The sequence below is a fragment of the Cyprinus carpio genome, chromosome B8 (assembly GCF_018340385.1).
Source record: "Cyprinus carpio isolate SPL01 chromosome B8, ASM1834038v1, whole genome shotgun sequence".
NCBI lineage: Eukaryota > Metazoa > Chordata > Actinopteri > Cypriniformes > Cyprinidae > Cyprinus > Cyprinus carpio.
The window spans coordinates 13,638,834-13,710,922 of record NC_056604.1 but is presented as its reverse complement, the minus strand read 5'-3'; the positions used below and the strand labels follow the sequence as shown (position 1 = coordinate 13,710,922).

At 36.7% G+C, this 72,089-nt stretch overlaps 3 protein-coding genes across 4 annotated transcripts in view; 1 reads left to right on the top strand and 2 right to left on the bottom strand.

Moving 5' to 3' along the window:
- The first annotated feature begins 23,258 nt into the window (after positions 1-23,258).
- Positions 23,259-40,832, top strand: LOC109065738 (CTTNBP2 N-terminal-like protein). 2 transcript variants are annotated; one of them, XM_042729848.1, is made up of 5 exons: positions 23,259-23,380; positions 29,042-29,149; positions 36,771-37,001; positions 38,234-38,341; positions 38,926-40,832. In XM_042729848.1, the coding sequence occupies exons 1-5, from the start codon at positions 23,375-23,377 to the stop codon at positions 40,222-40,224; spliced, it is 1,752 nt and encodes a 583-aa protein (XP_042585782.1). In that variant the 5' UTR covers positions 23,259-23,374; the 3' UTR covers positions 40,225-40,832. The 2 variants fall into 2 exon arrangements, with proteins under 2 accessions (XP_042585782.1, XP_042585783.1); XM_042729849.1 differs by lacking the exon at positions 23,259-23,380 and adding an exon at positions 24,552-24,961.
- A 2,520-nt stretch (positions 40,833-43,352) lies between these two features.
- Positions 43,353-49,586, bottom strand: LOC109065739 (F-actin-capping protein subunit alpha-1-like). The gene is made up of 10 exons (XM_019082745.2): positions 49,433-49,586; positions 47,555-47,618; positions 46,641-46,692; positions 46,463-46,526; positions 45,951-46,157; positions 45,754-45,833; positions 44,955-45,033; positions 44,804-44,875; positions 44,656-44,718; positions 43,353-44,545 (listed from the first exon to the last, which is right to left on the bottom strand). The coding sequence occupies exons 1-10, from the start codon at positions 49,469-49,471 to the stop codon at positions 44,405-44,407; spliced, it is 861 nt and encodes a 286-aa protein (XP_018938290.1). The 5' UTR covers positions 49,472-49,586; the 3' UTR covers positions 43,353-44,404.
- A 14,049-nt stretch (positions 49,587-63,635) lies between these two features.
- Positions 63,636-72,089, bottom strand: part of LOC109065740 (protein Wnt-2b-A) — a 14,005-nt gene continuing 5,551 nt past the window's right edge. Inside the window, exons 3-5 of the mRNA XM_019082746.2 lie at positions 70,427-70,704; positions 67,449-67,713; positions 63,636-64,884 (exon numbers count right to left, since the gene is read on the bottom strand). Coding sequence (XP_018938291.1) covers positions 64,655-64,884; positions 67,449-67,713; positions 70,427-70,704 — 773 coding nt within the window. The 3' untranslated portion in view covers positions 63,636-64,654. The remainder of the gene's footprint in view (positions 64,885-67,448; positions 67,714-70,426; positions 70,705-72,089) is intronic.

The window sequence follows — 72,089 nt, the reverse complement described above, 5'->3', positions numbered from 1 at the left end:
TGTGACATGAAAATGTATTAGTGAAATGAGCTAGTAAATCAGGTTGGAGAAATCTCTGAGTAAAACATAAAATATGCAAACGCAGGAGTATATTATTAGATCTACGCTAATACATTCATTTAGAGTGCTGCTTAGTGTGTGATGGAATATTGAGATCTGAATCACTCCAATGCTACAGAGATTTCTTCACACAAATGTTTCGCTCTTGCTTCCATCTACAATCTCTTTACATTCTGTCACTCATGGATTGTGTGAATTGAGTCTTTCTCTTATAGATGGGAGGAAAGTGAGTTTAGTGAAACATAATGTAATAGGCAAGCTCAAGATTACATCTTTCAGTCCCTATCTCTCCCTAAGTTATTTGTCTTGCACCTCATTGTCTTTCTTGCTTTTTACATATTTGTTAATCATTATGACAGCCTTGAGCATACAGTTGTCACTGAAGCATGTCAGTGAGTGAGAGAAACCTCTTTTTCAGTGTCATTTATAGCAGGTTGACAGCTCAGTTTGATGATTTTACAAAGTGTGTTTGGTTTACAGTAGATACAGTATGTTTATGTCTCAAGCGGTTTCTTCAACAGTGAAGTTGAATTGTAACAGCTAGGGCTGTTAAAGTTCTCGCAGCAGTGTTGTTTATTTGTATTTTGGCAGTGAGGTGATCCATTTGTGAACCTGTGAAAGAGTCCAGAAACTCAAAGTCCACAGCTCTCACTAAATTACTATGTTTAAGTTGTAGCTGCATACCAGGCCTTGTGATCTGGCTTGTGTCAAATATGTATAAACGCATTGGATCTATAGGTGCTGTTTGTTAAAGTGAGAGTGTAAAAGCCTGAGCAGATATAACAACATTTGTTGGTAACTATTTGCTTGCTAATTTTGCTGCATCACTAATAGAGAGTGTTTGTGTTTCTGCAGTTGCTTCATAATAGCCTATATTGCAAATATAAACCTATTTAGCACAAACAGTTGTGCTCAATACATATATAGTGTATTCTCAACTGTTTTTTATTTATTTTCAAATAAATTTTATTTAGCAAAATTGTACTTTTAGCTGTGCCTTTGCTACGCTCATACAGTGCAGCACTGCTCTGCAATATAATTTTACCTGTTAATACGGCCATGGAAATAAATATGCACTTCTTATGCTCACAGAAGAATACAGGTCTTGAATTTTCCCATGACACCCAATTTATTGTAACATTTGTCTTTTGATACATTTCTCTGTCATATTTTGTCTCAGTTAGGTGAGAACAGATAAAAATAGCAAACTAAATTGAGCCATTGGCTAAAATATAGTTTATTAATAACTATTTAAACAGGTACTTTGTGGAAATGCTAATGCACCTCCACATGAACAAATACTAGTTCATTTTGTATATGAGACAGTTATACACCACCTCTCTCCTACATCAGAGTAAACTTCCAGTGACCCAGTTAAAGCCAGCCTCTCTCAATCTGACGAGACAGTCACTAACCTAACCTGTCTGGGGCAACAACGGCACATAATCATTCACAGCAAAGTTGTATCCGATTTCTCCAACATGCTTGTGCATAGACCTGTTTTGATTATGTATGTTTTATATATTATATTTATGGTAATTGAATCAGCTCAGAGATGTTAGAAGCAAGAGCAAAAAAGTGAAAAAGATTGAGCTAAATGAAGTTTCAAACTCTAATTAGCATCAGTGATGAGTCAATAAATACATTTATTAATGTTTTTTTTCTTTCTGCCTCTCATTGTCTCTCTCTTTCTCTCTTTTATATCCGGAAAAGTGTCTCTTTGGTGCTTTAAGGCTTTAAGGGGGATTATGACAATCAACCAGAGCTTTTGAAAGCCCTTTAGAAATAATTACCTCTGTCACATGCTCTTTCTCCTTCTTATTTATTGATTTATTAGTGGTGCTATAGAACAAGAGAACAAATATGAGTTCCGGAACACATTCAAAATGTTACAACTTTCTTTTACAGTGCCTCTTAATGACCATTAAAAGCCTCATAGCCATTACAGAATGAAGCGCGCAGGCAGACCAGCACGCTCTCAGAAGAAACATCACTCTGTTGAGTTTCATCTGTCACTCTGGTACCGTTATTAACTCAGTTAGGACATTTCACTCTGGTGCCATTATCATTTCTGTGGTTTCCCAAAGGGTTTGCTCATCCAAAAATGTAAATTCTCTCATCATTTACTCACTATCATGTTTTTTTCAAAACCCATGTGATTTTTTGTTTACCAAAATTTAACACAAAATGTTCCTTATGGCTGAGTAGGGCCTTGATAATCTATTATTGAAAAATACAGGTATACAATTAATGGCAAAATACAAGACAGAAATTTTTGTTCCAGTTCCCTGAGCATTCCTCTGTTAATAGATGAATAGCTCAGTAATGTAAACTTGGCTGTGATGTTGCCACAGTTACATTATTAGACGTCTAATGACACCCCCCTTAACACCACTGTGCTCTGCCAAGATCCTCAAAATACTTTCCACAAAGTACTGATATTAATTCACTGAGAGAAAACAAGTTTTCATATAGATATATACTTTATTAAACCTTCACAGGAAATTAGTCACTAATATACATCATGTGTCACTGGACTTTAGAATATGTTGTACATAGAACAGAGCACACTGCGTAATAACACATCACATAGAAACTATATTAAATATGGTGAGCGTGATTTCACCAAGTACAACATGTTCCTGGATCGACATCCTTGTTGATCCTGGAACAACATTCCAATCAACCAATCAGAATTGAGATTGTTTTAGGCTTAAAATCAGGGTTAGGTGCTTCTACACCCTTGTTAATCAGCTATCATTTCCCACTGATTTTAGGAATAAATTATGGGTTATATCTATATTTTTGGACAATAGTGTTGATCCAGGGTCATGTCTTACTTGGCAAAATCACGGTGACCATTAAATACACCAGAGTAACATTGTGTTCAGAGACTAATGACAGTGTTTGTTTATCTTTGACAAAGAGGCCACTGATTTTTGAATATGAATATTTGTCTATTTTTATTAATAATTTCAGGGGGGAAAAAGAAGGAAGCATCAACTGAACATTTAAAATGATGTCAGAGATTCTCACCAAACAGAGTTTACAGCTCCGGAGGGTTTCACACCATTCCCACAGCACAGACATACTCTCATGCTGTTTTAGCAAGAATAGCAGCATACTTCTTTATTTGTAAGTTGCTCAGTGTGTTTATGTGTGTGCAGACTTTGCTTTGAGAGCAGATGGATATCAAGTGGCTTTAAAGGGATGGTTTTGCACAAAATAAAAATGCTGTAATCATTTACTCATCTTCATGTTGTTCCAAATCTGTATGAGTTTATTTTTTCTGTTAAACCCAAAACATGAAATTTTAAGGAATGTTGGTAACCAAACAGTTGCTGGCAGGCACTGATTTCTATAGTATTTTTTTTAAGTCAATGGCTACCAGTAACTGTGTGGTTAAATATAAACATCACAAATAAACATTCAGTAATTACAAACATATGTTTTTGTTCGGGACCAAGCAGTCAGTTTATGGGCATGTAAACACTTAAAGGGATAGTTTACTATCCCCAAAAATGAAAATTACCCCATGATTTACTTACACTCAAGTCATCCTACAGTAGGTGTATATGACTTTATTCTCTGAGATATATTAATAAATGTCCTGGCTCATCCAAGCTTTATAATGGCAGTGAACGGGCTTTGAGATTTTGAAGTCAAGTCAAGTCAAGTCACCTTTATTTATATAGCACTTTTAACAATACAGATGTGTCAAAGCAACTGAACAACATTAATTAGGGAAATAGTGAGTCAATAATGCAAAATGACAATAGTAAACACTAATTTTTCAGTTAAAGGCAGTTCATCATTGAATTCAGAGATGTCATCATCCAGTTCAGTTTAAATAGTATCTTTGCAATCATTTGCAATCAAGTCAACGATATCCCTGGAAATTAAGTGTCCCCAACTAAACAAGCCAGAGGCGACAGCGGCAAGGAACCAAAACTCCATCGGAGACAGAATGGAGAAAAAACCTTGGGAGAAACCAGGCTCAGTCGGGGGCCAGTTCTCCTCTGACCAGACGAAACCAGCAGTTCAATTACAGGCTGCAGCAAAGTCACATTGTGCAGAGGACTCGACTGTTACCTGTGGTCTTGTCCCGGTGGTCGTCTCAGACAAGGTCTTTACAGGGGATCTGTGAAGTCCAATAAAGTGCATCCATCCATCATAAAAAGTACTCCACACAGCTCCAGGGGGTGAATAAAGGCCTTCTGAAGTTAAGTGATGCATTTGTGTGAGAAAAATATCCATATTTAAAACTTAAACCATAATCATATCTTCTGCTAACTATCGTTTGCGCATTGACGAGAGCGGCATTCCAGTGGATGATTTAGGATGTAGGCAAAGATAGATAGATAGACAGACAGACAGACAGACTGAACTGGATAGAAGTGTCTGACAAACACGTAATGAAAGACTTATTTTGTAAAAAATGTAGAATTTCATGTCATGACAATTATGTGCAAAACCTGATGATCCTGATATCCAGCAAGACACTTCATGCTTTCAAGATAAAGAAGGGTTCAAATTAGATTTTGAATTCCAGTCCAGACTATTTCAATATAGGCAGTTTTATTGAAATAAATTGTACTACAGAAAAGAAAAATATCACACATTATAATCAGACATAAAACAAAACCTAGATAGATGGAAAGAGAGAGAGAGAAGCTGTTTAAAAATAGAACTCTGACAGAACCATGGGGACCAACACATGTTCATGAATATTAATGAACCTCACACATGTTCCAGCATTCTAAACAGACACAAATCTCTCTCTGTCTTCATTTCCCTTTATCTGTCCCTTTCACTATACTCCACACTGATAAATTAATTACAGACGGAACTATTGGGCAAGAATCTGTGCTCTATAACTTGTATTTAATCTTCATACAGTACCTAACATGTGTTTCTTTTAGCTCTGTCATCTCACAGAGAAATTACAGAGGACTGTTTTCAAGGTTTAACGTTTTCTGAACTGAGGTAAATATACTCCACAAAGTAATCACGCCCCTACTGGTGCTTATTTACGTGTTTCAGTTACACATGCTGAGATGAGAACTAGAGGTTATGGAGGAAATGAATTAATAATGAGTGGCCCCTCCCCTTTCCCCTCCCCACTGCTTACATTCCTCAGGGATTCCTCCCTCATTAATAATTCATCCCCTGTCAGCTCCAATATTCCTGCCCTCAACGATGCGACAGTTCACACTGGGATTACGCATGTGGGCCTGTGTGTGTCTAACATGGATGGTTCTATCACTGTCTACTTATATACACTCCTATACACTGATGTGTGTGTGCATCTAGATGTGCGTGTTACCTTGCATTTACTCCATCTGAGATAGACCATGCCATTATTTAGGTCATTCTAGGTGTCAAGAAGGTCATAATCTAGGTCATAATGGCTTTTTGGAAGGCAATGAATCTTTTTTTATTTTTTATTTTTATTTCCTGTGTTGTAGACAAACACCTGCTGTTGCACACTGGGCCAGTCCGAAATGAAGTGCCACTCCAGGGGGTAAAAACTTCAAGAGTGGCACACCAGAGTCTGATTTCTTCTGTGATTGAAATGGACACACACACACACACACACTTCAAGGCTGTGTCTGTTTTGTGTGTGGGTGCACTGAGAGTACACAAAAATGACTAATTTAAGTAAGCCAGCGCAAACTGTGTTAAAAGCCAAGTGAGGACCGGTCTCCTCTGGCTCCAGTGACACATAAACAATCGTGCAGTCGTTGTGTTTCTGCAGCTGCTGTGGTTGAATTTGGCATTTACAAGATACTCCACTCATTCTGTTTATCTAGCAGCATTGAAGACAAATGCCATTAAACTCTCATTCTCTCTGCATATGATTGACCCATGTCTCCTCTGCGAAAGGACACCGGGTGTTTGAATGGCCGTGCTAATATGCAGTGCTGGCGGATCTGATTTTCAGGCAATATGTGTTTCTCCTCTACAGTTCTCAAAGGAAGAGCCTTGGAGATTCAGAGTGGTATCTGTAGAAAGCCATACAGATCCTATTATATAACTTAACCTTCTGTAAAACTTGCATTAAGGCCTGTCTCAAGGTTTCTCGTACCTTTAGAACTTATTTGCCTTGAGGCAGTCTTTCTGGCTTTCAGTATCGTTCAGTTGCAGGTAGTTGTGTGAAGGCTGAAAACAATTTTCACTAAAAAATTACTAGCAAATTTGACAAGTTTCAGAGGAAAACAACTGACACTTTGAATTAAATGTGAAATGTTGAAGTAGAAAGATTGAAATAATAATTTCTTGTAAAATATACTATAATAATCTTGTTTATGTACAACTTTAAAAAGGGTGTTTTTTTGTGTGTTTTTTTTTTTTTTTTTTTTTTACAGTGCTCATGACAAGGATGTTCACATATCCAGGTCTAGACACTTTTCCAGCCTCACCAGAACAGCAAAATCACAAATAACATTTGTAGATAAAAATAAGATTATTGAATATATTATAAAAATGGTTCATATAAAAAGTGTATTACTGCACTCAAAAAAAAAAAAAAAGTTGCTAAATAGCACTAAAAGTGGTTCATTAACTTGTCAAATGGTGCTGTGTAAAACCAGAGGAACTCCATTCTCCACCTAGATTTTAGATGTGTTACTCCACGCTCATATGTTTGCAATGAATAGCAATTTACTACAATTGCAAAACCCATTTCAAATCACTTTTTTTGATTTTCTGAGGGCAAAAGGTCTTGTGTGTGGGCCCCCAATAAGGAATATTGATATTTCCTTATTGGGGGCAAAAAGGTTCAGAACCACATTATCTTCAGGAAATATACTGTATTTTAATGTTGTTTTTTTTAATCCTTTCCCCAACTAAAAGAAGAGATTTAGAGAGAGTTTGAGAACCTTTAAAGAAGTATACAGGGGCTTAACAGGTTCTTTGTAAGGCAGGGGTACTATATAGTGCCTTAACCAACCCAAAGAACCACTGAAGAACCATACTGGGTTTAACAGGATCTTTATTATGGTAGCAGTGCTATAGCACCTCAACCACTCCACTGAACCGCTGGAGAATCAATTTTCTGTATGTGTGTGTGTTTCAAGTCTTCTGAAGCCATACAATAGAAAACATATCTTTGCGTTTGCTTTTGTTTAGTTGTTTTTGTATTTTTTGTTGTTGGTGGTGGATTTCTTTTCTTTTTTGGAACCCATTGATTTTTATTGTACAGAATGCTTCAAAATGGAAGTAACTTGTATGACTTTTTTTATGAATTTTTGTTGTTGTTGTCTATGGTAACCAAAACTGTTTGGTCACCAACATTCCTCAGGATATCTTCTGTTATGCTATAAAGAAATTAAATCATGTTTGGAGTGAAATGAGGGAAAGTAAGTGATGATCAAATTTTCATTATTGGGTGAAGTATCTTCACGTTGTTAATGAAAATTTTTCTCACTTAGTCTCTAATTAAATATGCCCATTACCCTCTATAAATTGTCACAAAAATAGGATCTAGTGTACTGTTATTATGAAGGAATTTTTTCTATTGGTTTTTTTACATGTTGTATTGTGATGTGATGTGATGTGATGTAGAGTTAAAGGATATGTCCTGATATATATATATATACACACTCATACATACACACATACTGTACTTTCTTGCAGTGCTTTCTTGTTTTTCTTGTTCTTGCAATTGTCTTTGAATAGCATGGAAATGTAAAAGTCAAGTCAAAACGGGTGTTTGCTGACATGACAGACTATGGCAGATGCTGTGTTTGGCATGATCATTTACATGACAAAAGGTTTGAAGCACATGGGTTTTTAATGTCATTTTTATCACTTACTGGGCTTACTGAGTTCATGCTGATATTTTATGTCAGAGGTTTTATGAGTAATCATGTTTCCCTGGGGGTTTGCCTCTAATTTTCCACACTCTGCTCTATTGATTCTCAATTATAAACAACTGTCGCCTGAAAACATGATCATGTCGGAACATTTCACCATTCTCATAGATCAGCTCTCATCATGTAAAGCCTAAGGAGCAGTTATGAGATTCCTTTCAGTTGAAACCATTCTTTTTCTGGTGTAATCAGCTACAAGGTGCACTTATTTTAATGTTTACAGCATTCCATATTAGAGCTGTTTAAATATCATAACTTACTTTCTTCTGACAGGATCCTTTTTAATGGTATAGTTCACCCAAAAATTTAATTTAGCTAAAAATGTAGATTTATTTAACCTAAAACCATCACTTCTGGCCAAAATCCACAATAATGCTTCCACTAGTTAAAAAGTTCAGCTCTTATTGTTCTGTAACATCAAAATTTACCAACAGTTTTGTTTAGAACTGTTTCAACTGAGTGCTTACCCTTTTAAACGGTACCTGATCTGTGTATATTTCTCTCCTGATTCAAATGAGTCAATTATTTCAATGGAGAAAGAAACATTATGCATAAAGGACTTATATTTTAGCTGGAAGCAACCATTTGGAGTTAAAAACGTCTTAATGATGAATTTATTACGAACACGCAGCTTTTCACTTCAGTGGAGTCGTGTTGATTACTTGTGGATTATTGTGATTTTTTTGGACTATCATTCTGACGGCACCCATTCACTGCAGAGGATCCATTGGTGAGCAAGTGATATAATGCTAAATAAATCTGTTCTGATGAAGAGAAAGTGATGATATGCTTCTTTTATGGTGTGGGGGTTGGTACATTTTCAGCAGTAGTTCAGTTTTGGGTGAAATATTCCTTTAATAGTCTTCTTCTATCTCTAAACCAGTTGAAACAGAAGGTAAATGAAATTTCAGTAAGTTTTCAATCAGAATAAAATGGCAATAATTTTAGTTGGAAACAACATTTTCACATTTTCAAGTTTAAATTTACTTGTGTATTTCCATTACTTTTGTGCAAATGCAATTGTTTAATTTTATAATTTTGCTGCTAATGTATTTAAATGATCTCATTTAAGATGCATTTGGCAAAGCACATTTTCATTTTACCACCAATATCACTAACAAAATCAAAAAACCCTTTAAAAACCATGTTCGTCAGTAATTTCTCAGCATGATATTAACATTGCATGTCCTTCACCTATGAGACCTGGCCTTGACCAATCAGATGCCAGCTCTGTCAATGAGATCCAGCATGCACCCTACACGCAGGTCTTCATTCTTTCTGACAGCACTGGAGCAGCTCAGGGCCTCAGCAGTCATTATGTCTTAAACTCACAGGGGTGTAGACACACTCCTCCTGACCCACAACCGGTTTATGAAGCTTTTTAGCAATCTAGCAAATCCAATCCAGGACCAGCAGCGAAGATCTGCCCTTCATTCACACCTGACAGATTAGACTGTCACATTCTTCCTGTCTCTACTGGATGAATGAATGGAAAGGACGTCCCTAATGGAGAAAGCGTGTTCTCTCTCTCGTGCTGCCTCACACCACTGTCCATAGAGGACAACCTCTCAAAATGGAGAAATTTTTCTGCCCCAGAGAGAGCACCAAAAAGTGAGAGAAAGGGTTACTCTCGCCTCTCCTTCCTCTGTTTTCTCTGCTTAAATGCTTTGAATATGGCACTTAACATATAGTGCATGGTAATTGCTGTAAAATCTCATCGGTCTTTCTATCCCATATGAAATATGGTGGAGATGAGCACAATGGTTCTGGAAGTGCTTGGACTGATTAATATTTTATGATTTTTCTCTCTTGATTTGTGAATAAGTGAACAGAAGAGCTTCAGCAATGAGAGAAAAGCTCAGCCCAGGCAAGACCCAATCTGCCATCTAACATATTCAAGGTCATTAGTTACCCTGAAACCATTAAAACTGGTCAACATTTGTAGATCTGATAACTCTTAGGTTGTACACTGTCGTTCAAAGGTTTTCTTTCTTTCTTTTCTTTTTCTTTAAAAAAAAAAAATCTTATGTTTTTAATAGAAGTCTCCTAAGCTCACCAAGGTGTACTTATTTGATTACAATAAATAATAATATTACAATAAATAATATTATTAATAAGAAGAATAAGAATAAATAATAATATTAATAATATTAATAATAATAATAAATTAAAAATATTAATGGATCAATATTCACTAATGTTAATTTATTAAATTAAGATGAATAATTGCTGCTCAGTTTTTGTTTGTTAACTTTTGCATTAACTATATTCTTTAATTATATTAATATTTACCTTATTGTAAAGTGTTACCTGTGGATTTAACCCAATGATATTGATTTAAACTATAATTTAATATAGCAGTCCAACATGTACAGTATAATAAACCAGTCCATTAATATATGCAATCCAATATATTTCTGAGTGCAAAAGGATATATCATAAAAAAAAAAAAGAACAAAAAAAGTAGGACAAGACTGGGTTGGATTGTGAAAAGTGGGTGATAGGGGTTGAAAAAGTAAGAGGCATTCATGACATCAGCCAAAATGGAAAGTCATTTCAGAGGCAAAGGTATTTAATTTTGATAAAAGATTTAATTTGTTCTTATTTGGAGTAACATGCACCTATTAATCGTGCACAATGAGATCTGGAACATGCATTAAGAAAGTAAATAGGGCCCATTCTGATTTCAGTTGACTTTGAATGTTAATAATATCCTTGAATTCTTGCGTTGTTGTAATGCATCTCCTTCATCCTGCAACATTATAGAACCATTTTTCAGGATGGTAATCACAGTGCCATGCACAGTTATAGAAAGCTTAAATTATTGTTGAGAAATAAAAGCTTTAATAATGCCCTGCAGTCGTTGTCAGACTATGCACTTTGATGTAGTTTACTTTCAGAGAATTATGAATATTTCAGAGCTTTTGATTTCACATGCACAAATGTTTATGTCAAAGTTCTAGTCACATACTTTATTAAGAATAAATCTCTCTGTTCTTGCATCAATTAGTTTATAGTTAATACATCGAAGCCCAACAAAACCCCTCTGAATGCCAAATTGAATGCACATCTTTTAGAATGTGTATGTGTTCATTTTTAAAGCATTAAAGAGAAATCAAGTTTTTATTTGTGCTGAGAATAGTGCTTCATTCTCCTCAACAACTGACATCTGGGAGAAAAGCACCTCTGGCTATCCATAAATGTATAAAAGTAACACTATTCAAGAATTTAAGAACACTAATTATGGAAATTAGATTGTGTTCTTTTTCACAGTGCAGAGTCATGCTCATAGTGTAGGAACTGAAGATAAATCTCCTTTTTGCATTGTTACAGATGCATTCAGAGCTGAAACGTGTCATTAATGCATTAAAAATAAATGAACATGAGACTATTTATGGACCTTGACAGATTGTTGTTGAGATGGTGTGAGTGCCACAATTGTTCTGTTGTAAGCTTAATCACCGTGGGCTATTTCTCAATGATTTTTGGTATTTTAACAGTATGTGTGTGTGTGTGTGTGTGTGTGTGTGTGTGTGTGTGTGTGTGCATGTGTGTTAAAAAGAAATTATGCTGATACTTCAAGAGTAGAATGGGTCTTAATGGGCCACTGTTCCAGTTTAGCCATGACGTTATGAAACGTGTTTAAAAAGGGAGATATTTTATTACAAATTAACATTAAAAATTATTATTAAATGTTATTTGTCACAGATTTATCAACTAATTCATTGAAATAATTGAAAAAAAAAGTGTACACAAAAGCCATGTTGCTGCCTGGGATCTGAGTACCTTTTTAAAATCAAATTATTTTGTTTTTTTAAATATTTGTTTATTTTATTTAATTATTATTTTTTATTTATTTTGAAATATATATACACTACCAATCAAAAGTTTGTGGTCAGTGAGCTTTTTTTAACAGAGAAAAAATATATATAATTTTGTATTTTAACATTTTTTAACATTTAAAGTGACTGTAAATGCATTATACATCAACAGTTAATACATATTATGTAACAAATGATTTCTGTTTTGAAAGAAAAATGTTGTTCTCTTCAACTTTCTATTTATTAAAGAGTCTTGGAAATACAAAAATAATAAGCAGCACAACTGTCTTAAGGATTTCCTGAGCACTTTGTATTAATTTTTTAATTGTAATAATATTTCACAGTATTACATTAATGAGTGATCAAAAAAAAAATAGATTTTTTTAATTAGAAACTGACTGAAAAGACTGTGCTGGTGCATAGGTGTGCTATATGGAGCTCTGACTCTGCATTGCTCGGCCCACTAGTTCTGCTGAAGCCAGCGGTGGACTCAACCGGAGACAGCTGAGCATCAGCAAAGCACTCTGGGGTGGAATGGTTTGCTCACTTTGCTGAGTTTTGTTGAACTCTCAGCTCAGCAGGCTGGCAGAACCTCAGTCAAAGATTATTGGTAGACTCTCCTCCCTTCAGTAGGTTCTTGAGCTTGTATTTATTTCAGGGCTTCAGAGAAGGTTTAACTCTGACCCACATTTCACCATTACTGCACTGATCTCTATGCCAAGACACCAGGGATTAAATTAAATATGACTAAATTACTCACACAAGCACATATTGCCTGGGTACAGGGAATAGAGCCAACACTGAGCTGAAGGTACTGCACGCGCTCCTCGCCACTGCCTTGTGCCCAATACAAGACATTTAGTGCCTCAATGAACAAGTAGAGCACCTTGTCCAATTTAAAGGACATACAAATTATATGTTATATAGCACACACAATTTCTTAGCCTTGCTCTCATGCCCTCACTCCCACTGGTATTAGTCTATGCACTTATGAAAGTATGAGGCAGAAAAGCAGGACAGAACTGAGACAGAATGAGCTTCACTATATTGGTGTCATTATATTTTGATACTCACTGATTGGAGATCTTTTTTGTTTTACTGGTTAAAGACTAAAGACTCGCTGGCTGCAGTCTTTGTTTTGTAAAACCCACTGGGTAAGGTTTTTGTTTTGTGAAACTTCATCTGCTGAAGATTTTTGTTTTGTGAAACAAGACTTACTGGCTGAAGATTTTTGTTTTGTGAATACTGGCTGATGATCTTTCATACAAACATCACAGAAAGCAAACCTTAAATTTTTTATTTTTTTTTGAAAGAAAAGAGAGAATACAGTTCTGGTTTATTCTAGTTCAGTTCTAGTTTAGTTCCTACAATACTAAAATACATGAAGTATTTTGTAATGCTTGCTAAATTGGATCCCATAGATGCAGTAAACGGTCTCTGGATTCTTCAAACAGGTACAGATTGTCATAACTGGCAGTTATGTGCTGCCCTCTGCTGGTCATCACTGAATGCGACGTTTGAGTGATGTATGCCTGTTGTGCTCATGCTGTACATCAATTTCCATATTCATGAGGACAGGGTAAATCCCCCCCTTAAGGACTGTTGTTCTGTTCAACGTGTCCAGAATTGAATAGTCACAATAACATAAATTATAAACTAAGTACGAAAAATGTCCACAGTTTTCATGTTCTTAGATTTTTAACAAAAATTACATTTGTTGCTAGGGGGCGTTTTGCCCCCAGTCTGACAAAGCAATTTGCTTTATACATTTAGAGCAAAATCAGAGTACAGGCCGTTTTAGCTTAAAATTAAAAAGAATCAATAATTATGAACTACAAAATTATTATAGCATATTTGAAAAATATTGTTAGCTGATGCTAACTGGCTAGCTAGCTAGCTACCTGATGCTAACTTAAGGTCATTTTTAAATATAAAATCCAAATATTTTTATTCAGCCAACTAGTAAGAATACATTTGTTGTAAAAACAAAGGATTTGATGTTCATTAACTACAGTAATTAAGCCATGCCTACTGGGGTGTTTTACCCCACAGACTAGGTTTGAAAAAAAAAAAATTCTGAAAATAGAATTAAATTTTTTCTTCAATAACACATAGGCGTACTCCAGCTACAGGCCGTACTATTCTCATATCATATATAACTGTGATGTTCTACAAAACAACAAGCTTTGAAACACTTTTTTCTTACTGCTGAAAATTAGATCACTTAGGCTACTGTGAGATCTGTTTTCTCTCAGGTATCACCAGTGTAAGCTTCGTGGTGGATACTTCTACATCACTCCTGTCAACATAGTCCATGGTTACAATAAAAATGTATCTTGACTTTTTCTGGTTATTTTGTGGGGAAAAGTAGGAGGGTGTTTTTATACTAGAAGTATGTATTTGGTGACTGAAAAGACATTACACCTACCACCTCATAATATTGTGTCTTGGTTTGCGTTTGTATTCAAGTGTTAGAATGGAAATAGCTTTGAAAACTGAGGTAGGATTTACATTAAAACAATTTTGGTTCTTTATTTGATTTTGAATTTTTTTAATGATTACATTATTTGTGGATAGAATTTGGATAGACAGTGTTTAAACTGGGATGCAGCAGTAGCTGCAAGTGCCTGTATGTGTTTAGAGTGAGTGTGTCAGCCTGGATGTGTGTATGAAATGCTTGTGAGCTTCTGTTTTCACTTCATGCTGCAAAGTGTGAATCAAAGGGAAATCAAACCGAACAGACATCTCTCACATCATATACATATACTAGTGCATTTTCTTTCTCTCACACACACATCGTGACTCACCTCCGCTGAAACAGAGACACTGTAGAAAGGTTACATTCATCATGAGTCTATCCAAAGGATGTCAAGTGGCACTGATGGAGCTTTGAAGACACACGCACACACACCTACACAATGTGTGCACTTCAGTCTGCAACACTAGATATGACTGATTATAATGTTTATTTGTGTGTGTGTGTGCCAACCTTTGTCTTTGCTTAGAAGTGTATTATTTAAAGTCAATCCACAAATAATAATTTGTGAAATTATATTTTATTATCTGATAACACAGTTATACAAGGTTTATGCAAATGTCAAGTATAGATCGTTCAGTATGATGTGATTCAGTCTGTAATTTCAAGCATCATGTTCTTATGCTTAGGGTGTGTTTCAGATTGAGGTTTGGCCCTCTTAGTTTAGCACTGGGATGATGTAACACAGGATGTTTTTCTTGTTCGAGTGTTGAGAGTGTGTACCCGAGGATCCTATAAGCCATTCTTGGACTCTGTAACTGTTCAAAAATGAATATGCTTGTGTTGTAAATCAATAAATTATTTCTAGACCTTTAGAAACATGCTCTGCTGAGGCACTAAACAAGTGGTTCTTAACTTTTTGTCCAAGTTGATATTTAAAGGCACCTCATGTTTCTGGTACTTCTGCTGCCTTTGTTTTTTGCCCATTCAAGCCAATTTTTCACAGTCTAAAAATCACACTTTTGAAATGCCCATTCAAACCATGGTTGTTAAAAATAACAGTTGCAGTCAACATATTACAAAAACAAAAATTCCCCCAATAATTGTTTTTAATTTTTTTATTTTTTTTTATTGACGTTCTCTCTATCCTTTCAGCTTTCACTTCCTGTTCTTTGGCTTCACTTGAAAACTCTTAGACTCAGACTTAGAACTCTTACAGGTTTTTATTCAAATTCAGATATTCAGATACTTTGATATTTTTGATTCAAACAGAATAATTGTTTATTTTTTAATTACAATTTTATTAATGTTTTGATTAATACTAGATGGGTACAATCCATCATAAATGGATTGTTATAAAAAATGTACTAACATTTGATTTGCATTTTCTATATTCGAAGGTTGTTATTATTATCAAGAGTTTTATTTCCAAGTTATGATTTGTGGTTTCTGTTCTCTATATTCTTTTTCAATAAATTTACATATTATTGCACCTTGACCATCTGACTTGGATTCGATTTTGCATCAGTTTTTGGATAAAGTTTATTTTGTAAGGTTTTTTTTTGTCATTTTCAATTATTACTATTTACACAATGGCAAAAACATGAGCAGGATGAGTCTAGATTTGATCAGTTTGAATCATATTTTGATAATTTGATTCAGAAAAAAAGATGGAGTGATACTGAAACTATAGAAATTGATTAAAACATTATTTAAAATATTTTGAAGATGAGACAGGATATGGCAAATATGCAAACAGCAACCTCCAAAGTAATTGCATTATTAAAATTTGAATAAATATTAATTAAATTTGTAATAAAATAACTCTGAATGCATTAAATTCTAAATGAATTCAATTTGTCAATGAGTTAAATTTGTGTAATAAAAGAAAACTGATAAAAGAAACAGGATTTCCATTTATGAAAATGATTTTGATGATGTATGACAATTTAAAAAGAAATGTATATACATTGAATTTATTCAAATTAAAACTTCAGTTTTGATGAAAATGTAAATTATAATAATGACTTATTTTGAGTTGCAGAGTGGCTGTGTTATTCATCATATCTGTGTAATTGTGCGTGTTAGCTGATGTGGAATAGAGATGTCATGACAGCCAAGTGATATGGGAGAAAGAGGGGAAAAACAGCTTCACACAGAGAGAAAGAGACAGATAGAGACACAGTGTGAGAGGGAAAACAAAGGGCTAAAGATCCTGAGTGGAATCTATTAGTGTAAAAGCTCTGAGGATGACAGACAAATGGCCTGGTTAGTCGATACTGGCAGCAGCAATGTCTCCTGTCTGTTTTTATTTCTTTTCAAACTGAGATCACGACCAGAAGGACAACTCATTTGTTTTATTGAATATCTCTCTGTCTTTCTCTCTCACACCATCTCTATCTCAGAGTGAAATGAAAAACAAACACCACAATAGTAACAGAACACAGGAGGCTTTAAAGACAAACAAACGTATTATCAAATGTAAACACACGCATTATTCTGTTATTGAGGGAAGTGCTTTGCAAATATTCTCATTACAGATGGCCTAAAACCCTTATGACATTCAACAGCATCCAAATAGCTTATAGAAAAGCACTGAATGATGATTTCATTACACACATACAGAGGCCAGTGTGCAGTGGGGAATTACGCACATAAACGCATCTCATTTGCATACATAAATGCATCTTTTTATCCATTTTTACCGCTTATTTGTTGAGCAGTTATTAAACAATTTTATGCATGAGATGAATAGCACGGTGACCACACAAGCCAGACAAGCACTCATTCAGGTCAAACAAAAAGCCAAAACAGCGATCAATCTCAATACAAACTCACAAAGTTTAAAACAACAACAACAAAAACATAAGACCTTCAGTGTAGCACAATACTTCATTTCTTGACAGGAATGAAAATGAGGCTGTGTATTTAATGGATTTCACTGATTATTCAGCTAAAGAAATGTCTTTTCAAAACTCCATAAAACATGTTTTTGAAAACAGTTGTTGAGTTGTGAAAGTATGAGTTGTCAAACCTGTATGAGTTGCTTTTTTGTGTTGAACATAAAATAAAATATTTTGAAGATTGCTGGTAATCAAACAGTTGGTGGTTGCCATTGACTTCCATAGTAGGAAAAAAATACAATGAAAGTCAATGGCAACCACCAACTGTTTGATTACCAGCAATCTTCAAAATATCTTATTTTATGTTCAACACAAGAAAGCAACTCATACAGGTTTGGAACAACATGATGATGACTGTAAATGATGACTGAATTTTAATTTTGGGTGAACTATTCCTTTAAGACCTTAATACAGTGTGTGCCATTGTAAAGACCATAGCACTGTTATACTATATAGCCCTATAGTTACTCCAAAAAAAAAATATTATAAACTCCTTTCACAAAGTAATATTATTACTTAATACTGTCTGGCAACAGTAATTAGTTCCATTACTAGTTCACTTACTTTTCTTTCACACCCCACATAAGTTGCATATATCTTCCCCATAAAATTCTTCTAAAATGTTACTTACAGTATATTTCTGCCTCATCGTTTGACCAAAATCCACATTGGATCGCAGATAGAAGTTATTACAAACACTCAGTGGTGATTAATAGTATTGTATAAGTAAAAGTGTTGTATTATTCTCAATAATTGTCATGTGTAGCTTGAAGCTAACTGTAGCTATAATTTCTCTGTTATACCCATATACAATTATATTAGTGATGTATTTTGTCAAAGAAATCATATAATTTCATAAGAAAATGTTTCATTCTTAAAAAGTAATGCCTCAGCTTCCACATCATTGTTCAGATAATCTTTTCTTCATGACAAAATCAAATGTAATGGGAAATTTCCATCTGATGAATGTAAGCTTTTTCATATTCCATATGCCTGCTGCACTGGTGACTTCATGATTGTGTAAGTCGTGACTAGTAACTAGCTGTTTTGTGGATAGTATATGATTATTCCTGGGGTGAAATTAATATCCTGCCAGACAGTCACTCTTTCCAAAAGGCAGCCTGAAACTGCTTTTCATAACTATGTCATTTGATGTGTTTTTCTGTTTGTGTCCATGAGGGGGCGCCATAGTTGAGGTTAGGAGCAGACTCATTAACACTCACTGAAATTCAAATAAAGGCGCATTTATTAGCTCACCTTTGCCATGACTCGTTACTAGACAGTATTTAGAAACACATCCGGTTGCATTAGAGAGTAATACGTATCGGGTCTGAGAAATGTATGCATGTTTTTTACACTTGAAAATATCATCAAATATTTTGTTTTTTATTAAAAGTCAGCATGTTTTACATTTTTTTTTACAACGTATAAAATCCTGCCATTAAATATTTCATGAATGTCTGAGAAACAGAACTACATTACCTTCACAAAGAAGGAAGGTGTGTCCATAGATATCAATGCACATTAAATCAAATGTACCTTTAAAGAGAGACACTGGCATTGAAACAGTCAATGTGCTCAAATCCACTACAATAAACTGCATGTAAAAACAAACAGCCCGTAGACAAAGACACTGAACCGACGCTTACTTAGCTCCTCCCCTTACATCTTAACATCCAATCCGAACGGATCATTCTGGATAGGGGTCTCCGCCTATTGGCTGAACGATCTGTCATTGGCAGCGGTCCATATTTTCGGCCGGGACAGTAGCACGGCCAGCAGCAGCGAAAGTGAGAAATAACTCCGTGAACTGGGATAATTTTGACCGCGAGGACTGATGAGCGAACAAAACACATATGAAGGTAATACAATTAATACTTAATGGAATTATGACTTTATTTTTTTGGAAACGATAGAGGGCGTGAATGTGATCTGGAGAGTGTGCTGGAGGTGAATCTCATGAGATGCCCAGGATAGATTTCCAGTAGCTACATTATCTCGCTATTATTATGACATGTGCACATCGGTTTTAAATATGATAAACATTGGATTACTTAGCCACACAGTATCTTTCATACTCATCAGCACTTAATACAGCCTTACTAGACTTGTGTTTTATGTATTTAGATACAAACTAGATAATTAGTTGTATAAGCTTTATTTGTATGTTCACTAAATGCTATAATAACACAATGTTACAAACAGTATTTTGTCCCTGTTTCTGTTTGTACAGGGCTGATGTCAGACATCTGATAGTTGGTTCTTCACATATTTGAGAAGTGCACTGATTTGCCTTTTTAGCTGCATGTGAAATGTTCCATATGTTCAGTGTGATTCTTTTAAACACGTGAAAGGAACGCTTTGGGTCCAACAGGAAACCTGATATCCACAGAAGTGCTTTTTTGCTAAACAGTTCTTGGATTTATGGCTGTTATTGCTAATAACGGAGCTTATAAACAATTAACCATGCACTGTTTCTTAAAACATGGGGTCAGATCTTCACCTGCCATTATAGTTCCTAAAAGAGCAAACATTTTTCACTTGGAAAATTAACTAGAGATGGTATATTTGTGTTAAGAAAATTACAAGGGATTATTTCAGTTGTTTTTCTATTTATTTTATCAAAAACTATGACAACACTGTACCTGTGTCCTTCAGATCATGTGTGAATTAAAATATATATTACCTTAAGAAAAACAGTTGAAATGTGTATATTGTAAAGAACTATTACTAATGTAAATGTACTAGGTATAAAATATATATGTTTGTTTTAGGGCTTATATATCGTGTGTGTTTGTAGTTTTACTCAACACCAGATATTTTTGAAAAAAATAAATGTACTAACTTGCACATACAGTACATAAATATCTGTACAAAATACCAGTCAAACCTCCATACCTCTTCCCCTTCCCATTTTCACCTATGAGTTTTAACTAGCTCATATAGGTTACAAATATTTTGACACATGTTTTTGTGAAAAGTGTTTATCCCTTGTTCCTTAACTTTATTCTGTTTTTGTTTTGTAGCTTTTTTTTTTGTGCCAGTGTTTAACCTAAATCTGCGAACACACTTTTTTTTCATAATGGATTCTTGTAGCCTTTCAAATACGTTTGCCAGAGATTTGGACACATGTTATTAAAATGTTAGTCTGAATGTAATCACTCAGCGTTTGATGTGTTTTTATTTGAACAAGCAAGCAGTGATTTTTAAAGAGCAGACATGTGAGTGTTTGTCAGTGGCTGAAGAGCAAAAATGTGGTCTAGCCTGTATGCAGTGAAATGCTCTGTTTTGACTGGCATGTCAGAATCAGTCACTTGAGAGCTGGGTTGAAGACATTCTCTCGGGTCAGGACGTAATTACACCAAAGAAGAGCCTTGCTTCGGTTTGCAGATTTCCCCCCCCCCCCCCTTTGTAGGTCTAATGTATCCATTTAATGGACAGTTTTTTCCTTCAGTTTGAGAATGTGGACCCATATAAACATCAAGATTGCAGGATTATTTGGTCTTCAGTTACTGTAAGTATATCAGTGCTTAGAAACAACAACCATTGCAGGCAAATGAGAACGTGGCTGGAATGAATCTTTTTAGCAATAATGCTCTAATGACCAGCAGAAGTCCTGAAGCCATGGTTTGTCACCTTAGTAACCACTGGGGGGTTTGTGTTTGGTCCCACTCTATACAAATTTACTGAGAACCGCAAAATCTGCAAGCAATGAGGAAGCAGCCTCAGTAAAAAACACGGTGTTTCAAATCCGTGCTTGACCTCTTTGTACCCCCTGGGGAAAAGGGTTTGAGTTTAGAGATTTAGGATACAGTATGTTGACCTCATTTGCGCTGGGGTTAACGGGTTTAGGTGTTACTATAATATTGCCAAATCACTCGCATTTGCCTTTATGCAGGTGTTATACAATAGCCTCCCATTGTGAAATAATTCTGCATGGTGATCTTTTTTTGTTGGTCTTATGATCTGAATACTGCTTCAGACTCTTGAATTTGCAAGTTGTTAATAAAGAATGTATCAGTGGACAGGGAGAAGCAGATGCTGGATCAGCTGTTAAATATAGTCAAGATGAATTAGTATGCATTACAGTCTTGTCCTGGAGTCCCTTTCTGTTAATATTTGATTAATGTGTGTGTGGGGGGTGTGAATTCCTGGAATTCCTTTCGGTCATGTGGTAATATCCATGTCAGTGTTTCTCTTTTTCACCAGCTCTCACACTCTCTGTGGCTTGGTGAAGTTTGCTGTTCTGTTGCCAGATAATGTTTTTTTATCGGGCTTGTACAGGTTTTAATCTTGGGGTTATTAAAGCATTAAGAGCGGTACCGTCGAACCACACACCCATCTGACACATGTCCCGCTCTCCACGGTCATTTACATAGCTTAATGATTCATTAAGCAAGCTGACATTATGCTGGTGGTCCTGATGTTTCTTTTAGGATTTGGCCCATAGCTAAAGAAATGTCTTTTCAAAACTCCATAAAACATGTTTTTGAAAACAGTTGTTGAGTTGTGAAAGTATGAGTTGTCAAACCTGTATGAGTTGCTTTTTTTGTGTTGAACATAAAATAAAATATTTTGAAGATTGCTGGTAAACAAACAGTTTGGTGGTTGCCATTGACTTCCATAGTAGGAAAAAAATACAATGAAAGTCAATGGGCAACCACCAACTGTTTGATTACCAGCAATCTTCAAAATATCTTATTTTATGTTCAACACAAGAAAGCAACTCATACAGGTTTGGAACAACATGATGATGACTGTAAATGATGACTGAATTTTAATTTTTGGGTGAACTATTCCTTTAAGACCTTAATACAGTGTGTGCCATTGTAAAGACCATAGCACTGTTATACTATATAGCCCTATAGTTACTCCAAAAAAAAAAAATATTATAAACTCCTTTCAAAAGTAATATTATTACTTAATACTTTCTGGCAACAGTAATTAGTTCCATTACTAGTTCACTTACTTTTCTTTCACACCCCACATAAGTTGCATATATCTTCCCCATAAAATTCTTCTAAAATGTTACTTACAGTATATTTCTGCCTCATCGTTTGACCAAAATCCACATTGGATCGCAGATAGAAGTTATTACAAACACTCAGTGGTGATTAATAGTATTGTATAAGTAAAAGTGTGTTGTATTATTCTCAATAATTGTCATGTGTAGCTTGAAGCTAACTGTAGCTATAATTTCTCTGTTATACCCATATACAATTATATTAGTGATGTATTTTGTCAAAGAAATCATATAATTTCATAAGAAAATGTTTCATTCTTAAAAAAGTAATGCCTCAGCTTCCACATCAGTGTTCAGATAATCTTTCTTCATGACAAAATCAATGTAATGCGAAAATTTCCATTTGATGAATGTAAGCTATTTCATATTCCATATGCCTGCTGCACTGGTGACTTCATGCTTGTGCAAGTCGTGACTAGTAGCTAGCTGTTTTGTGGATAGTATATGATTATTCCTGGGGTGAAATTAATATCCTGCCAGACAGTCACTCTTTCCAAAAGGCAGCCTGAAACTGCTTTTCATAACTATGTCATTTGATGTGTTTTTCTGTTTGTGTCCATGAGGGGGCGCCATAGTTGAGGTTAAGAGCAGCTCATTAACACTCACTGAAATTCAAATAAAGGCGCATTTATTAGCTCACCTTTGCCATGACTCGTTACTAGACAGTATTTAGAAACACATCCGGTTGCATTAGAGAGTAATACGTATCGGGTCTGAAAAATGTATGCATGTTTTTACACTTGAAAATATCATCAGTATTTTGTTTTTATAAAAAGTCAGCATGTTTTAAATTTTACACGTATAAAATCCTGCCATTAATATTTCATGAATGTCTGAGAAACATTTACCTTCACAAAGAAGGAATGTGTCCATAGATATCAATAAACATTAAAATCAAATGTACCTTTAAAGAGAGACACTGGCATTTGAACAGTAATGTGCTCAAATCACTACAATAAACTGCATGTAAAACAAACAGCCGTAGACAAAGACACTGAACCGACGCTTACTTAGCTCCTCCCCTTACATCTTAACATCCAATCCGAACGGATCATTCTGGATAGGGGTCTCCGCCTATTGGCTGAACGATCTGTCATTGGCAGCGGTCCATATTTTCGGCCGGGACAGTAGCACGGCCAGCAGCAGCGAAAGTGAGAAATAACTCCGTGAACTGGGATAATTTGACCGCGAGGACTGATGAGCGAACAAAAACACATATGAAGGTAATACAATTAATACTTAATGGAATTATGACTTATTTTTTTGGAAACGATAGAGGGCGTGAATGTGATCTGGAGAGTGTGCTGGAGTGAATCTCATGAGATCCCAGGATAGATTTCCAGTAGCTACATTATCTCGCTATTATTATGACATGTGCACATCGGTTTTAAATATGATAAACATTGATTACTTAGCCACACAGTATTCTTTCATACTCATGCACTTAATACAGCCTTACTAGACTTGTTTTTATGTATTTAGATACAACTAGAAAATTAGTTGTATAAGCTTTATTGTATGTTCACTAAATGCTATATAACACAATGTTACAAACAGTATTTTGTCCCTGTTTCTGTTTGTACAGGGCTGATGTCAGACATCTGATAGTTGGTTCTTCACATATTTGAGAAGTGCACTGATTTGCCTTTTTAGCTGCATGTGAAATGTTCCATATGTTCAGTGTGATTCTTTTAAACACTGAAAGGAAAGCTTTGTGTCCAACAGGAAACCTGATATCCACAGAAGTGCTTTTTTGCTAAACAGTTCTTGGATTTATGGCTGTTATTGCTAATAACGGAGCTTATAAAAAATTAACCATGCGCTGTTTCTTAAAACATGGGTCAGATCTTCACCTGCCATTATTAGTTCCTAAAACAGCAACATTTTCACTTGGAAAATTAACTAGAGATGGTATATTTGTGTTAAGAAAATTACAAGGGATTATTTCAGTTGTTTTTCTATTTATTTTATCAAAACTATGACAACACTGTACCTGTGTCCTCAGATCATGTGTGAATTAAAATATATATTAACTTAAGAAAAACAGTTAAATGTGTATATTGTAAAGAACTATTACTAATGTAAATGTACTAGGTATAAAATATATATGTTTGTTTTAGGGCTTATATCTCTGTGTGTAGTTTTACTCAACACCAGATATTTTTGAAAAAATAAATGTATAAACTTGCACATACAGTACATAATATCTGTACAAAATACCAGTCCTCATCCTCTTCCCATTTTCCCCTATGAGTTTAACTAGCTCATATAGGTACAAATATTTGACACATTGTTTTTGTGATAGTGTTTATCCTTGTTCCTTAACTTTATTCTGTTTTTGTTTTGTAGCATTTTTTTGTGCCAGTGTTTAAGAATCTGCGAACACTTTTTTTTCATAATGGATTCTTGTAGCTTTCAAATACGTTTGCCAGAGATTTGGACACATTTATTAAAATGTTAGTCTGAATGTAATCACTCAGTTGATGTGTTTATTTGAATCAAGCAAGCAGTGATTTTTAAAGAGCAGACATGTGAGTGTTTGTCAGTGGCTGAAGAGCAAAAATGTGGTCTAGCCTGTATGCAGTGAAATGCTCTGTTTTGACTGGCATGTCAGAATCAGTCACTTGAGAGCTGGGTTGAAGACATTCTCTCGGGTCAGGACGTAATTACACCAAAGAAGAGCTTGCTTCGTTTTGCAGATTTTCCTGTAGGTCTAATGTATCCAGTTAATGGACAGTTTTCCTTCAGTTTGAGAATGTGACCCATATAACATCAAAGATTGAGGATTTTGGTCTTCAGTAGCTGTAAGTATATCAGTGCTTAGAACAACAAACATTGCAGGCAAATGAGAAAGTGCTGGAATGATCTTTTTAGCAATAATGTCAATGACAGCAGAAGTCTGAAGCCATGGTTTGTCACCTTAGTAACCACTGGGTGGTTTGTTTGAGTCCCACTCTATACAAATTTACTTAGAACCGCACATCTGCAGCAATGAGGAAGCTATGCTCAGTAAAAAACACGGTGTTTCAATCCGGCTTGACTCTTTACCCTGGGGAAAGGGTTGAGTTTAGAGTTTAGGATACAGTATGTTGACCTCATTTGCGCTGGGTTAACGGGTTTGGTTTACTATAATGTGCCAAATCACTGCATTTTGCTTTTATGCAGGTGTTATACAATAGCTCCCATTGTGAAATAATTCTGCATGGTGATATTTTTTGTTGTCTATGATCTGAATACTGCTTCAGACTCTTGAATTTGCAAGTTGTTAATAAGATGTATCAGTGACAGGGAGAAGCAGATGCTGGATCAGCTGTTAATATAGTCAAGATGAATTAGTATGCATTACAGTCTTGTCTGGAGTCCCTTTCTGTTAATATTTGATTAATGTGTGTGTGGGGGGTGTGAATTCCTGGAATTCCTTTCGGTCTGTGTAATCCATGTAGTGTTTCTCTTTTTCCCGCTCTCACACTCTCTGTGGCTGTGTGAAGTTTGTGTCTGTTGCCAGATAATGGTTTTATTGGGCTTGTACAGGTTTAATGTGGGGTTACAGCATCAGAGCGGTACCGTGAACCACACACTCTTCTGACACATGTCCCGCTCTCTCATTACTGCTAATGATTCATTAAGCAAGCTGACATTATGCTGTGGTCTGATGTTTCTTTTAAGGATTGCCCTCAGCAGCTGTGGGTTAAGTCTGAGGTTTAGTGAGATTTCAGTGAGATGAGGGAAGAGAAAAGGTCTGTTCTTACATAAGCAGATGCTGTAAAGGAGGTTCAAGCAATGTAATAGGCTAGTTGTCATTATTTACTCAAAATCATGTCATTCCAAAACTGTATGATTTTTTTCTTCTTCTGTGTAACACAAAAGGAGGAATTTTAAAGATGTGATAGTCTTCTTTTCTCCATGCATTTATAACAGTGCATTTATAAGTTTTCAAGCATTGATAAAGTAAACTCTAAACAGTCAAGCTGTACACTTCAGACTGATCTGGTTCTCATAAATAAAGTAATGGCTTAAATTTCAGTCTGCGTTCAATCTCTCAGGTCTTGGCTGCTGTAATGAAGATTCTGAGTCCTCTCTCCTTTGATTGCTATGTGTAGTTTAAAGTTATGTTTCCTTTTTCTGGAATGCAGTTCTTGGTCAAATGTGGTATTTGTGTAATTGTTATTTACAGCCTGGTGTAGGAGGTTTCTTTAGGTAGAAAACTAGATTTTTCCCTGTTCTGACATTACAGCCACAGTCATGCTATTTTTATTTTTACATTTTGAGTGGGCATCAGTGGGAGTCCTGGCTAGTTGAGATAAGACATTGACTTGACTTGGCTTGTTGTTTTTTCATTGGTTAGGTCTCTTTTATTTATGTAGTGATTTAAACAATACAGATGTCAATGCAGCTTTACAGTGTGAAATAGGAAAATAGTGAGTCAATGCAAGAGGACAATAACAACCAGTAAGTTTTTCAGTTAAAGTCAGTTCATTGTTGATTCAGTGATCATCGTCCAGTTCAAATAGTGGCTCTGCAATCAAGCTGACAATTTTGCCAGAAATTAAGTGTCCCCAACTAAGCAAACCAAAGGCGACAGTGACAAGGAACCAAAACTCCATCAGTGACAGAAATGGAGAAAGAAACCTTGGGAGAAACCAGGTTCAGTCAGGGGGCCAGTTCTCCTCTGGCCATACGAAACCAGTATGATGTGAACAAAAAATATGTTAGTCTGGTGCTACAGGTTTTGTTTAGCATGCAAGAGGACTCTGGTTCCAATGACCTGATATATAATTGTATTTAATAAACCAGACAAAAGTCCAACTGATGTGACAGACAGTGATCTGCAGATCTGGCATTTTGAATAAAACATAACACTGATGACAGACAGTATTTCCTAATCCAAATAGTGATAGAACCATATTTTATTTAAAATATTTTTAAGATTCTGGATGGAAGATGGAAGGTTGTTAGCTTCAGTGTTTCATTTCTCACTTGTCATACCTGTGTTTGTCCTACTCTCACACAAACAATATAAGTGCATGTGGCTTTTTTAGGTCCTCTTGAGAGTAAATGAAGGCAGGAAGAATGCATTTGTGATCTGCATGGATAGTGTTTTTACCGGATGCTGCAGGATGAAGATTCTTACGGGAATAATAATGCAGTCTGTTTCCTATATAGACTGAGTGGATTTAAATAAGGGGTTAACCGACCCTGTACACACAAACTGAAAAGATAAGATGTTTCAGGCGGTTTGTGTCTCTGTCTGTGTAAGTGTTTATGTATTTGTTTGCATGCGATGTGGACACTTGTGGTCACACCATTAATACCAGAGCAATTTATAAAAGCATCAGTCAATGATGTCATAAAAACGAACATACAACTCTTAACTAAGCAAACAACAGTTTCTGTATCCATGGTTTAATGCATACATTGTGTATAGCCTATCAAATCAGTGTGTAAGCAGGCACATACACACAAACACACTTCGGTTGGATCACAGACTCCAGTGGTAATACTGCGTGAGTTATAAAAGTGAATTCCAGTTTTAACACACACATATACACAGACACACTTACTCTGGCTCTACAAACAGCCCCCATCCGCAGTGTGATAGTAATGTCTGAATGACATCATTGCCCTGAGATTATATTAAGTCTGATCAAGCTGTGCAACTTTCTATTCAATAGAAGGAAGAAAATAGCATATTTCCCATCCTAGTAATACACTGACATGTAACCAAACTGAATCATATGAGGAAGTGATCTTTCCACATTTATGTAGGTTTTAGATTGATTGAAAAAGTTCTTGTGAAAGGTTTAAAGCTATATGATTAAAATTAGATGTATGATTTATGCACATCAGTAAGCAATCCCTCCTAACATATCATATTCTACATTATTTTAGATAAACTACCATTTAAAAGTTTGGGGTCAGTAAGATTTTATTTCAAGAAATTAAGAAAACAAATTCAGCAATTGATCAAAAGTGACAATAAAACTACTTCCTCATGCAACCAATTAAGTATATTGTCCGGAAACAACATGGCAAAATTATATACAGCTTCAATGTGGTCATCAAACCTGAAACTAACTATGCAGTTATGAAAATTATTCTACACCCTTAGAACGTGAGTCATTCAATCGGACAACGTTGTTGTGTGAAGTGACTATATGGTAATGATGATGATGTTCAGCTGTGGGTTAAGTGAGTAATTATACAGAATGATCATAATTTGCACAAATATTTTATAAATCAGTGGTCACACAGGTTGGGTTTGGGTGTTTGGCAAGTTTTCCTCTGTCCTTCTGCTCACACACGCTCTAACATAAATGGAAATAAGAACCCAGACACAGCAAGCCAAACCTTAATGGTTAAGGAAAAACCATCCATTACACTGCAGCTGAAGCCGATCTGTCTGTGTCACTTGCAGTAAACAGAGAAATTATTCACAAGAGCATTCAAACACACTGAATGCATGTGTGTGTGACTAGACTGAGGGAATCCGTTACAGTACAGCAGTTGAACTCATTTACTGGAGACCTCTGTGCTGATATGCTAATAGCTTCCTGCGTTTATGTGGTCTGACAGAGAGCCAGACCACAATGTAGAGATGCTGAACACTGCTGTGCATGTGTTTTAATGTTCATGAATGCCAGACTCACACAAATGTCATTTCAGATCAAGAGTGATTCACTGATGAAATGTGTGGAACTTTATTGCGTTTCTAGGCCAGAGAATTTGATCTGTGTGTGCGTGTGTGGTATGATCCTGTTGCATTGGTCTCAGTACAGTTATACAGTGCATGACCTGCTAAAAAATTGACTTATATTGCCAGACCTGTAAATCAGCGGTTTTGCTTCAGGGCCCAGATACTGAATTCATCTGTTTATTTGTTACAGGGCAGCAGGATGAATGTGGAGACTCTCAGTAAAGCTGAACTTCTGATGCTGCTCAGCATTCTGGAAGGAGAACTGGAAGCACAAGATGTAGTCATACACACACTCAGGGTAAGAGCACACACACACACACACACAAACACACACATGCATGCATTTATAGCTGTGTCAAGAATATCTAAAGTAAAGTTTGGCAAGAAAAAAAAAATGAAAAAGTAATGTTTAAAATGCTTTTAGATGCTTTAAGATTGACAGACAGAAAGTCAAAGTCAGAAAGACCAAAGAAAACGTTATGCATGCAATTCTTGCAATAGTACACAACTTCAAACTAAACATTAGATTTTATTAGACTCCTAAGAAACCAACAGAGAACAAGTAAAAAAAAGCCTTATATTTTAAAACTTTATACATGCAATATATGTTACAACATACAACACACACACAAGTCAGAAAGACCAGTGAAAACTTTACACATGCAATATAACACAACTTCAAACCACATTAGACCTTAGACCCCCACAGTATACCCCTAAGAAACCAAGCACAACAACAGGCAATGTCAGACACTCATCAGACCCTATGAAACCACATTAAAATCCTGTTAGATGTTAAAGAAACTGCTAAAAGTTCTGTTTATTGTTGACCATTATCGGTAACATTATTAACGTTACTAGGTGATACTAGCATAATGTAAGGCATGTTGTCTTCTCTAGCCAGTTGTCTTATAAACATGACATTGCATATTACTATTATTGTTAGCCCTTTGACAAATTACTTTTGTTCCTCTTTTGGATGTAAAATGTAAAATATTATTGCTGCTTAGTGTTGTTTTAACTAGCATGTTGATTGCACATTTTTGCATTGTAATAGGTATTGCTAACACATTTGAGCACATTGTTACCATGTTTTAACTTGTTTCTAGCTTGGTTTAGCATGTTTTAGCATGTTGCCAAAGCTTGTGGCCAAACAAGTTTCCTTTGCACTTACCCTGCTTACAAACCAAAAACTCTGCCCTAAACTCGTTAATGTAGCTGCATGGGGCTAGTTGAGAGCGAGGTATTATAGAACAACAAGAGTTTTGGGGAAACAACCTATAGACTAGTTGTAGGCTTACTTGTAGTTGTGTCTGCATATTAAGCTGGGTTAGGAGAAAGTATTGCATTGAAAAAATGACATATTTCAGCTTTAATAAATGTGAATTTTGAGCAGTTGTGAGATTGCAGATGTTATATTTTTACACATGCTCCTCGGCTCTGTATGTGTATAGATTTGTGTTATGTAACAGGCATTATGTGATCAGTGTTTCGTGTGGACTAGTGGTCAGGAACACCAGGAAGTGTGTCGAGGGTACTCAGGAAAGAGGCAGACAGGAGAACAATGGCAGGCAGTGCTATTCCTGTAAAACACACACACACACGCATTCCATAGATATAATGGTTTTTATACTGTACATCTATACTTTATTTTCTATCCCCTTACCCTAAACATTTTCAACTGTTGAATGTTTTTAAAGTTATTAAAAATATTTTCAATATATTTTATTTATAATATATTAACTAAAAAAATGTATGTAAAAATGTTATCTTGAAACTTAAACAAGTGTTAGCACAGAGCCCATCCTACAGCTTTCTTTATCATTACTCACTTAATTCTCCATCTTCCATTTCATTTTATGCTTTGATAAGCACACAAATTAAATCAGCTGGGCTCAATTGAGTCTTTACTCCTCAAAACTAGAACAAATGTAGTTCATTTTTGCATGTACTCATGCTGACACACAACAGAAGCCCACAGTGTTCCCTCTGGATATATATAGTGTGTGTGTTTTATTAGGCCTGTAATTATTCTGTGTGATGCTGTAGTTAAAGAGTTAACACGGCGTTAATAACAGAGAACAGCAGCTTCACATGAGCTCAGGGGTGTGTGTGGGAAAGATGGAAACATGAGACGAGGGGCTCAGCCACTAAAGCTGCGCTGGTGTCTCACTGTGACCTGCTGATCAACTGCTGACTCTTTGTGCTGGAGTATGAGATTAGTTTGTGGGACACTGAAAACAACACAGAGTAGCTACATTGATCTGAAAGTTAAAGTTACATTTGGTTATATATTAGAATATTCACAATACATAGTTTCATTTACAGAAACATCTGTACTTTTCACAGTGACTTGTTCGGTCAACATCTTATACACGTGAAAAGGCTTTGATCACACTGTGCACAAATCTGATTTGGTTTCCAAATTCAATCTTAAGGTCACTTTGCAAATGATCTGCTTACAGTTCTGTCTGAAACTGTTTAGTCAGACAAAAGCCAAGTTAGTGTTTTATGGAAATTTATTCCTGTAATGGCAAAGCTGGATTTCAGTGTCCTTCAGAAATCCTTTTAATATGCTATGTATTTCTAGTATGATATACAAGTGTGCTGCTTTTTTTGTGTGTGCAATTTTTATTTTATTTATTTATTTATTTATTTTTTGCTTGCAGGATTTTTTGATAAAAAAAACATTCTGAAGAACAGCATTTATTAAAACAGACATCTTTTGTAACTGTTAAAGGTTTGACTGCCACTTTTGATTAATTGTGAGCATTCTTTGATTAATAAAATTAATTTCTCTTTTTCCGTCTTTTTTTTGCTGTTGTTTGTGGTCTACATATTTCAGGCAGATTTATGAAATCAGATTTTTGCTTCCTGTCTGAACAAAGCCCTAGTGTGTAAGTGTGCCTCTTTTACTGCTCAGCCCGTGGCAAGATACTAAGTGTGTGTGTGTATGTGTGTATGTATGTGTGTGTGTGTGTGTGTGTGTGTGTGTGTGTGTATGTGTCAGTGTCTTTAAAAGCTTCATTTGACTTTCTTCCTGGGCAGTAAGGGCTTTAGTCACAGAGGGAAATTTCAGAGGCCCTTTGGGCTTGAGTCTTTGATCATGAATGTTGCGTTGTGTGCGTGTGTATGTATATAATTATGTGTGTGTCACTTCAGTTCCCTTTAGAATCTCCTGTATATCCCGGCAGTAGTGAAGCAGTGCATGCTGGGAGAACAGTGTCAATCACGTTAGATGTTTTGGAAGCCTCCAGATCAACTGCAGCGCTTTTTGCTCCACCTTCTGAGTTATTTTCCCATGGCTCATTCTGATGTAATGGAGGAGCCAGTATCCCGAGGGCTGGTGGTTAAAATGGGAAACCAGCCATTAATATGACTCACTCACTTGCCGTTTCATCATCTAAGCCTTATAAAGGAAGATCAGGTCTGTTCACAGGTCTCTGAAAGGGGAATTTCATGAATAGGGAATTCCAAGTTAAAATCACAGTCCAAACAGACTAAACAAGCCAGTTTGTTTGTTTTGTCCTAATAGGGAGGATGTCTAGCCCGTGTTTTACCTTATAAATGTGACTCATTTCCCAACACACACCCCCTCACAGAGAAAACCAATGGGGTTTCTCGCTCTTCTGAACTGCCTGGAGTGTGTGTTTGTGGGTTGATTAGAGGGATGTAGGATTCCTTCTGTGTGAACTTCCTTCAAGGAAGTCTCCTGATTCCTCTCTGTCTCCGACGGTAAGCGCCTCAGATCAGCAAGAGCTTGATTAAAAACAGCAACAGCACAAAGAGCGTCCTGCTCTGTCCTGAATATATATTACTAATCTCACAGCAACACACATAGAGTAAAATAATATATTTAGTCAATAAATTACCATAAAAAAACTAAAATAACTGAATCATGCTGCACTGAGATCCCATTGTGCGGGAATACCCATAAGCCCCTGCTTGTAAATAATCAAATTAATTATCCTTGGATGAGCAGTGGGACTTAAAGGGATTATATAAATAGTTATTATTATGAGCTGAAATAGTAAGGTAAATCATTAAAGCTGAATGTCTTATGTTTAGAAACCTGCTATTCTCATTTGTTTTTTCTACCAATAAACTCACTGAGTTGTGATTCTGTTGCAGTTCACCTACAAATGTACAACAAAAAATGACTGTGCTGACTCAAGTGATCTTTGTGATTGCTATATTACAGGACGTCCTGAACTGTAATTAACTGCAGAGCTATTATGGTATAGGCTGTTACTGTATGGCAGCTGTGCCAGTAATTTACTGTAAATGCACAGTGAAATCTTTAATAGTGCAGAGAAAGCAGAGAAATTAGTATGTTCAAACTAAACATCTTGAGACTGACAGGGCTAAATATAGTAGCTGGATTTCTGGTGGGAAAAGCATTTGCTTGTGTGTGTTGTGCATTCTGTCCCCGTAGACTGTTATTGTTTGTGTGGGTGTGTGTCAGGTCTGGATGTTGAGAGAGACAGTCAAGAAAGCTTTGTTTACAGCTAGAAAATATTATTATATTACTAAAGAATTCAAATATTTAATATAGATAGAATATAGCTGCATTTATTTGATCAAAATACAGTAAAAACAGATTTCATAAAGTATTACTATTTAAAATATCCATTATCAATTATTTAAAATATAGTTTAATTCTGTGATGACAAAGCTGAATATTCCGCAGTCATTACGCCAGTCTTAAGTGTCATATGATCCTTCAAAAATCGTTCAGATATTTACATTTGCATTTATTCATTTAGCAGACATATTCATTTAATATACAGATTTGGTGATCAAGAAACACTCTTATTATTACCAGTGGTGAAAGCAGTTGTTGTAGATTATTGCTGCTGCTGCAAAGCAAGTACAGGAACTATACAGTGCTGTGAGTATTTAAGACATACTGCTGTTGCACAAATAGCATATAATAACACCTAGCAGATCTATACAGGTGGAGCTGGGGAAGGTGGAGGGTTTCAGACGATCTCTGAAAGTGCACTACGAACTGTTCTAGTGAATGCTAACCAGCCATTTAAGCTCATTGGCTGCCTATGTAACATGAAACAATCAGCTTGTGCCAAGTAGTTTAATGCTGTGTCATCAATTTGTATTACGACCCATCAGCCTGCGCCATCTAGAGTTCCATGTCATAAATGTTGGCATAAATGTTGTATTGCCACTTTTGATAAATTTAATGTATCCTTGCTGAAAAATGTACTAATTTCTTTCATAAAAATGTAATCTATATGACCCTGAACTTTTGGACTGTAGTATATATCAAAATGTTGGTTGCTAAGACAGTGCTTTGCATTTGCTAAAGTGTTCCAGGTGGTTCTTTACTCTTTTGCCAAAGTAAATCATTCTTCATATCATATAATTATATAGGTTAAGTTATAGCCAAAAATCTAATAATTATGAGCAGTAGTAATAGTGATGTTTGTCTTGCCGCTGTATTATCTGTTTCACTCAGTTGTGTCTCTCTCTGATCTCTGGATAAGGTCACTCAGAGGCCGGCAGGGCCACAGATGAAAGCCTCTAGGGCTGGAAATGGACTGTAATTTTCTATAATGATGTTGAATAGTATGCAACACTGCTTTATGCTGAAGTTAAACAAATAAACTATCCAGCCTGGTGGTCTGAGACACCCTTAACACACTCACACTGCTTCATCATAGACATAAGTACAATATGAATTTCTGCTTGATACAGAGAGACTGAGAAACAGAAAATATATGTCAGTGTTAACAGCCTGGATTTAAATGGTTGTTGTGGTTACATCTGCCACATTGTGCTGATCAATATGCCGATGTTCACACCCAGTACACACCACACCCTCTGTGATTCTCTGTGTTATTAAAAGACTTAGAGTCTTAGACTGAATGATCACAGATAATAACCAGCAAACGGCGGAAGCTGAGGTCTCTTGAAGTCTGGTTAGTTAAATATTACTTGTGATCAAGCAGATAAAAGTCTACGTTTTTGTTTGCGTTGGTGTGTTTAAGGAGGACACAAAGGCGTGTTCATGAAAATTCCAAATGTGTATGCGTCATGTACACGTTAGCCTGATGAGTTCTGATTCTTCGCCTGTAATTCACAGTATCATAGTAGACATTTTTTATTTATCGGAATTCACCAATATGGCATATTAGTTTGTAAATGTGCATTTAATTGTCATTCCATCTATTTTTATATTTAGATTACCTTTGCCTTCATCGTATGATGTAAAGTGAATGCTGGCATTGAATTAATATTCACCCTATCTATTTTCTAAACTTGTTGTTAACTTAATGCGAACAATTAATCTGTGCATATATGTAACATGTAATTGTTAATCAAAATGACAACTGGATCTTCCAGGGAAATGACAGACTTTTCTCTGATGAATGCCGGACTTCACCAATCGTTTAGTCAGCTTAAAGGGATAGTTCACCTAAAAATGAAAATTCTCTCAATTTAATTACTCATCCTCACATCGTTCCAAACTTGTAAGACCTTCGTTCATCTTCAGAAGACAAATTAAGATATTTTTGATGAAATCTGAGAGCTTTCTGACCCTTCTTAGGAAGTGTTTTTTTTGTGTTTTTGGTGAAATATGAGATTTTTGTCACATATGGACTATTTTATCTTTGTCCTTACTACCTTTCTGGGCCTTGAATGGTAGTTCCCTTGATGTCTATGCAGGGTCAGAAAGCTCTCAGATTTCATCAAAAATATCTTAATTTTTGTTTTTTGAAGATGAACAAAGGTCTTATAGGTTTGGAACGACATGAGGGTGAGTAATTAATGACTATCCCTTTAAGCATTCTTATAATCGAATGCAAGCTCGCTGTCAAATCAGCCTCCATACATTCAACAGCCAATAGATAGAACCACGTCCCTGTCCTACAATTTGTAATTTTTTTGATAATCCCTTTTACTCAAATGTATGTCACAATAGAAAAAGATCTGCTGCCGCTTCTGTATGTAAATAAAGGTAATTTTTAGCAAGTCTCAATATATATATTTCTGTCATGACAACTCTCGGAGGGATTGGCATTGTAATGTACATGACAATGTTAATGTATTGGGTCTTGGCAGAATAGATCTGCTACGCTGCTGCTGCTGCTGCTGCTGCTGCTGCTGCTGCTGCTGCTGCTGCTGCTGCTGCGGCAGAGCAAGTACCGAGACTTGCCAATTGTCAATACATCCACAACATGCTGCTGTGAGCATGTAAGAAATATTGCTGCTGCAAATATAACATACATGAAATAACACCTATATAGCATATATAAATCACCTCTTAGCAGATCTATACAGGTGGAGCTGGGGAAGGTGGAGGGTTTCTGAAGCAAGCTGCAACTGCTACAGTAAGAATAGCATGAAAAGGGCAGAGGAATACAGCAGGATGCAGCATGTGTGTCACCCAGAACATAAACCACATGCTATTCCAGTCCTGAATTTAGTGTGTGTGTGAGTGTGTGTGTGCCTCCCATCTGCTGATCTGTTTAGTAAGACCACCCCATCCCTCCGAAATTAGTCACGCTGCCCCCCGTTTCAGCCCTCACACAAGTGCACACATGCACAATGAGTAGTGAACAACACCCCCTACAGCTGGGCCTTTTGTGGTGTGAGCCCCCCTTTCCATCTCTTCAGCCCAGGGGAGGTTTAACACCTGCCTGCAGAGGAGGGGTCAGGGTGGGGGTCAGGGCTGCGATTATGTTTTGTGAAAATAGATCTGATAGAGACCAGCTGTAATTGCATCACGATGTGTTTAGAAATCCTGCATTCTCTTTATGTCTCCCATAAAAACACATTGCCCATATGCAAACATAATGTTAGGTATTAATCATTCATTCTGTGAACATGCTGTGTAATCACAACAGAAACCAGTTACTTATTCCTATCTTTTCCTATCTATCTTTGACATTTTTTAGGCACAACAGAGAGATGCATTTGTACAAGAGCGTTATGGACATTACAACCTCCGTGACCCCTTCATAGCACTGCTGAGAGACAGCGAGCTGTCACAGGCTCAGGATGATGGAGGGCAGAGTCCCGTGTGTCTGAACCCGCTGGGTGTGTTGAAGCTAGTGATGGCCCACTGCACCAACATGAAGGAGAAAATGATGAAACAGCTTGCTGCTGCAGAGAGGAGACACAGACGGGTGAGAGACAAAGACTGAGATCTGAGCTTCCTAGGCTGTATTTTTAGACTCCTATGTGAAGGCTGTATTTTTCAAAATAAAGGTTCTTTTTTGGCACCCTGTGGTTCCATGAACAACCTTTAAAATCCATGAAATCTTTCCATTCCACAAAAGGTTCTTTATAGTGAAAAAAGGATGTGTAGATTTTGAAAATATTCTAAACACCAAGAAAATGGTTATTTTAAGAACTATTCACCAAAAAATGGTTCTTCTATGGCTTTACTATTAAACCTCCATGTTAGTACTTTTATTTGTGACCCTGGACCACAAAACCAGTCATAAGGATCATTTTTTTCTTAAATTGAAACTCATACATAATCTGAAAGCGGAATAAATAAGCTTTCCATTGATGTATGGTTTTTTAGGAGGACAATATTTGGCCGATATACAAGTATTTGAAAATATGGAATCTGAGGGTGCAATAAAATTAAAGTATTGAGAAAATCACCTTTAAAGTTGTCCAAATAAAGTTCTTAGCAATGTATATTACTAATCAAAAATTAAGTTTTGATATGTTTATGGTAGGCAATTTACCAAATATCTTCATGGAACATGATCTTGACTTAAAATCCTAATGATTTTTGGCATAAAAGAAACATTGATTATTTTGACCCATTCAGTGTATTGTTGGCTATGACTGGTTTTGTGGTCCAGGGTCACATTTTTAGGAGTGTGGTAATGCTGACCAGCTGTAGGTGTTAAAACTAGTGAGTAATCAGTCACTTTGGATGCTGGGTTTGAAGGTAGCTGCCTATATAGACAGCATTATTGCTCACAAGGTTTTGGAACAGAGCTTGAGTACATGTATTGAAAATAAGTATGTATGCTTATGGAACTGGTTCATTCAGTTCTTCAGAAAAAAAAAGGTTTTATTTATTTCATAAACATTGTATGAAAGATTAATCCAAAATTAAACACAGCTATTCTCTCTGTTATGTACATTGGGTGAGTCTTATTTTGAAAGGGTGCAGATCTCTGAATAGCAATGTTTGATCTTCTGACCATACACTCTTTATTTTCTTGCTTCTATGATAATTATGCTCATAAACATAAGAAAAATAATGTGACTGATTTAATGTGACTCAAACATCATTAACTCAAATTATATAATATGTGCCCACTGTTTATTAGGTGGTACAGTCATAATTAGTCATCTTTCTTGACCTGATGTTTGAATGTGTGTATGCCTGTAGGTAATATCAGATTTAGAAGAAGAGAAACGACGGCGTGCTCAAGACAATGCTGCGGGTGATGACATCACTGCCATGCTGGAGAAGGAACGAGACAGACTTCTGCAACAGGTAACCATGCAACGCCACCAAAACATATATACACATGCACAAACTGTGGCATTATAAATACAACATAAGCTGCAAAATCAAAGCAATCACAGTACCCTGTGCCAGCAGAATTTGTGTGGCTTTGTTGTGTAACTGTCACCGCAGATGTCTTTTCTACAGAGGAAAGGCTCCATTGTTTTTATGGACTGTGGTGCATAAGAGTCCGTCCACCTTTGTGTGTGTGTGAAGACATTCCATGGTGTTTTTGTGTTTTTATGGGAATAGGATAAGGTGATGTTTAGGTCAAAGTACAGTATTATGTAAAAGTCCCTTCCTGCCCTGCCCTGCCCTGAGTTTCTCTTACACACAGACACACACACTCACACACAGTTATTTTTTTGGATGCTTGACCATGGCTCTTGCACATTCTGTAGCTCGTAGGGTCCTGAAGTCTTAAAGATATTCATAAGTATTGTTTAAGGCAGGAAGAAGCAAGTAAACAAGATATTTTCAAGAACAGTTGTATAATGCATCTTTAATATTGTCTGCGTAGTGTTATTAACCCTCTGAGTTTACTAATATCTTCACATTTTTCTTCTTCACAGCTGGAGTTTGAGAGGGCTCAAGTCGAGCGTTTAGAACATGAGCGGTCAGTCCTGTCGAATCAAGCTGAGGAGGATTTAGCGCAGCAGCAACAGTTATCCTCGACACTGGCGAAAGAATGTCAGAAGGCTACAGCACGGGCAGAGGAGGAGAGCCAGCGGGTTGCAGAGCTCAGCCGCCAGCTGGAACAGGAGAGCAGTACCATCAAAACCCTAAAGGGGGAGCTGGAGTGCGAACACGCTCATGCTCAGCAGATAGAGGCGAAAGCTGAGAGAAAGCTGGCCGAATTGGATACAGAGCGCGAGCAGCTGAGAGGGAAACTACTGAAGGAAGAAAAACGATATCAGGAGCTTTTGGAGAAGTTCAATAGTCTAAAAAAAGAGTTGGATGAAATGAAAGAAAGAGAAAAGGCAGGACTGGAAAAAGACAATGAAGAAAAGGTAAAAAATCTGCAGAAAGCAACCACAGGGATCACGCCTCCTCTTAGTCAAACAGAAGTCGATGGCAAAGCCATTGCATCTAAATCATCTCCTCAACCCAAGCTAAATGGCCACCACACTTCCAGAGAACCAGAGTCTCCAGCAGACGAGAGGTGCAAGGAAGTGGGACCGGCGGACATTGGGGTAGTGCTCCCTGGAGGAAGTGGAGCCTTGCAGTGTCTCTCCCCCAGCAGTCCTGCCTCGTCCTCCCTTAGCTCATCTCCTTGCTCTTCCCCAGTACTGACCAAGCGTCTGGCCTCTATAGGCTGCTCTAGTCCGACCTATCCATCCTCTTACCAGGCCAGCATCAACCAGCGATTCCAAGCAGCACGCCACAAGTTTCAGCAGCAAGCTGAGGCAGAGCAGCAACACGGAGCATCCATTGTCCACTCACCTCGAGACCTCTCTCCTACTGCAGCTGCTCCTACTACTCCAGACAATTCTACTGCAAAGCAGATTGCCCGCAACACTGTCACTCAGGTGCTGTCACGGTTCACGAGCCAACAAGCAACAAGTAAACACCCTCCGTCCAACAGCTCGCCCTTTGGCACTGATTACCGCAGCCTGGCCACAGCCTCCTCACCGACAGGGAAGAGCCCAGGGGTTCTTTCACCAGGGATCCGCTCACCAATAATTCCTAGGGCGGAGAAGATTCATCCACCCCCTGTTCCTCCTAAAAAGCAGGGGGTCAACCAGTCTCCCGGCTCACCAGTTCCTTCTGGCAGGGCCAGCCACTTCCCCGAGCTCTCTGGGAGCTGTGGTCTCACCAGTGGTCAGGAAGATGCAAAAGAGCTTGACTTGGTTGTGTCGTCATCTAGTTAACCAGCCTGGACTTCACACCTGTTCTTAGCCTTCTCCACTCCATTCCATCCATTGGCATCTAAAGCACTCTTGAGAGCCTCAAGGTTTTCTTCTTTTATTTTCACCCTTATTTTTATGTCATACTTGTCAATTCTTGTCCTTAAAGAGATAGTTCACCCAAAAATGAAAATTCTGTCATTAATTTCTTACCCTAATGTTGTTCCAAACCCGAAAGACGTTCATTCACGTTCATGTGACATCATGGGTTCAACTGTAATTTTAGGAAACTACGAGAATACTTTTTGTGTGCAAAGAAAACAATAATAACATAATTTATTCAGCAATTCTTCTTCCCGAGTTACTGTCTTCTGCCATTTTGGAGAGTACCCCAGAACGTAATCAACGTAATGAGCGTTGTTTATTTACGTTCTGGGGTACTCTCCAAAATGGCGGAAGACGGTAACTCCTTGCTATCTATGGAGGGTCATAGAGCTCTCAGATTCTATCAAAAATATCTTAATTTGTGTTCTAAAAATGAACAAAGGTCTTACAGGTTTGGAACGACATGATGGTGAGTAATTAATGACAGAATTTTAATTTTTGTGTGAACCCTTTCCATCCAAAGGGTTTTTTTTTCATCCAAAAAATTAAAATTCTGTCATTATTTACATGCCTTTATGACCTTTTTTGGATGTTTTTGCTTTTCTGGACTTTCAATGGAGGGACAGAAAACTCCCACTGAAAAGTATCTTAATTTGGGTTTTGATGATTACTCAAAGCCTTATATGTTTGGAACAGCATGAGAGTGAGTAAATGCAGACAAAATTTTCATTCTTGGGAGAACAATCCTTTTAAGTACCTCGTTTTGGATGTCTCCTTATCTGAAACAGTTCAGGTCTTGGATCCTTTACAAATGAGCTAATGTGGTAAAGACATCCAGAATGTGCAGTGATACAATACTCCAGGACTGAAAACCACTGATCGGAAAGGGTAGCCAACCCTTCTTCTGGAGAACTACTTTCGACAGAATTTTGCTCTAACTTTAATCAAACAAACCTGAACCAGCTAGCCAAGGTGTTTATTATTACGTGAAGATTAAAGGCAGGTTGTGTTGGAACTGTGCTCTGCATGAAGGTAGCTCTCTTGAAACAGTTGGTTACCTCTGCTCTAGTGTACCTTGTTCTTTTCCTCCAAGGTTGTCCAACTCTGATTTTGGAGGGTCACCTACTTGCAGAGTTTAGCTCTAACCCTGATTAAACACTCCTTAACCAGCTAATCAAAGTCTTCAGGATTACTAGAAATGTCTAGGCGGGTGTGTTGGAGGTAAACTCTGTTGAAAGGTGGTCGTCCAGGAGCAGGATTGGACATCTCAGATGAAGTCACTAGTACGGCTGGCCACACACTAGACAATTTTCAAGTCTTAACTTAAAGACAGTTTTAACCAATTTTGAGCCTTATAATCATTCCATCTTCTATCAACAGATCCCCCAAATCATTCGGGGGAGAAAACCAACCTTAAAATCTTCTAGTGTGCAGGCGGCTTAAGTGCACACAGAGGTGATGCCTCACTGAAAACCTTCGGTATCCCAGAACAAACCTTAGCCTGAGCCCCACACATCCTAACTGTGTGAAACGTTTGAAAGGAGCACACACAGTCAACTTCTTAAATACTACTCCTGTAAGATCAAATCTATTTAAATATTATTTTAATCTGTATTTTAATGTTTTATTTCATTTTTATTTTTAACAAAAAGATTTTTTATTTATCCTAAAATGTTACTATTAGTCCATTCCTGATGACCTGCACAGATAGAAAATGTTAGTATATAAAGTAAAAACTATTCTAAGCAAATACTGATTAACCAAGTCTTCAGCCAATCGGTCAGTCTTAGGCTACTAATGCTGCCTTGATCTGTGTCTGGCGAAATGTGAGAAATTTATATTGTGTTTACGGTAAATATATAAAGTATTGCTTTTCTGACAAGCAGTAATATAATATGATGTGCAGTTGCTGTTAATTTCCTAAATCTATTTAGAAATTAACTACTGGAGATATAAAACCTCTGTGTCCTACTGTATTGCGTCATGACTACATTGTCCGCTAGGGTCAATCTGAAGCGCTGCTCAGGAAGCTGCCACCTGGTGGTTGGGAAGCATTAAACAACAGCCAAACCAGAATACCTTCTCTGTAAATGAAATTTAAAAATGAAATTCTTCTCATGTGACATGATAGCCAACAATATTTACAATCAAGTCAAAATATTATGTTCTGCGAATATAAGTCTGGGTCTAATAACCATGCCTGGATGTATTACTCCATCACTGATTTTTATGTTTATACTGTACAGTCTTTGTTTTTAAAATTTTAATTTTTATTAAATATTAGGTAGAACCTATAGCACCAGTTTACATGATTCACAACCATGGTAAAAGCACAAGTGAGTAATGTCATCATTTAATGATTACTTTACCCTGGGACTTTGTTTTCTTACCTGTGTCCTTCTTGAAGTCTTTTGACGTTTTAACTTTTTAGTATAAAAATAGACATGATTTTATGTTTGTGTAAAAATCTTGCTGGCATGAAGGTATTGCTCACATTAATACGCTTACGAGAGAACTAAGTATGTTTGGGTTTTTATGAGTAAATGTGGTGCATGTATCTATCCTGTGCTTCATAGGTTTCAGCTGCTCTACTGTCATTTAATGTTTCTGTTTTTAAATACCTCACCATTTCTCCTACTGTACTGAAACTTTTTTAAGTAGCAGTTTAGATTTTTACTACTGGAGTGTTTTTTTTGTTTGTTTGTTTGTTTGTTTGTTTTGTGCATCAATAAACCTGAACCGACACTTGGAATTTTTATATTTCTACTCGAGACTTTCAAACTTTTAGCTAGTTGTATGAAAACAGTTTAAATAAGTTGCATTTGTCCAAATTATTTTTACACATTAGCGGTGTTGAATACATTTATGACCAACTGTATTTTATCCCCTAAGCTAATAAAGGTTTTTTTTTTTAAGTTTGCTTTTTCTCTATGCATTTGATGTTTTGACAGTAGTCCTCACCCTAAAACATCACTAGGAATAAATATGTATAGATGTCAGGCACAAACATAAGTTTACATAATAAAGGCTCAGAAGTAACCATTTAGTCATTTTGGTGTCATTTACTGTGAGCAGACATTATGTTTGCATGGTTATGAGACAGAGAATGTGCCAGTCTTACAGGAAGGATGTATTTCACAGAGGATCTTTGATGGAACAGTCAAGACAAACAAGGTTAACGAGAAAGCAGTATGGCAGAAACATGCAAATGCAACACTGATGGAGCCCTCAGTACTCTGGACAAGAGAGACACTCAGATTTGCTGTGTGGGTTGCGGATTTGTTGCAGACTGTGGATACCCTAAATGCATCACAAGTACCTGTAACAGACGGTCTAAACCTCTATATGTGAAGAAAATTCATCTGGTGTATAAATATAAAAATCAAGACTTAATTTGGATGCCTTTGCTACCAAAGAGGGTTATCCATGGATTTATTTATTCGGTCTTTTTGGGTTATTAAACCATTTTAGTTCAGCAGACTGTGAGTCAGACAAAGATACGGTGAGAGCAGTTAAGACAGATGGCCACTCCAAACCCAGACACAAAGCCCGTTCCCCTCCTCTCCTCGCCTGACCTCATGCATTCCCTGTTACAGCCTGGACAGTTGAGAACAGGACAGCAGGAAATCTCATCTCTCCAGGTTGTCAGTAGGCGGAGGAGGAGGAAGGTGGGAGTGTCGTCTGATTGGGGTTTGGAGATACAGTGAGTGAGGCATTACTTATCCACCGTTTTAAAACACAAAAACCGTTTGCACAAGCATTGCAGCTGTCACAGTTCACAAAAAAGACAAAACAATACAAACTCTTTGTGTGACTTGCAAGCAGGTAAAGGAGAGAAAAGTGATAATTGCTGATAATTTAGATCCACGATTTCCTCCAAGTTCTCATTTGAACCTCATCCACAGCTGAGACCCATCCAAGTCTATTAATGGCAGAAGGTTGAATGGAATCACATCCTCTTTTAAACAGAAAAAGTTTTTGACTTTTTTATTTTTTTATTTTCATTTTTGGGAGACTTTTTCATGCTGAGCAAACGGCATGTGGTGTTCTGAGAGCCGGCTCCGCACTTGAACAGAAGGAAGAGGAACCGGGTCGGTTTCTAAGCGTTTTGCATCTCTTTGCCGATCTTGTAGCTGAGGATCTTGTTCCAGTCGATCTTGGTGCGAGTGACGGGCAGCTGTCTGCGGAGAGCTTTGAAGGTGGTGTCTGACATTGTCTGGTAGTTCTCACTGATGGCCGTCTGGAGGGAAACATTTAAAAAGCGTGAATGTTAAACTGATTTCTGATCATTAAAATTAGGGATGCACCAATCATATTAAATATTTAATATTCATCAATTCAAATTTCTACCTGGTAATCATTTTCAGCATTTTCAATGATTTTTACAAACTCCTTGGCAGTCTGGGTTTCATTCTAGAGAGAAAAAAAGGGCAGGAATTTACTTTGTTATCTAAGCTTTGGTTAATGCTTTTGTGAATATATCTCTTTTTTTACTCACAGTCACTACAATGGACTCCTCCACCTCTTTATGGCTCACCAGTTGTACATTACCATCCTCATAATAATGTACCTGTAGGAAACCAAATTACATAACACTTTACAATCACATTTTTTTCTCATCCTCACTATGTTAATCTGTCAGGTCTCACCTGGATCTTCAATACTCCCACCACCTGAGCTGATGACTGACTAACGGTGAACTTCCACTCTGACCTGCACCGGCCATTCCTGTCAAGAGAGAACCATCAGAGAGTCAGCGTACAATCAGATTTACTCTTACTACAGAATCAGACTCCCGAAATTGAATTGGACAATTATAATGAAGACTGTAGAGACTTCAGACTAACCAAATTAAAGAACTTGTGTCAAAAATTTAGATCCAAATTGATAAGTGATTTAGTCAGCTGATTATAATTGCAAAACAAAACGTGGCAAGAGTGAATCAGTTATTATTCACCTTTAAGAGGTCCAAAAATGACAGATGACTGTACATAAGGCCTGTTATTTAATAAATACACTATACCATTTAAAGACTCAGGGTCAGTAAGTTATATATTTTTAAGAAAATTTAAGAAATTAATACTTTTAACCAGCAGTAAAGACTTTTGTTGTAAAGACTATAAAATAATTACACATAAATACTGTTTTGTTTTTTCTAGAATCCTGAAAAAAATGAAAAAATTTTCATAAAAATATTAAATAGCACTAAAAATATTAAATGTGACATTGAAGACTGAAATAATGGCTGCTGAAAATTCAGATTTGCCATCACAGGAACAAATTAAATTTAAAATATGTTCAAATAGAAAACAGTTAATAATATTTGTAATTAAATTGTAAATAATAATTGTAAAAATATGTAAAATATTACAGTATTTTGATCAACTAAATGCAGCCTTGGTGACCATAAGAGACTTTTCAAAACATTTACATTTTTAAATTACTCACCAAAAGTTTTTGGGCTGGAACTGATGACCCTCAATACAAGCAATAATTGTTTGCTGTCCGTCAACAGTCTTCCCATACACCTGCGGCACAAACATCAGTGCACATGACTTCACAAACAATGGCTGCAATCATAAATGTAAGAGAAATGTATGAAATTCATATTTTTCTGTTGATATTCCCATAGGAAAACTGTGTACCGTGCAGACTCCAGTGGGATAGTGCTCTTTCACATAAGCACTGAGCGCTTCATCACAGGCGTCCCTCCAGGACCGGAGGGCAGTCTCTCCCTCATAGGGCTGAGGATCGCTCGCTTCCTTTCGCAGGTGATCGAAACGGAATGACACCCGCTTCCGTGGGTCAAAGAACCGTCCCTGACCCAGATCTCCATGCTCAGTGATCAGAACCTGCAGGAACAGGATGTACCTTCCTCTTTAGGCAAAACTAATCACACACAGATCTGCAGCTCTCCTAATGCAGCAGCAAACACTCACAGTCCAACGCTCATGCCTTCCCTAATCACTCACAAAGTACACAAAGATCTCCAGAGAGCAGAGTTTACAACCAGCTTGAATAAATAATGTGTCAATAGTGAGCTCTCTGTTCAAAACTAACACAGAGTATCGTGACAGCACAGGAACTAAACGTACACGCACATTTTCAAAACCGAATGATATTACTGCATCTGTGAGACTTAAAAACGTTAACTTACCGACTCCTCACTACCGTCCAGTTTGACAGGAGTGAACTGATCCATGTTATACTGAGCAAAGGCACTGTGAAACAGAAAAGAAGAATGCGACGTGAATCCTTCTTTGGAAAACAAACTTTCAACTACATACAGATGCATCTAGACATAACATGATAAAAAAGATATGTAAATAACTTACTGTGCTGCCCCTTCCCGGAGGAGGTTGTCATTGTTGAGGAGAAGTCGCACATCTACAAAAAACACAGAAATTAAAAATCAGTCACAAACCTAAGCACAGGTCTGGTATAATATAAAATTGAAATCAGGTCTAATATAAGATTGAAATCAGGTGTTTATGATGAGCAGAAATGAGTAACTGCCGATTAAACTGCAAGAGAGCTTTCCATTGTGAAGCAGGAGCAAAAATAAACATCAAACAGCTCGCTGTGCCTCCCCAAGCACCGTCTTGTGTATTTTTTCTTTTTTTCCTTTATGTGCAAAACAGTAAAAAATTTATCACAAGCATTTCCTCCATGTTGTTTGATGCTGGTGTTAAGAATCAAATCTATTCTTGTGACTAGCACAAGTTTATATGAGATATTCTGGGACTGCAGTTTATGGTGCTGAAACCTAAAGATGTCCGAGTTCCGCTCCCCGTGTGAGGGGAGGGGCTTAACGATAGGTCAATTGATCCGCATCGATGGCAGGTCAATGCAGCGCGAGCTCCGTAACATTGCGCTGCTTCATCCCACTTTCGGTGCATTTGGCTTCCCATATGTATGGGAATAAACTTTTGCAGCTGTTTATTGCTGTAGATATGCAATGCAGAGATACCGTGACGCCCTCTTCTGGAGACGTGGCGGGAATATGCAGCACTTTTGCATTTAAAGGATGCACTCTAAAACAGCTCTTTTTTTTAGACACACCCCAAAAATGACATTTTCCAGCTCTTTATAATAAATGATCTGTTGGGTATTTTGGGCTGAAACTTCTGGGGAAAACCAAGACCAATATTACATCTTGTAAAAAGGGGCATAAAAGGTGCCCTTTAAGCATAAGATAATGCATAAGATTTCATTATCTTATATTAAGATAATGAAAAATGACACTCACCGTTGAACACTTCATTAAATTCTCCAGGGGGAGCGTGGGTCACAAAGTTAGCTGCGATGCGGACCTGCAGAAATAGCACATAATAAATTATCAGTGGGCACATATTTGCCTCACTAAAACACTAAGGCTTCAGCACTACTGAATCACAGCCAGTTTCAGCGGGTGACTCTAGAGCTCAAATTACCCCATATACACACCTTGGCCTGTCACACTTCAAGAACACACACCGCTGAGTTCTCAACAATAAACACAAGTTACATGTTCATGTTTTAAAACCACATCACCCACACTACTAAACATCTCACTCAAACAGCTTATTCCTGTCCTCAAATATCCTCTCAACCTCAGTGTAAACATCCTTATGTATCAGACCAGGACTATTCCACATCAGATCTGCTGTGTGCTGTTAAAGTGATAGTTCATCCAAATCAAATATTTTACTCAAAACTACTTTAAGTATTTGAATTATGTTTGTAGGGCTGTACATTTTGACAAAAACATATTTGTGAATATATATTAAGATTATTGTATAACAGTATAAGTGATTGGAGGGATTAGATCTCTCGGATGTCTTGGGAACGCCTTGGGATCCCCCAGGATGAGCTGGAGGAGGTGGCCAGGGAAAAAAGACATGTGTTTCCTTACTCAGCCTGCTGCCACTGCGACCCTGTCAGTGGTGGAAAATGGATGGAATGGATGGCTACAATAACAATTATTATTATTAAACAAAAATATTAATTGAAATAAAATAAAATGTTACTATTGTAATATTTCACTGTAAAATAAAAAATAGATCATACATTTAAAACAACACTGGATCCCATTTATTTTCATACAGCTAATGTGTCAAACTCACCAAAACAAGCTGTCAAGTACACATTTTTGACCAACAAAACATGTTTAATAAATATTAAGGTTAAGAGATTAACATAAAGGGAAGCATCTGGTAATCTGCCTAATGAGCATCTCCAGTGGACTGACTGGCTGGGGAAGTCAGCTGAGCCTGTAACTCAAAGCTCTGACAGTATGCAGAAAATGAGCACATGTAATTAAAAGGGAAGAAAATACGTGGCAGTTAAATGCAGCTTTTAGAAAAGGGACAGATGCTGACAGAGACTGAACGAAAGATCACAAATAAATCAGAATCCACCCGTCTGCAAAGTGACAGACCATGTTAATGACAGTCTTGCCCTTCAGTTTCAAAATATGGAAAGATGCAATTAAAAGCCAACGATAAACGAGACAGTACTTCGCTAACATTCTTCCTAACATCTCAGTTTTGCTTCACTGCAGAAACAACATTTGGCTAAGCTATCTCTTTAAACCAGCGTAGTCTGCAGACTTCCACCTCAAAACACACCCGCTCCTGCGGTCGTAACTTCATCCGGCCCAGGCTTTCGGCTCAGATAGCTGTCGTGTCAGGCGGATCTGGCATCTGCTGTCCCACACATGTGTAATTCTACCGGAGCACGGCCCGTTAAAGTTCGTCGGCTCGGTTCGGAGTGGGTGGATCTGCCGAGATCTATTTCTGAACTCCCTCTGACAGCTACGTTAACTGCTAACAGCTGACGCTCACAACACTTCCACTCAAAACAACACGGCCACTGCGGCTTTAACGGACTGCGTGTGTCCTACTAAAACACTGCTTGTTGTTCGGTGTATCGTTGTTATTAAGTCAGGTCTCTGTGTTTTACGGGAGTGCAAAGCTGCGATTTCACTTCCTCACAGATTAGCACACGGCTAACCGGCTAGGCAACCTCGCGCTCCTTCCGGGAACCAGCTATTTATCCTTCTGCACGCGGAGGGTTTTAATATAAAGACGTACGAGCGTGTGTACTTGCCGGGTTTGTGAAAGGTAATTTAATGTTTTATTTTTACCTTCTCCTCGTCTGAAAGCGGCTCCTCAAAGTCGGTCATCTTGGCTGTGGCGGAGCCTCACCCCGCGGCGCATGCTGGGTAGCGCGCGCTGTCACGCTCGTGACCATAATAGGGCAAAACGGAGTGCGAGCCACCGCCTCGCGCAGCTCCTGCTCTGCTCTCTCCTCTCCCGCCTCTGACAGTCGACTCGCGGAGAGAATATACGAGGAGCACGACTTCGAGGTGCACTTTCTTATGGGGATTTTGATTGAAAGCTATGACTCGAATCTTTTGGATCAGTTCATAAAAAGTTTCATTCAGCGATTCGTGTAGTGGTCCTTTCTGCAAGTTACATTCTTATGCCAGAAGGTGGCGACAGGTCAATGTGTTTTTGCCACTTAATAATTCACTCAGCAGATTCTTAAAAAAAGTTGATCCAAACACATCTTATTCTTTTTCATGTGAAAATGTAATTTCCAAAAAGTAACAAAAATAATAATACTAAAAAACTGTATATCATGCTAAATGCACTGCATCTACAGTCTGAAATATAAATTACCTGAGCTCTTTAATATCTGAGGTATCCAAATTTAATTTCCGTCCAAGCTTACACACACACACACACACACACACACACACACACACGCACACACGCACACACACACAATGTTTGGACCATAATGTATAGGGAATACCAGGACCACACACACACACATACACACGTTAGGTTTCTGTGAATTGTGGGGACTTTCCATAGACTTCTATTACTTTTATACTGACCAAACGATATTTTATATCCCCTAACCTAACCCTAACCCTAAACCTACCCCTTACAGAAAACCTGTTTGCATTGTTAACCGCAGGCCGGTCCCCACAATGTCAAAAATTTCAAGTTTTACTATCCGTGTGGACAATATAGCATAAACATACACACTTTGCCACTTATCTAAATGCGGACACTCCATAGACTTACATTGTTTTTATATACAGCTTATTTATAGCTATGTGTGCGTGCGTGTGTGTGTGTGTGTGTATACACCACGGTACATAAATACCATAACCTAACCCTAATAACCCACAGCTTAAACCTAACTAAACACCTTCTGCATTTGAATAATAATAATAATAATAATAATAATAATAATAAAGAAAAAAGAAAGAAAAGTGGATGTCCTAAAAATTAGGTTTTTATCAAATTTGTAAATTGTTAAATAGGTACATGTTAAAATAAGGCTCCAGTAATATTAGGCAAAATAGTAATTACTTTAAAATAAATGTTCAACAAGATAATTGACAAATCATTTCTGTGATTATTCTGCTGTCCTGCAGAGAGCAGCATTTCTCTAACATTTGAACTGCTGTTGGATGTAAAAAAAAAAAAAACTTTATTGAGCAGTAGAGGGCGCAATTACTCTGCCAATATGTGTGAGAAGCAAATTCACATCTCAAACCATAGAAGGGAAATCGCTGCAAGGCAAGCCAACAGGATTCACATCTGGGACCTGTTTTATTCTCAAGAATCTGACACAGAACTTCAAAATTCACTAATTCAAGAGGAGATAAATAGAAAATGAATCTTTTCTATTAACGTTTCCATTTGCTGAAGTAGTTGCATAATGCATGCACATTTTTTGTAAAGGCTTTAAGAGTCACATAAATGCAATGTACATATAAATGCAAGCAGGACATTATAAAAGGAAGAGGGTCTCAGGAAGAGGATGATCCACCAAACTTCATTTTAACGCCCTGGAACTAATGCGCTTGCCTGGAGAGAAGTGCACCACAGAGGAGCCTTTAGGCCCCTATATTTCCCCCTTTCCCTCCTCTTCTCCCATCTCTTCTGTCAGAGCCTGGCTCTTTTAGGTTTCTTGCATATAGCACCATTCCTATTAAATATACAATATTTCAACCTACAGATTAAATATGATTCTTAACCAAGCAGAATTAAACAAAGCAAAGGCAAACATTACGTCTAGACTCGTAAATTCTTTCCACAAACTTTCAAACAGTTTTCAAATATGGACGTATCATGTCTCAACAGAGAAAAAGAGCGAAATGACACAGAGAGGAATGTTTTAGTATAGTGTGCTGAGGATATTCTCATAGTTGAACACAGCAAAACAATAACTGGAACAAATCTGTGTGTGTGAACTCTTGAAAGCCTTATCATCACAACACAGCAAAATAGGGGTAGTGAGGGACGAAAGAAGCGAGAGAGAAAGTCATCCATCACTAATGTGTCATCTCTTTGATCATAACCAACATTAGTGTCTATTGGTTTGTATTTCTTGCATTTGTCTCTGGAATTTACCTCCCTCACACTGAACTTTGCAGTTAAAAAATCTGTGTGTGTGCGGTAAGGAAGTGAGGTGTGTTCCCACGACCTGTGTGTGTGGTAACCTTACCTCGCTTTGATCCTGCTTTGCCCTGATAAATTCTGCCTCACACACTCACACACATACTTGGGAAGGCACTGATGTGATGTGACAGTTGTTAAGGCCTCTCGCTTTGATGTGGAGGGATATGTGGAGGTATTAGCCCTTCTGTGATCCAATCAAACACACACAGACCTCTTCCAAACCACACGCATATGCTGAAACTGAGAAGCTTTTGTTATTTCACAGCAGAAGAGACAGTCGATTTCTCTGCCTATTTTTCTCTCTCTGGATAATTTCTGTGTGATTATCAGCAAAATTATGACTGTTTTCAAACAGGTTTCCTCTTTATACTCCATTGGTTGACCAGACAGGCAGCACTGTCCCAAATTCACATAATTGGTCGACCAAATAGAAAAAAAAATGGAGAAACTATGTATGTTTGTGTGTGTGCCCAACTTTTTTCTCCATACAATATTGCCAAAAGCAAGCACTACATAAGGAACAGCTTGGGCAGGAATGATAATAAAATATATAAACATGTACAGATCATACATAAACAACTAGGAAATACTAAATAATAATGATATCAAATATAATCAAAATTTATATAACACACACACACACACACACACACATATATATATATACCATTCACAGTCAAAAAAACAAAAAACAAAAACCCTTTTATTTTGCATTATATTTTGGCTGATTTTTCAAATGTTTAAGCATATCCCTCATGAAAAACGTATTATTTTTGCAGGATTTTTTGCATTGTATGGTTTATTTGACTTTTTTCCCCCAGCATGTTCAGATGTGTTGGTGTGAAGCAGAGTATTTCTTTGTCTCACTATCCTTCTCTCTGTCTCATTCTCTCTCTGTTTGAACCTAAAGAGGTAAAGATGGTCCCAGTTGCACCAACAAGATGCTGTTAAGGTCCCTTCTTTGCCAGAAGGCTTTATTTTCTATTTTATTTAACACAGCCAACCAAGACTGTCAGCTCATGCATTTAAGAAACAAAAACAGAGATAAACAGTCTATGGAGACCTTCAGTTATCCAGATGAAGTGTTCTGCGCTTTAGCAGATCAAACACAGCTTATAAAAGATCTTCTTGTGGAATGGCAGACATTACTTTGTGGCTTTAAATGTGATTATTAGTCAAGCTGTTGGTCTGCTGCTATTGCTGTGTCACAACCAATAAGTCTGGATTGCTAGATTCATCTCCACAGAGGAATTCTGGTTACGACTGAACTGAGTCTTCAGCACTAACACACACACAGTGAGGACAGTGAAAAATCCCTCACGCAGAGGCTATCATTCCTCTAAACCCAGACAGCAACACAGAGACAGAGGAGGGGGACAGAAGGTCAGGTTTGTTTGACGGTAAAGCATCACAACACCCTGCAGTGTTTGTTTTTGCTGCTGGTGTTTTAAGGGGAAGAGCACTATCAGCACGTTCAGGTGTGTGTCAGGATGTTTGTGTGTGTGTGTGTGTGTGTGTGTGTGTGTGTGTGTGTGTGTGTGTGTGTGTGTGTGTGTGTGTGTGTGTGTGCATGGTAGGTGGTGATGGTGTTTTGAGTAAACGCCCAGGAAATCTATTGTAAATGTAAAGTCATCCATTAGTGACATCTGATATTTTATGGCACTTTACATGCACAAAATACACAAAAACTTATAATCTCAGACAGCAGAGACCCTGATGAGCCATGAAAACTTACAAACTAGATTAACTGAATGGTAAGAATATTTGCTTTGTATCTAGATCAATATGAGTAATACAAGATTTACTTGTTTGTATGAGATACATATAACAAACAGCATCTTATCAGATCTATACTGCCCTAAATGCATACATGAACACATTTAGTCAAAACTGTTACAAGTGAAAAGTAGGTTTCCTGAATTAAAGAATAAGAATAAGAAACTTAAGTTGTTTTTATTTATTTATTGTATTATTTACATACTTATTAATACCTTTAAATTTTATATTTATCATTTAATTTTTTTTATTTAGATTTATTTTTTTTTTAGTAATACTTCAACCTAAATTTATTATTTATTTATCTAAATATACTTATTATTTATTCTATTTTCAACATTTTTGTATTTAATTTGAGCCTTTTTTAAGTTTTTCATCTGTGTGTGTGTGTGTGTGTGTGTAATCTTTACTTTAACTACCAAGTAAATAAATAAATATAATTTTTTAGTTTTAGTCAATAATAACAACACTGGTCTTCAAAAAGTAAATGTTCTGTTCTCTTTCACACACTATGTCTCTGTCTTATGCAATATATCTTGTAAATACTGGATGCTGAAAAAGTGGAATAAAGCAAGAAAAAAACAGAAGAGAGGAAAAAGGATGAGATCTTTTTCTCCAAGAGCACTGGGAAAGACACAAATGAATGAATCAAAGAGAAAATCAATTCAGAGAAGAAGCAAAAATGATAGACTCTTTATTGCACAGAGTTCGCTCTTTCATAGCTCAAGAGGCTTTACTGTGTTCTCGTGTATTGTAAATATCAGCTTTCCTTCAGATGTTTCTCTTAGAAGGGAATTAAAGAACAAAAACAAATGAGTCAATTGTTGACTTGGTCTTAGAAGAATTTGATGGGAAATTTTGATTCACACCATGACTTTTAATTTCAGACTTTGGTATGCTGGCAAATCTGCGCACAGTGTGAGACGTTGTTGAGATCTGAGATTACTAAGGACTTTTCCATTTAACCTCATTGCTCTCTCTGAAAAACTGTTATATTAAAAAGATGATTTACTTTTCTGTGGGTGTCAAGAGAGAGAGTGAGAACGATTATTGACAGCGATATGTCGTGATGTTGCATATCCCTGTAATGTGATGTGCTGTGTTGTTTGCTCTAGCTGAGTGGGAATGTGTTTATTGAAATGTTTACTAAGACTTTCAAACATGCACAAACATCTCTCTCTCTGTTTTCTCTCACTCTCTTTTGCTCTCAATATTTAGAGAAAACTCTTACATTGGAAGCACAGACATAAAGGCTGGTCTCCACACCTGTGTCAGAGATGCACAGGTGTTTTAATCTCATTCTCTTGACATCTCCGTCAGTCATCTGCCACACTCTCTCCGTCTCTTTCTCCCCCTCACATGCCATCTCTCTCTAACAGCTGTAGATGGGCAGAATATATGGCTATGTAAACACATTAGGAGTCTGTTTATGGCTGAGTAAACCCCTACAGTTTAAACACTTTTGAGAAATGTGATTCAAGAGCCAAAGAGAAGTGCTGTGAGAGGGAGCGCCGTTAAGGTGTCCCTGGCATGCCTGTTTATTTTGGTTGGGGTGTCCTTGCCAGTGGACAACTCTCATCAGGGGTGAGGGGGGTTAGATGATGTCAGCTCTGAGATGAGGATGAGAAAAATGTCAAACAAACCAGGGAGCAAAAGAGAAGAACTCAGCTGTTACAATACTTGAGCGTGCGTGTGTGCGAATGTTTGTTTGTATGCGTGCGTATGTCTACGTGTTTTGTATGCGCATTGGTTTATGAGTAATGCGATGGGAACTGTAGGAATTTAACAATTCTGGTTCTGATTCTACTGAATGATTCATTCCATTCTATTCATTTTGAAAAGGAAAGAATGACGTTTTCAACCTGTTGTCAGATGATGAGGTTGTTTCTAATTGGTGAGAGAAATTGTTTATATTAATTTGCTTTTGTTAAAATAGTTCCTAGTTGTTTAAAATGGAAGAAATCATGACCCACTCCAAAATGAATGTTTGTTTCATAATGTTTGGATCATACTAATTTTACTAACAATTGTTTTTCCAAAGTAGACAAAACCCCATAAAACATTTTGAAAGTTGTTTGCTGTGAACATTACGTGAGCATGTTGCAAAAACTTCAAGTCTATTCCTCACATTCTTGTTTTCGTGTTAAATTGGTGTCTACCTTGACAAAGGTTTGTTTCGGTTCGCAAATCACACCGAATGATTCATTCGTGAATTGGACTGATCTGATTGCGGCTGTTTGCTGTTCAGCACAATGATTCAATGATCCAGAAGGACTGAAGTAACAATAGTAAGTGAACAGGAAAGGTGGTATTTGAGTGTCTGTATTTTTATATTTTGACCCTGACCCCATAATCCCAGGAACCAAATTTTGCGAAGTGTGTTCAGAGAGCATTGGTACATTTAAACTCACAGTCACTAAGCAACTTCAAAGGGCACCTGAATTATACCCCAGCCCTCTTTCTGTCTGCTCTCTGTCTCACTCTTGCACACTCTTACCTTTCAGAGGACTGCATGGAATCCCATGCATTTGCCCCATAGACCCTCAAGCCAACAAGCAGACTCAGCACTCACTCAAACATGTAATCAGATAATCAATATATCATAATAACATAATATACAATATCATAACACAAATTAAAAGCAACATAAGGTGTTTCACAATTCATAAAATCACAACATACAGTACACTTAAAAATGTTTTAAACTCTGAAAGTACTTGCATATGCAAAGCACAATTAAAATCAGATCAAATATCTCAACCACTCAATATTCCCCCAGTTCAAATGCTAGGGTGAAAAACTGTTTTGAGTTGAGATTTAAAAATCTCCACTGATTGGGTCGACCAAATATCAACAGGAAGATTATACTACTGCCACTACAGATAATGTTTTATCACCTTTTGACTTATTATTATACCAATGAACAACCAGAATATATCACTATTAAACTAAGTATATGCACACAAATAGCAAAACCACATATGTAAGTGAATGCTCAAGTACAGCAGAGTACAAAAGTCTGGGACCAATTTGAAGAGCTGTTTGATCCTATATACATGATCTTATAAATCCAGTTTTAACTGAACTGAGTTTAAACATAAAAACAAATAAACACTAAAAACAAACTAATTAAATACACTAAAGAAAAGAAATCATATAAATTAAGACATATTTCAGATTTCTAGTTTACTAATCAAATGTGTGTGATAATAAGAAAAGGTTAGATGTTCTTGGAAGTTATGCAGCTTGATGTCATTAAAGCAAAAGCAAGACCAATCAGATATTCTCAAATCTAATTGTTTCAATTCAACCTTAAACTCAAAATGTTAGACTAATAAAATAATCAATATAATGAAAATTTTGAAAATTATTTTCACTCATGGTCTCAGACTTGTGGTTTTCAATTAATACCAAGTTGTGTCATAAAATTGTAGATGGCACAGGTTGATGGATCCTTAATGCAAAATGATGATATTCACAGTGTTCAACTACTTGGCACCTGCTGATTGGTTAATGTTGCATGCACAGCCACACAGCGCACTTTCAGAGTTCCTCTGAAACCCTCCAACTTCCCCAGCTCCACCTGTATAGATCTGCTACAGTTTAATATGCTATTCGTGCAGCAGTTGTATGTCTTTAATACTCACAGCACAGTATTGTATGTATAGGAAGTAGCAAGTTCCCGTACTTGCTTTGCAGTAGCAGCTGCAATAATTTACAACAACAGCAATAAACACCAGCAGCAGCAGCATAGCAGATCTATTCCGCTGAGACCAAATACATTAACATTGTCATATCCATTATTATGCTCAAATCTTGTAATGATAGAGATATAAATAGAGAGTTGTCATGATAGAAATAAACAAAAATACATTTATGTAATCAAATTCAACATAAATAACTGCAGAAATTATACTTGAAAACAGCAGTATTTCGATGGGAATCATTCATCAACAATGAAGAAAATGTCTTGTAATCACTGCACACTGTATACTGTAGCTTTCAATTCCTATCATACTCATATGGTCAGTGAGTGCAAAGCTTTCTGTGAACAGATGTAAAGAGAGCACACAGTATGCCAGAATAGATAGAGCGGAGAGTAACAGGGCAGATCAGTTGAAGGCATTCTTGAGTGCTGACTCAGGGGGATTTGTAATGGACTCTATGTTCTGTTTTGTGGTCACTCCCTCTGGCCTTCCTCTGTCTGCAATCTTATAAACATAGGTAAAACCATAAAGCTGCTCCTCCTACATATACCTCTCTCTATCTCTCTATTACATGCACAGCCACACTATGTATTTCACAACCCCAAACATGTGCAGAGGAACTTATGCATCAGATCTGGCAACTTTACTCACTTTTCCTACTACATTAAAGGATAAACTAATGCAATGTTTCTGGGAATATGACTTGATATGAAGCAGCACTCAACCGGCCCCTCTTCTCCCTTAAACGCACTTACAGTAAATAGAGAGAAAAAGTAAAAATAACCACAAATCAAACAGCTTGAATTATATGGAATGACTGTCAAAAAACAATTGTGCATAAATCAAAACCATATGTGTTTGATTCTAAAAACTCCAAAAACTGTTGTGATTTTATGAGGGATAGATTCCAAAATCTATGATCAAAACAGATACAGATTTGATATTTGCTTTATTTGTTTGAGTACGACTCCAAAACGTATGACAGGTTTAGTTTACACACACGAAAAGTGCCTTTCCATAACTATTTTTGCATGAATGTATGTATATGTGCACTATTGTGTGATAAAGGTTCACATCATATTGCATGTGAATTTCTATTGATTTTTCTATCATATCAATACGTAATCACCTATAATACTTAATTTTTGAACTATTCTATATTCTATGGCAGCATGAATCCTTACTGACCTGATGAAGAGCTTTACCTGATGTCAGTCTGAGGAGGTGAATAAGGTAGAGAATGATGTATGGAGAAAGGAAGAGAGGAACTGAGTGACATTAAGGTAAAATCTGATGACATGCAGGCACTCAGATGGACAAATGGTGAGTTGGTGTCACTGATACTGACACTGTGTGTGTGTGTGTGTGGGGTGGGGGGGGGGGGGTTCTGTGATACCGATATCTTTTAGTCTGGGAGCAAGTGTATGTGCGCTTGCATCTTTAGCGTCATCCTGACTGGAGTTTTGGGTCTCATTCAGACCCCAACATGCACTGGAGCAGGACAAGGTGACAGGAGAAGTAATGAAGATGAATGTGTATGTGTATGTGTGTGTGTTTCTGAGAAGGCTGCTTTTCTGCTCAGATTAAGATCAGGGTTGCTGATAAAAATGCCCGCCAGGCCACTCAGAAACCCAACACTCCTCTCTTCTCTTTTCTTTCCTCACCTCTCTTCATTCCCCCCTTTTCCCATTTCCATCATCTCTGTCCATTCCTCTTGTATGAGTACAGGAATTAGCTTTTGGTTTCTGTCTTCCTTTATAGTCTTTTCAATAGAAGTATGCCTAACTACAAATATTTCCCTCAGTTTATGTACAGTATGTTGTATATATTTGTGAGAGAGAACTGTACGAGGGGTGTTTTTTGTGGGAGTGTAGTATAATGTGAGTGTTTTGATGTATTATTGTTGATTAATAAAAATGTGATTAGTTTTTTTTCATATTTAAAGGATTTGCCTCTAATGATCCAAACACGAGTTTTGAGCAGTGTAGAGTAGTGCTTGTTGTTTGTCATTTCTCCGATCACAAATGGAGACATGGTTTCATGTTAACGCACCACGATGCAATGCAACACGTAAAAAGACAGTATAAGTCATTATAATAAGTAATTATGTCGCCACTGGATGCTACAAATACCTCATTTGAAAAGGGTTGTATTGGTTTTCACAATATGGTGAGGGGCGTAACATTTTCGTCACACATTTGAGGTATTCGCAAGGTAATCACAACACACTGGATAGCTGGCCAATCAGAGCACACCTCGCTTTTCAGAGCGATCAGCTTTGTAAAAATCGACGTGTTTCAGAAAGGAGGGGCATAGAGGAGCAACAATAATGTACAGTATTACAGTGTTTTTTGAACCTTAAACCACATAAACACATTTCATTACACCAAATACACAAAATAATGTTCTTTTTTTAGCAACGTCATATGACCCCTTTAAGATAAATGCTGTTCTATTGAACTTTGTTCATCAAAGAATCCTGAATGAAATGTATGACGGTTCTCACAAAAAATATTAAGCAGCACAACTGTTTTCAACACTGATGATAATAAATTTAGCTTGAGCACCAAATCAGCATATTAGAATGATTTCTAAAGGATCATGTGACACTGAAGACTGGAGTAATGACGCTGAAAATTCAACTTTGACATCACTGGAATAAATTACATTTTAATATATATTACAATATACACAGTTATTTTAAACTTTAACAATATTTTACATTATTTCTCTGCTATGACTTAATTCTTGTACTTTTGACTTTATTGTAAAAATATTTTGAATTTATTCTCGGAATTTTGACTTTATTCTCAATGTATTTCAACTTTATTCTCGGAATTTTGACTTTATTCTCAAAATATATATATATATATTTTTCCCTAAATTATTACGACTTTATTCTTGTAATTTTAGATTTTATTTATTTAGTGGCACTAAAACGTCATTGTACTCTTTTTACTGTATATTGACTAAATAAACTCACCCTTGCTGAGCACAAGAGATGTCTTTCAAAAACATTAAAAAATCAGCTACTATTATATTTCACGCCAACATCCGTCCAGCTGATAAATTTCACCTCATCAGAAACCCTTCTTGTTTATCATTTACATAAAAAACATCTGTCATGCTTCACTATTTATTTTATTAAATCCTGAGTTCTCTTCATCTGAAAAAATATTTGCTGATGGATGAAGTGAATAATAGAGCGCCGTATGAGATTAATCATTTGACCTTTTATTCGGTCTCAAAAAACATCTTTTCTCAGAACTGCCGGTGCACATAGTGCAAACCCAAAATGGGCTTGAGAGTTGTCTGTAGCACAGCTTCTCTGAACCAGGTTTCATAAATCACTGTATAAAACCTGGACCCTAATCAGGGTCATGCACCCTCTCACCCGCCAGTGGAATTAGGGCAGACCCAAACAGACCACTCAGCGAGCCCAGATCGGTGGCATTCGTTAGATACCATTCTGCCTATTTATTTGCTGGTGACATGTGGCTGCAGGCAACACTGATCTCTCTCTATCCCTCTGTTTCTATATCTCTCTATCAGCACCCTGATCCTCTAGGGTCATATTAAGTGTGTTTAAGGCCACTGTAAAATGGCCTGAATTATCATACTGTAACAATTAGTAATAATGGCCCACAGCTCATTCAGGGCAATCTGAGAACTGTACCACAGCCTTATTGTACACATCTGCTTCCCTATGAGATTATACTATACTTACAAAACACACATTGTTTGACAGATTACAATACTTTCACTTTTACCAATATGTTTTCATTTTTAAGTATCATCAATCTACAGTCTTCACGTATGTGTCAAAGTATGCATGACACAATGTGTAAGTGGATATTTGAAAGATTATGTAGACTTTGTGCACTAACTTTGTCTCTTGCGGCAAGTGGACAGTGCAGAGACCAGTTGTAGTCTGATTGACGTATATAGATGCTGAACGAAGCTGAGCTACACTCTCATTATCTAGATAGTAAAGTGCATGTAAGTGCAAGGAAACTGACTAAAGGTAGATTATACACTGTTATAAATAAATGAGCAAAAGCTGTCATTAGGTTGGTACCTTTTCCTTTGTACCTAAAAGGAGGATATTATTACCTTAAAGGTTAATGTGTACCTTTTAAAAAAGTTTATGGTCACATTAGCAAAATTTCTGTGAAACTTTGCTAATAAAATGTTTGATGTTTGTTGTTGATAGTGTAGCAGCTATGGTCGGTCAATTCACTTGACTGTCTTGAACATAATGAGAAGTCTGAAGGGGGAAAATTCAATTCAATTCTTTTACCTTCGTGTGAAAATCCTAGTTGTGTAGATTCCTTTTGAAGTGACTGGATTTCACTACTGAAAATTCACTGAACAATGGTAAATGTGAATGCAGTTTAGCAGCATTTCTGCTGCATAACAGGCTTTATACAGAAAATAAAGTGATTTATTGTCAAAAAAATAGTGTATTTCTTTTGATAAATGCCATAAATCATAAATGGTTCTCAAGAGTTGTTCATTGAATGTTATCATGAAATTGCCCATTGTAAAAACATTTTTTTTTTCCAATAAAAGCGGATCCCCTGAAAAAAAGAAAAAAAAAATGTGTTGTACCTAATCAAGGAGTGAAGATTGTAGGACATGCTATGGTTAGATGGTTAGCTTAAAATAACTTGAAATAAAAAGGAGACAAAAGTGATGGAGTGATGTTGGAATGTTCATATGTCCTTTTGTTATGTTATTCAGCTCATTATTGGACAGTTCATGTTGGTCATTGGTCATGTTTTGTAGAAAGGGAGGCCCTTTTATTAAGCAGTGCTTATGTCTGAGATCTCTCTTAAGATAGCCTAATGCAAACTCTGATTTAAACTAAGGCTCAATTTCTTGCTGGTTAGCATGACCCCTTAAAGGAGTAGTCCACTTCCTGAATGAAAATTTCCTGATAATCTACTCACCCCCATGTCATTCAAGATGTTCACATCTTTCTTTCTTCAGTTGAAAATATTTTTTTTTCTGTGGGGAAACCATCCAGGATTTTTCTTCATATAATAGACTTCAATAGTGGCCGACGGGTTGAAGGTCTAAATTGCAGTTTCAATGCAGCTTGATCCCACCAGAGGAATAAGTGTCTTATCTAGCAAAATTTTAATTTGAGTTTTAATTGAGGTTTGTCCCACAAGAGGAATAAGTGTCTTATCTAGCAAAACAATTGTTCATTTATATTTAGTATTCAAATGAGGACAATGGAAAGCGAAAAGTAAAAACAAAACCTCAACAAACAATGCAATTTGATATACAAGAATTGTGCTATAATTTACAAAAACTTTCTCTGTTAAGCTTTTTTTTTTTTTTAAAGAATTGCATATACAGAATAGAATTAGAAATAGAGATCCATAGTCCTTTTACAGTTTGCTAGAGTTAGAGGGTCAAATCAAAAAGATGGAAGAGATGTGCCCATTCATTTAGTCAAATAAAGATGGAAGAGATGTGTTTATAGCTGATTCTTGAAGATGGTTAAGGACTCGGATTGAGTTGGGCAAGTCATTCCACCAGGAGGGAACATTTAATTTAAAAGTCTGTGTAAGTGATTGTATGCTTCTTTGGGATGGCACAATAAAGCGACATTTCCTTTTTAACCACAAATGCTCATCTTGCACAAGGTGAAATTCACTCAATATGTAATCACACTGGAAAGGTCACGCGGAAGTACCAATCCAATGTTTACAAAGTGAAAGTGCAAAGAAAGTCAAACGCCCTTTACAAAAAAAGTGAAGACACCCATGCCTGTGCATCTCAGATCTAGTGCAAGATGAGCATTTGTGGGTAAAAAGTATACAAATGTTTTTTTTTTGTTTGTTTTTTTTTAAGAAAATGACCGTTTGTTTTTGCTGGATAAGACCATTATTCCTTGGGCGGGATCGTGTAGAGCCATTTGAAGCTGCACTGAAACTGCAGTTTGGACCTTTAACCCATTGGCCACCATTGAAGTATGGAGAAAATTCCTGGAATGTTTTACTCCAAAAACTTAATTTCTTTGTGACTGAAGAAAGAAAGATATAAACATCTTGGAGGACATGGGGGTGAGTAAATGACCAGGAAAATTTCATTCTGGAAGTACTAGAACTACTCCATTGAGGCAGAGATGAATTTTCAGTAGATATTTTTCCTGTGTTTAGTCTCACATGATCCCTCAGAAATCATCCTGTTAAAAGAAACATTTCTTATTATTAGCAATGTTGAAAACAGTTTTATATATATAGTATTATTATCAATGTTGAAAACAGTTTGATCAGTAGTGTGTGTATATATATATATATATATATATATATATATATATCATTATAAAGTAGATATTTTACCAGTGCTCAATTCTTTTTAGAGAACTTCAAAAAAGGATAAAGTGAACTAGTGCTGCCATGACATCATTATCCTGCAGTTCCAGAACAATTAGTCACATGACACAGCTAAGGTATAAGGTATAAGGCTTAAAAAACTGTCAGGAGAGCATGCTGAAGAAAAGCAAAATAAAATGACTCTTTATGTCATACTTAATGTCTTTATATGAACTTCTGCTGAAAAAATGATAACACAGTTAACAAGTACCACAGCACAGGAGAGCTAAAGAGAGCTTACACCTCTACCAGTCAAAGCTGTTAACACCTTTCTTCATGTTTACACAGGCAATGATGAGTTTTATAATAATAATGTCATTTTCGCTCAACTGTTAGCTAATGTCCTTAGTGCATGCTCATTTATATTATTAATATTACCTCTGTAGCTTCCAGAGAAACTCTCTGTTAGGGATCCATGTGGAGTGAGCAGCCCACACAGCTGTCATCCATTTTGTCCTCTTGAACCCCTCTGACCAGCCTCATTCATTCTATTATATTCAGTACCGATAGTAAAATACTGTCCAGTATGGGCACGTGATGTATGTTAAGCACACAGTTGTGTTTTCAATAACATGTGATGTACATATTCAGCTATTAGCTATGATAATATCTGATAGGCTCAGAGTCAGTTTAAAATATTATTTTAAAAGCAGCACACCTTTTGTCACAAAACAACACTCACAGAACAAAATTCTCACGTCAAAACGAAACAAAAAATACACCAACATGTCACAGCACAGGTTGTTCTTGACTCTTAAACCTTTACCATTCTCTGACCAATTCAAAACAAAAACAAAGAGAGAAAAATAAAGAGAGAAAAATCTGCCATATTGGGCAAAGTGTGCAAGGCGCTCATGAGAAATGTAGATTTCAGTTGTAGTGCTTTCACAAAATAAGTTCAAATAAAGCCATGCAACAAATAAAAGGGATTTGGAAAAAATGCAAGGGATGGACTTCATATCCCAGAATGCCGTGGACAAAATCCTGAGGAACAGGGGGAAGTTGGTGTGTCTCAGGTCTGGTCCAGCCATTCGGCACGTTTAGGAGCTTTGCAGGTATGAATGTCGACAGCTTCCTCACAGTCTTTGCATTCGACGGCGCAGCACCACTTAAACTTACACTCGCACTTGGTAATGCGTTTTATGCGTGTGGTGTCGTAACCCCGCCCACAACACATGACCTCGCAGCCATCGGTCCCCCGGGACGTCCTGTTACAGACCCGACCAGCAGTACCCAATGAACCTAGAATGCAAAGAAGGAAAATGATTACTAGTTTTGCTCTAAGACCCAAATTTTACATCGGTTGTCAAGTGGTGACCCACAACATACACTGTAGGGAATAAAATAATCTGTAAAATAACAAAAAAGTACTGGCAGCTCATTACCAGGACTTTATCCATTAAATGCAAAATACAGGTAAAACACCTGTAAAAAATAAATATGGAAATTTCCTACAAATTAATACAGTACATTTTGACATATTGTATAATTTTTTGTGTAAATTATATTCATATATTTAGTATGCATATCTGCTTTACATTTCTACATTTCTATGCATATTATTTATATATTATAGTATTATTTATTATATTTATATATTTATAGTATTTATAACCAGGTTTCACTCTTTTTGACTACAAGAGAACACAATTTAAAGGTTATTAACAAGAATTATATCAATAAAAAGATTCAAATTTGTAAATGCATTTCTTGCGATCAGTAAATTACCATAAAATACATGCTTTCGGTGAAACTAATTTTTTTTTTTTTTTTTTTTACAAATTCAATAGTTGATTTAAAAAAAAAAATGTTTCTTATGTCAGGATTACAAAGTTAATGTAGTTTGGGTCGTATAATTTAGCCAAAATACTTTCTGACTAGACACAAAAATTATGTGTGTGAAATTATAATGACATAACTTCAACGAACAGATGAACTTTGATATACAGATGCAGAAATACACACTTAGAAATAAAGGTTCTTAATTGGCATTGATGGATCCATGAAGTTCCTTTTACATTCATGGAACATTTACAAAAAGGTTCTTTATAGTGAAAAAAGTTTGGTAACACTTTATTTTACAGTGTCCTTTTTACACATGTTACATGTGCTTACTATTTTAATAACAACTAAATTTGCACAATTACATGTAAGTAACCCTATAAGACAAACCCTAATCCTATCCCTAACCATATAGTAAGTACATGAAGTTAATTAAAATTACTCAGTACTTAAATGTACAATTACACTTTAAAAAGTACACTTTAAAATGAAGTGTAACCAAAGGTTCTATAGATTACTACAATGTTGTTACCACTAAGAAAAAAAATAGTTCTTTTAAGAACTGTTAATTGAAAGGTCAGTATCTTTGTTTTTAAAAGTGTACTTGATAACATTCTTGTAAAACAAAGTAAAAAGTAAAATAAGACCATACATAATCAGGTTGGTGATTGGTGAGTCTGTATGTTGTTGTTTCGCAAGGTTAAACACACAGTGGACAGTGATGGTCTCTCTCTTAAAAACTCTCTGAATGCCCTGCGGCCATGAGAACCAGAGAGTGATAGTTGTGCTGGCAGCTTTGAAAGAATGGGATTTGAAAAATGAGCCTGTTGTATCCTTGGGGTGCAAATTCCACTGGGGTGGTGGTGCTGATGGTGGTTAGGGGGTAAGCGCATTGACCCTCTGAAATCACTGAGCTGTGAGCTGTCTGTCTGACCCAAACACACACTCAAACCATCACACTGATGCATGAGCTAGGTCACATGACATGCTTCTAAAAGGCATATGCTGTCTAAACTATTAGTCGGCTGGTCAGTCTTAAGAATGTCACCAACTGAACATGGGATTTTGCAGATATTCTAGATGATACATGCAGAGGTGTGTGAGAGCATCAAGGATTAACAAAGCAAAAAAATCCCATCCCACCTCTTCTGACCCTGTCAAAGCCTTGGTTGCCCTTTTCACCCTTAAGGTTTCTGGTTGGGTTCAGGGCAGGGCAGGTGTGAGAGTCAATTTACCTCAGCTACTAAATCCTATCTTTTTCTACACTCTCGAGTCATGTAAAAAGGAACATGGCTTACCACCATCAGACTGAATCTCATGAATGAGGGTCCTCTGAGGCCTGTGACCAGTGACTCAGCCTATTAGTCTTGATAAATTAAACACTTTATAGTTTCTCATAAACAGGATATTCCAAGGAACTGATACTATATTCTTTTCACTCATCAGACAGGCTGAGCACTTCATGTGTTCTGACGTCTTGTATGATCTAACTCTTAATTCTGAAAAAATCCATGTGACATTAATTTTGTTAATACTGTGAGTGAGTCAGGGGCAGCAGAGTTAACTATTTGTGTCATTAGTAATACATGAGTCACAGAATAGTTTAGTACTATTTGCATTATTACTAAATGAGTTACACTGCTTGAAAGACTTTGCTGTACTGATATTCTTCAAACGTTCAGGCTTAGTTAATTCTAGACTCTTTAACCCTAATTATTAAACAACTGGACAATTAATTCAACCTGACCAGCCCTAAGCATGGTATCTTTGATTCATTTGTAAACTTTATGATTTTTAAGAAATATAAGAAAAACATTTGCTATTAATGCATATATTATTTGTGGAACAGGCATAAACAGAAGCAAATTTCAAAAATGCAAGAAAAAAAAATCATTAAAATTGAATAAATGATAAAAATATATAATATATTATTACATGAATAATAAAATAATTATTACTAATAAATTAAAATAATTAAAGTAGTACAATTAATTAAAAGTTTTTGTACTTTTTCTCTTTCTTACCTGCAGCTTTGTCCATGACACAATAATCAGGTGAGTTTTCGAAGTACACCAGGTCATTTTTTGTGGCTTTCCTGAAGTCTTTATTAGCTACTGTGAATCCTGTCCCATCTTGGTTCATGGTGACCTCGATGGCACCGTTGTATTTCTTGCGAAGGTAATCTCCTGTTTTACGGAAATCCGACATTGCCAACCAGCAGGTTCTCAGAGTACACGACCCACTGACTCCATGACATTTACACTCCAGCTTCATAAACCGCTTTACAGCCTATAAAACAGAAACCAAAAAAAACATCCCTAGTAGTAATTATGTAAACAGATTCCACGTGGCCAAGAATAGCTGCAGAATGTAAACAGAATTTTACAGGAACATTATCATAGAACAGCATTCATTGTGTCAATATTTATATACCAAAATTAATCTGCTTATCGTCTGTATCACAGCACAGAGCTTTTGCACTTATTAAAGGGGTCATATGATGTTGCTAAAAAGAACATTATTTTGTGCATTTGGTTTAATGAAATGTGTTTATGTGGTTTAAGGTTCAAAAAACACATTATTTTCCACATACTGTACATTATTGTTTCTCCTCTATACCCTGCCTTTCTGAAACGTGTCGATTTTTACAAAGCTCATCATTCTGAAAAGCGAGGTGTGCTCTGATTGGCCAGCTATCCAGTGTATTGTGATTGGCTGAATACCTCAAACATGTGACGGAAATGTTACGCCCCTTGCCATACTGTGATGCGTTAGAAGTGAGCTCCGTGCATGAACTGTGTTCCCACTGACATGGTCCTTACACAGTGTTCATTGCTCCCTAGTCCCTACTCCCTAAGCAGGGGAAATCTGTTGAAGTTTACCTCACTTAAGAACATTCATTCATGGATTTGCGCTGCGCAACGTCTTCACACACGGACAAGTGTGACATCATACACCTTAAAATTTTTTACAAATAATAATTTAAATACAATTTAAATTCACATCTCGCACACTTCAATGCACTTTGAATGGAACATATACGTTTGCTTCAAACTGGAATAATGGCGGAATATCCTTTAAAGTCCCCTTCACAGGGCACTTACGTTTGAATAGAACAAACGTCTGAAGCCATAAGAGAAACATACGAAATGTGCAGATCAGGGGGCATGAGGACAAGAATTAAGAACCGCTGCTCTACACAGCTCAAAACTCGCGTTTGAATTTTCAGTGGCAAATCCTTGTGTAAATGTACAGACTGTGAGTCAGAAGCGCCGGATTGTAGTCTTCTCTCCCAGTATCAGGAAACAGTCCTCCATAAAATGCGTTGCACACATCTAAATATTTGGGTTGAACTGTTCTGGAACAGTGTTGTAAATACAAGTTAACCAATGATTTCTAGTTGTATACTCTTTTGGAAGACCAAACAAAGTATTTTCGCTTTCACAACAAAACAGCGTCTCCATGACATGGTGCCAGCGGCAACAGCGAGAATCAAAGTTACGCCTTCTTTCTTTGCGTGAACATTTGAGCGGCATTATGCAAATCTTCCCACATAGTGACGTAGACATGGGGGCATGTTTAAAAGAGGTGTTTTAGGAAGGCGTCTTTACTTTTATAAAGAATATCTCTTTGGATTTGAGACTTTAGTCTTTGCAACTTTACAGGTCTTCTTTATGCACCAAAAGCTTGTTACACTCCAAAGAGAAAGGAAAACTTGAAATCGCATCATATGGCTGTGGATTCTGGACTTTTATCAATACTCATTCTTCTCTAAGTGCAGCTTTTGACACAATTTCACATAGTATCTTGGTGGAGAGGTTGATTTCCATTGGAATCACTGGAACACCTCTTAATTGGGGGTCGGATCAGGTTTTTCAAATCACGGATTTCAAATCACGGATTTCTTACATTACTAGTGGTGTGCCTCAGGGCTCAGTTTTGGGCCCTCTTCTGTTTATTATTTATCTATTGCTTCTACGACAAATCTTCCATAAATTTGGCATACATTTTCATTGTTATGCTGATGACACCCAACTCTATATGTCTTCAAAGCCTAATTCAACTTTACCACCTTCTTCTCTTTTGCTTTATTTATCTGAAATTATATCATGGTTTTTACATGTAATTTTCTTATGGTTAATAGTTAGAAGACTGAATTCTTATTAATAGGTTCTAAATCAAAATTGCAAAATTGTGAAAGCTTTATGTTGACTATTGATAATTCTGTTATTTCTCCTTCTTTTCAGGTTAAGAGTCTGGGTGTCATCCTTTACAGCACTTTATCTTTTGAGGCATATGTAAATAATATTATTCAGTCAGCATATTATCATCTGCGAAATATAAATAATCTTTGATCATCTCTTTCTACTAATAGTACTGCTGTCCTTGTACATGCATTAGTTACATCTCGCATCGACTATTGTAATTGTCTTCTTAGTGGAGTCTCACAGAAACTTCTTTACAAACTTTAAATGTTCTAGAATTCAGCAGCTCGGATCATTACACAAACACTATTGATTGAGTATATTTCTCCAGTGTTAAGGCAACTACATTTGCTTCCTGTTAAATATCGGATTTAATTTAAGATTTTACTTTTCCTTTCCTAAGGCTCTTCATAATCTGGCACCTTCATATTTGCATGAATTTCTTCATGTGTATTCACCTACCTGATCGCTCAGATCTTCTGGTTCTGTGACATTAGTTGTACAATCTGTACATTTGACTACTATAGGATGTAGAGCTGTTGAGCTCCTTGGAATACTTTTCCTCTTCATATATGTAATAGTTTTACATGCATTGTTTCTTGTCATTTATTGTATTTGGTTTTTGTAAGGTGTCCTTGAATGTCTTGAAAGGTGCCCATAAATAAAATGAATCATTATTATTATTATTATTATTTAAAATAGTTGTAATACCTATGTTTTTCATTGGATATGAGATTTCGTAAGGTTTCTCCATCACACGGGTAGAGTTATATTATCTTAGAAGTATATAACCTTACCATTCTCCCACAGCGGTTGTTATGAAGGTTCATGAGTGCTCGTGCGTCTTTCACAGTTCGCTCTTTTGCATCTACGAAGGCTTTGGCGAACTTTATCCCATAGTTGATGTTATCACTGCAGCCACCCCAGTCAAACTCTCCTCGTTCGTCACTGGCCCGGCCTCGCTTGTGGGGGTCACAGTTGCACGTCTTTAGCTCCCCCTGACTGCAGGCACGGGTAATGGCGAAAACCACTCCTGCTGAGGAGATTGCGTATACAAATGCTGCCTCACGACTGCCTGCGAAGACAAGAATCATGAAGCCACAACAAACACATGCTGGTCCTTTATTAGACACTCACAAACACTTTATTACACACGCCGCTCTCATATAATCTCAAACAGCACTTCTGATTTGTCTGCTAGAGACCTGCACATAGAGGCATGACTGGCCCCAGAATGAGTGTTTTGTTTAAATATTAGTACAGGCCTAATCCCTCCAGGGTGGGCCATTCTCTGCTAGGATAAATTGTTTGAAGGCTAGCAGTCTGATAGTGAACTGCCACAGTTATTTTCTAACACTAACCTGGTATTTCTAAGCGTTCTGCATGTTTGGACTTATGTCACTCCCACTGATTTCTTTAGCCTGACTGAATATAAGAAAGAAAGAAAAAAAGGAATCATAAACTCCGCTGTACTCCTTGTAACTGTCCGATTTTGTGATTGAACCAAATGTGTGCTTCACTATTTGTATTATGGAATGTACTTGTATTAAACATTCTAACACTCTTTTTTTATTAGCAAGGATGCATTACCTTGACAGTAAACTGAAATCACAGGAATAACTTACATTTTATAATAAATTAAAATAGAAAATCATTTTAAAATGGAGTAAGTATTTCACAGTATTGTTTTTGCTTTTGAACTGTAGTGTTACATTTAAATTTTGTGGCAGGTAAGATGTTCCTATTACATTAAAATATGTACTTATTATCACATTAAATTAATAATATTATATGGCATTATTAAAGGACATATCAATAGATTTTTTTTCAAACCAATAGCTTTTAAATTAAATGAGAGACATGAATAATGAGATTTTTAAAGCTTTAAGTATATCTGTTAAATGTGAAGTACACTAGCATTTAAAAAACCCTTAAGTTCTATATTCTAGTGTATATAAATAATTTCCACAGGATTAAAATATTGTTTTAATGGAGTCTTTTATGTTAAGACCCCCTGCCCAGATCTCCATTTACAGTTATCCTTCTCACGCCACTCTTAAGTCGTTTTCAGTTTCCTGTTGCAGCTAAAATGTGTTTCAATGATCTGTGCTCATGTAGTGCAATGACATCTGGAGGATATCTATGTTTGAATTGCTCCATCATTCATACAGATAGATATTCTCTGAAGAAAAATCTTTTTTTTAATAGTACAGTTACTGTTTATAGGAGAACCCTCTCTTGGCAACCGCTCCAATTTTAATTCCATTTCATAAACTGAATACGCACAGTGCTGCGAGAGTCTGTCCGGCTGCCAGAATCATCTCTCCAAACATTTACATCCACTATGCCTGTTTATGTGGTAAAGAGTCATAGAGAATGCTGGAGGGGTGATATTTTCACACAGGGATCTTTGGAACGCTGTATGAAAGCCAAACAGAAAGCACATTTACAGTGCAGATT

Coding starts and splice junctions, on each gene's coding strand:
- LOC109065739 (XM_019082745.2), bottom strand. CDS start 49,471: ATGACCGACTTTGAGGAGCCGCTTTCAGACGAGGAGAAG. Junction 46,693..47,554: donor ATTTAATGAAGTGTTCAACG/GTGAGTGTCATT, acceptor TGTTTTTTGTAG/ATGTGCGACTTCTCCTCAAC. Junction 46,158..46,462: donor TGGACGGTAGTGAGGAGTCG/GTAAGTTAACGT, acceptor CTGTTCCTGCAG/GTTCTGATCACTGAGCATGG.
- LOC109065738 (XM_042729848.1), top strand. Junction 29,150..36,770: donor TAGTCATACACACACTCAGG/GTAAGAGCACAC, acceptor GACATTTTTTAG/GCACAACAGAGAGATGCATT. Junction 37,002..38,233: donor CAGAGAGGAGACACAGACGG/GTGAGAGACAAA, acceptor GTATGCCTGTAG/GTAATATCAGATTTAGAAGA.